Here is a 67,929-nt window from a genome sequence, read left to right on the forward strand (position 1 = left end):
AATTCACCATCTTTCATTATAATACTTTTCACAAATTTATTTAAACAAATATTTTTATTTGGAAAGCCAAACGGTAGAAATGCATGTGTAAATATATATCTTGCATGTTATTAAACAAGTAAAAGCCCGGTTACAAGTATGATGTAGCGGACCAGCCTCACACACTTTACGCTATCTGTAGGAAAAGTGTCGGTCTTTAATAAGTTTTAATAATATAAAACAAAAATCGAACAATCATAATCTTGCTTTTAGCTGTTTTAGCTAAACTATCACTCTCGCAGTCTCACAATCATTGCTTTTCCTATATTTTTCGATTTTTATGCTAACAAATCCCAATTTTTACGGTTCAGATTGAGTCTCTTAACATTCAAATCCGCTGCTAACCATTTTTCCGTTTTTCCTTTAACCGTCAGCTCAACATACAGCCCATCTTACGCCGACTCACGCGCTTTCGTCTAGATTCTCAACATTACGATCACCTATCAACAGCATCATCTTCCTCATTCCATCTTCGATCCGCCATTTTCAAAATCACAGCAATGCGCAAATCTAGTTTCAAATGCTTGTACGTTTTCCTTTAATTTTTAATGAATCTATAATTTTTGTTGAATTTGAGTTTCGATCTCTTAATTGGAAAATTTTCATTTATTTAATTTTATTTTTGTTTTGCATTTCAGATATTGAAGTTTGAGGGATCTGAGTAGAAAATGAAAGGAGCAAATAGTTTTAGATTGAGAGGGAGACATCTTTCTGTTACTTTGCTTGCTCTTACTTTTACAACAATATTTCTTTGGGTTTGGGAGAAGAATCCTTTTGTTACTACTCTGCAATCAGCACAAGAGCAGTTCAGCTTTCCTGCAGGTTTGCTTTTCTATTGTAATGCCTAATTACTCCTTTTTTTTTTCTTTTTTAAATTTAGTCGTGAATGCTCCATAATTAAGTAGTTTCTTATTGGAAGGAGCATTGTTTTGTATTGAAGGTGTTGATAGGGAAAAAGAAAGGTGTGTGTTTGTGTGCACTAGAAGTATGAATGCTTAACATATGAAAATACTAAGAGAATGTGATATAATAGCTGTATAACTGAACCCGGTGCTGGACACAGAACAATCAACTGGTTGAATTAAGCAATTGTTACTTTTGAACTTGTTTCTTTTTCCACTACTTTTATTTTATGTTTGATTAGCTACTTTGTACAGTACTTTTCTTGGGGGCATAGTTTGTGACAAAGTAAATGATGCAGCAGGGAAAATTTTAATCTTAATTTAGAATGTTCAAATCCGAAGAATTGAGATAATTATCTTTATATGTTAGAGTTTAGTTTTGATAGTCAGTTTTGGAATCTTTGTTTTTTCCAAGAAGCATATTTCTTGAGTAAAAAGATCAAGTTTAGTGGTAGTTCTTTTCCCTGGTGTGTAAGCCAAAAATTCAGCCTCTTTGGTTAATCTTTTGTCTCTTTGTTCTCCATTTCACAATCTCTCATTTTCATTACAATTTAATTAGCATTATGGTCAGCTAGCTACATCAATTGATTCACAAACTTTAATTTTACTTTTATAACTTTTTGGAAACGTAGAAACCATGCACGGTGAAATCCAGTAAGGTTTTCTAGTTGAGTTCAGATTTTTTTTTTGAATGCCTGTGAAGTATGTATTTAGTCAGAGACATGTTAACTCTTACCATAATCTTCTCAGTTTTTTTGTTCTCTAATATGCCAATATCTTCAAGTAAAAATATGTAAGCACTGAATTTACACATTTATTATATGATATAATTTCTCTTATGTTATGTAAAAATCTATATATGGAATATAATTGAACTAAGGACAAGCTAGATAGCAAGTTAGTTTTTTCAATTAGCTTGTGTCAACTTTTGTTGATTATGCTGGCCTGGCATAGAATATAAGCTGAGATACATTATTTAGGTTTTATTTAAATTATGTGGAGCTACAGATATGGACAATTTTGATTGACAGTGCAGTAGATTCTTAAAATTCTGTTTTTGCATTATGATTTAGATACAGGCAATAAATACCGCAGAACATATAAATTTCAAAGACAATATTTAGAGTTGCACTCTACATTTCATCCAGGGCTTAGAAAGAAAGTCCATGTGGAGTTTCACAAAACTTGGATTTAAGTATTGGATTATATTAGTGATTTCTTCATTTATCTTTTTCTGATATTGTATTTTCTATGAATAATTTTGTATTGATTTGATTTTTTTTTTATTTGAGATTATTGTATACATTTAAATTGATTTGATTATTTTTTTAATGAAAAAAAAAAGATACTTTGACACTTTTGTTTTTGGTTAAAAGTTTTACAATACATCTCTTCTCTTTCCTTGTATTTGAGAGTGTGTTTTTCTTTTGGAAGTTGGAGTGTGTTTGAGAATCTATGATTTTTTTTTTCTGTGGATGAAATCACAGAAATATTATTAAGAAAATGAAGCTGCAGAACATACCTCTGCAGTTTCAGGATGATCTAATTCATAAGGACTTCTTCGACCCAGATTTCTTCATCATGAATGGTTAGACTATATTAAGCAAGCTCATGTGCCAGTTTATAACATTTCCTAACTTTCCACATTCAAAAGAAAATTGACAAAACAACATGCCATCATTGATAACCCTAACATCATTTGCCAACACGTCTAACTGTCAGAAGAATCTTATGCTCTATGTGGATGTTGATTTTTGAGTCACTCCATCAATGTTTATGCCGCTTATTGTTAATTTATCTATCCTCCTATAGGATTTTATAGCAACATTGCATTAGCATGGAAGACTGGTCCATTTGTACATGCTTGAGTGACAAAAGTAATGGACATAACAATTTTCTTTGGCATATTGGAAGCGATAAATGAGCTATACAATGGTGTTAATTCTAACAGGATTCAAAGCCAAGGCTTGCTAGGGAAAATCCCTAAACTTTTTGATGTTGTGGAGTCCCATTGGAAATTTCTTGTAATTCAATGATGAATTTCTTCGGGGACTTATTGTAACTCATATTAATTTTTTAGATTGTAGATTCTGATTTCTAGTGTTATATAATGCTTTTTATCCTTCTATTAGTTTAGTACGGGCTAAATATTGGTTTCAACTATTATTTCTTTATATATTTAATTATAGTTATTATTCATACAAATATTTGGGAACACTTAAAGATTCTCAAACTTGACCAATTTGTTTTTTTCCTTTTTGTTATTTCAAGATCAAGTTTTAGGATCCTCTCTTCTTTTAAGTGTATGAGAATTTCTTCTACTCTGAGCTGCTTTGAGTTTATTATCTGGGAGAGTTGATTTGATTTTCTCAACTCTCTCCCTTTCTCAAATACTTTTTCTATGCGCACAAAAATTGATTGGATGTTTAACTCAATTGGTCTTTTCTGCGACTTTGATAGCTTAGATTTTCTTTTTTGATGGCACAGAAGGTTCATCTTCTTCAGTATCTCTGAACTCAATTGAGCAATTTGAAGAAAAATATTCTCACTCTATTAATTCAGAGGAGATAGAAAGGTCACAGAAAAACTCTGCTGCTTCACCAATGAATTTTACCGCTGCATTGGCTTCTGAGAGAGAAGATAGTGATGGAGATAAAGGTAGTATCTTATTTTATATAATGGTAACAATTTCCATTATGTGATAAATTTACACAATAAATCCTTCCTTTTGTGCCATTAAAATATATTTTCATTGATTAACATTAAACACGTAGGATGCTTGTTTAACTCAATAACTGTGTTTGTCCTCAACCTCTACCATCATTTTCCTGAGCATTGTGTAATCTGTCTCCACAATTATCCTTGTAAACCCCAAGTTTTGAGCAAAAACATAGAATTTTCATGAGATGCTAAGATTGTTAACTTTTGTCAATTTGGTTAAATAGTTTTGATATCTGAAATATTTTATGAACATAAATTCTTAATTTTTAATTTTCCATCTTTTCCTGTCATTATTGCACCTACACTCTTCTCGTGTGCGTGCTCTTGCTTAGTTGTGCCTTCAATTACTGAGTACTTGTTCTTTTTTTAAAAAAAAAATATTTATTTTACTCCTCATACTTCACTACTAAAATGTGTAGGGGTTAAGGGTTGTCGAATTTGAAGTGTTAGAAAACAAGTGGGAATGAAATAGCTTTTAGTAAGTGTAGAGCTGTTAATGAACTCTGGGAACCAATAAACTAATTTTGAAACGAGGATAAAAGTGTATATATGCCAACCATTGAGGAGATTTAGTAATTTACTGTATTTGGAAATCTGTTCTGAAGCTGTAAGCGATTTGATTTTCATATATACACATCACAATGTTTTGTCTGAGCATGTTTATATTTTTAAGAATCTACATGTCATCTTTGCAGCCTGCAATTATGCGAAGGGCAGATGGGTGGAAGATAGGAGGAGGCCCTTGTATTCTGGGTTTGGATGTAAACAATGGTTATCAGAAATGTGGGCATGTAGACTGACCCAAAGAACCGATTTTTCCTATGAGAGATATAGGTGGAATCCTGAAAATTGCGAAATGCCAGAGTTCGAGGCATCTCAGTTCTTGAAAAGGTTGGCTTTGCCTGTACTCTCTCTTTTTTTTTTCCTCTTTTTTTTTTTTTTTTTTTTTTTTTTTTTTTTTTTTTTTTAAACATTTATTTTTATCTCCTCTTCTAACCACAACCAGTAACAGCATTTACTAGACAAAGGGGGAAGTCACAATACCCCTGTTGAGTTTGCTATTTTCATCAACTGGACATCAGAGCTTTGCGTGTTCAATTTCATAACTATTTTAACATTTCCAGAATGCAGGACAAAACAATTGCATTTATAGGAGACTCATTAGGCAGGCAACAATTTCAATCAATGATGTGCATGGCTTCTGGCGGGGAATGGAGGCTAGATGTTGAAGACGTTGGAGCTGAATATGGTCTTGTCAAACCTCGTGGAGCCATCCGTCCTGATGGATGGGCTTTTCGATTCTCAAACACCAATACCACCATTTTATACTACTGGTCAGCAAGCCTTGCAGACCTAGAACCTTTGAACATCACAAACCCTACCACTGATGTTGCCATGCATTTGGACCGGGCACCAGCATTCATGAGACGATTTCTCCATCAGTTTGATGTGTTAGTTCTGAATACTGGACATCACTGGAACAGAGGGAAGCTTAGAGCAAACCGTTGGGTGATGTATGCAAATGGAAAGCCTATCGAAGATAGACAACTTTTAGATATTGGGAATGCTAAGAATTTTACAATACATAGTATTGCCAGGTGGCTTGATTCACAACTTCCATCTCATCCCCGACTTAAAGCTTTCTTTCGGACAATCTCACCAAGACATTTCCGTAATGGAGACTGGAACACTGGGGGTAACTGTGACAATACCATTCCATTGACACATGGGAGTGTAGTCTCGCAGGAAGAATCAAGTGATCCAATTGTTGCAGATGCTGTTAAGGGAACAAAGATAAAGCTTTTGGATATTACTTCTTTGTCTGAGCTCAGAGATGAGGGTCACATTTCGCGATACAGTGTTAAGGCAACGCCGGGTGTAAATGATTGCTTGCATTGGTGTCTACCTGGCATTCCAGATACATGGAATGAACTTATTGTTGCTCAGGTATAGGTATGCCACATCAGCTGAGAAGGCATTTGTGAAATGTAGAGATCAAAATTGAATTCTTTGTCAAGGCTGTTTTTAGATGCACAATCTTCTTTTTATAGACTCAATGTTATTATTGAGTGGGGAAATCCCATTTTCTCATATATTTATTTGGAAAAGTCACTCCAATAGTTTTGAATCAAGGGATTGCTAGAAGAGCAGGGGAAGTTAAAGGGAATCTTTTCTACCCCATGGTTTCTAGTGCAGTAGATTCTAAGGATGTCTGTAACTCAAATCTCAAGATATATAGCTATTCATATAAGAATGTATTTAATATAGATTCTCATTTTTTGTGTTTCCAGCATTTCAATGTTGTGGACTTCTCAACTAACCTAAGTGCTTGTTTGTCTGCTTATGATGTAAGAGATACCAATTTTTGCGTTGCATCGGTTATATGGTAGCTTTTTGTAAACTTTCTTTATGCTGAATTGTTGAAGTTACTGATGTTGCTATACAAAATAGTGATACATGAGATAATGCAAATTGCTTAAGGTTTTGTTAAGTTTATTTTGTAATCCTTCATATCTTTCTATTTTTAGAATTAGTTGTAAAGGAGTGGAGAAGGTTTCTTTAATACTTAAGTGTGGAAGATAAACATACTTGATTTATGGAGGTTTGTTAACAAACTTTTATTTAAAATGATGATTGAATATCAGCTCAATAAGAATGAAGTTAACCTTCTCTCCTTCACGCATTGCTCAGTTTTCTTTAAGAAATCAGTCCTTTCTTTTCAAACTTCCAACAAATGATATTATCAGAGCATTCTTCATTTTGTGGGACTGTGAGAGTATTTGAGAGAAATCCACTAAACAATCCAGTTTCAATCAATCTTTGAGTCTTAGCTTCACTTTCAATGGCTTTCAGCAGCACTTCCCTTTCACCTCCTCAATCCAATGGTGAGAATTATCATGTTTGGGCTCCGAGAATGAGAGCTAATGTTGCTTCTCTCCTACATCCATGCTGCTGTTGCAGATTCAATCTTCACCAGCATCATGGCATGTCAAACTGCTCATGAAGCTTAGGAAAAGTTGAAAACAGAGTATCAAGGGTCTGACAAGACAAGGCCGATGCAGGTTTTAATTTAAAGAAAGAATTTAAGCTATTGATGATGAAGGATGCAGAGAAAACAAAGGATGATTTTGAGAGAAGTATGAAGATAGTAAATCAAATCAGGTTGTTAGGAGAAGAATTGGAAGAGAAGAGGATTGTGGAGAAAGCAGTGGTAACTCTCCTTGAGAAATTTGAAGTAAAAATTCTCTCTTGAAGACACTTTGGACGTGTCTCAACTCAAAGAAAAGCCTTTAGAAAAGAAGGAAGTGCTGGTTAAAGTACTCTAGCAGCATTATATAAAACTAGAGTTCAAGAAGAAAGATCAAAAGGTCAATCAAATAACCGTAGGAACAAATATAGAAGAAATGACAGAAGGAGAGGCAAAAGAGATAAGAATCCACCTTGCCGTTATCGTAAAAGAACAAATTACAGTGAAAATTATTGTTGTTACAGACATGAAGCTCACTGTAAGAACTGTAACCAATTTGGTCACGCTAAGAAGTTTTAGTTTTGGGTTTATAAGAGAGGCCCACTGGCTCGGGTTTAGCATCTTGGGTTTGATAAATTTTTCTTGGTTTTTATAATTTAATAAAATAAAATATGAGTTGCTGATAGAAAAAATAAAAGAAGGATTGCAAAGCAACCTGAAGCTCAGCCTGGTCAAGCCATTGAAAACTCAGATCATCAAGAAGAAAATTTATTTCCTGCCACAGAAATTGAAAAATGCAGTGTATCTGTTAGAAGACAAAAATGTGTAGCTAGTTGACAGTGGCTGCAAACACCACATGATAACAAGTTTGATGATCTTAAAAGGCTTGGACAGAAATTTTTCATCAAAGGTTAGACTTGGAAATTGAAGACTTGATGTTTAAGGCAAGGGAGGTGTTTGTGCAAGCTTCTTCAGGTATAAGAATTATTTCAGATTTCCTTTATGTTCCTAAAACTGATCAAAGTTTGCAGTCTGTTGGTCAATTTTAAAAAAGATTACATATTGGTATTAAAAGATAAAATGTATGACATTATTAATAAAATCAAATATTTAAAAAAAATTTAAAACTTACATATATTTATTTTAATAAAATAAATTTAAAAAGTTAAAATTTTAAAAATTTAAAAGACTTAATTATTTACATGTATTTATTTAAAGAATAATTTTAATAAAATATATAAAATTTCAATTAACCACGAGTAAGGTTGTTTTAGATATCTTATATTATTGGAAATATCATTATTCTTTCATTATAAATAGTATAGATACAAAAATTTTCTATTTATTTTTAGTCAATTAAAATTATTTTTTAATTAGTCAATCAAAATAGAGAATAATTTATAATTATTAAATTTAATAATATCTTTTCTTGGTGCATTATAGACAGATAGGTAGACAAATGGAGAATAATGTATAATTATTAAAATAGACAGATATGTATATATATATATATATATATATATATTTATTTATTTATTTATAAGTAAAATTTTCTTTTATTATTAAAATTCGAAAAAAATTTAACATAATCAAGTATCTAAATTTGGCTATCGATATCCTTAATATACCCATCTATATATTTATTTGTAGAGATGCAAAATTGTTCTCTTAAAAAAAAAAAAAGTTATAAGTAGAATGGGAAATTCTCGATTTTTAAACAAGAACCAAATCAAATAGATTCTATTCGATCGATTTCGGATGGTTATTTTAAAATTCCGTGATAAATTTAGATATGTAAAGAATTTAATTTTTGAGTTTTAAGAGTTATTATATATAACTAACTAAATTTATTTTAAATTCAAAATAACTAATTTAATTTGAATAATCGAACTTATTTAATTTGATTTGAACCTATTATTATATTATTTAATTTTGAATTTGAATAATATGAAAACATATTTGAATCCGCCAAAACTAATTCAATTTAATTCGTTTTAATTAATTAACCCAATGCTGACCCTACTTATAAGCCAATGGGTGACACTGTCAACTGTCCAACTAACAAGTAAGAACCACAACAACTGAAAATATCATTTTTAAATATTAATATTATATAGCATTTAAACAATTAAAAAAAAAAGACAATTTCCTTTTTCTATTTTCAAAGTTCAAAATATTATTCCTTCCCTAAGTTTTGAAATTCTTTTAATTTTTTGTTGAGCTATCCAAATTTGAATATTTGGTGAACTCAAAATCTTTTATAAAAAATTATCAATTTAAACTCAACACCGTCCAAAATCCTCCCTCTCTCTCTCTCACACACACACATACTATACAAACAAACAAAATTAGAAAAAAAAATCTTTCCATCGGCTAATCCAACAAACAATGTCAGAATCACCACAACCACCACCACCACCACCACCGCTACTCTCATTTCAGCCTCCGCTTCCACTTCAACCTTTTCACATGGCCCCAACAATCCTACCTTCCGATCCACCAGCACCAGCTCCACCGCCACCACCTCCGCCACCGCCGCCGAAAATATTTTTCAATAGACCATCAGTTAGGGTGACCTCGGAGTTTGACAGTGACAGCTCAATATTCCTCCACAAGGTTTCATGTAAGTTGTTTGATAGTTTAGCAAAACTCAAGCTCTCTTTCCAAAACAACAACAAAGGAGAGGTCTCGGAGCCCCAAATTGCATTCACTTCAAAGCTACTTTCAATTCACTATGATCTTGAAGATCAAAATGCCCTTATCAAGGGCTCCTTTGATGTGGGTCCCACTTTGCATTTCAAGGCTGCTCATGATGTGAAGGTCCTTCCTTTTCCAATTTTTCGCTCTTTTTTCTAATGTTTGATAAAATTCTGTGTTTTGGATTTTTTTGGTTGAAGTATAGCTTTGCTTGAAAGTTGATTAAGTTCAAGTATTTCATTATTTGTATCTTCATTGTACAATTTGTATCGTTTCTGCTAAATTGGGACCAACAATGACCGATTGTTATTTCGATTCCAATTTGATAACTATTTGGGATAGATTTTCTTAGTTGATATACTTGGATTATCCAAAGAACCAGAGTTAAAACTACCTACATCATTAGTGAATTAAATTGTCAAGAATTATTTGTTTAACCCAATTTTAAGGTCCTTAGTGTTGATTTTAATTGAGATTTATATTATCTTTCCTTGTGGTTAAGGTTCGATGAATATAAATGTGTTCGTAGTTATCACAAGCTTGCTATAATTATAAGAAACGATTCTCGAAGCAGTAGTTTTTACTTATTACTCGTACACGTGACAGCCGGTGTATATAAGTTTGGATGGATGAGATATATAATTTGTGGAAATTTTCATTTTTTTTTTGTTTTCTTTTTGTGGGTCACTTATATTTGTAGTTCATTTTATTTCAGGGGAACTTATTAGTGCTTAAATAATGAGATTTTCATTGAATTACTGTTCTTAAGTATTTCTTCTATGATTGAGATGTTTGGTTCCAGAAAATACCGATATTCTGTTGGTTTGATATGCGTTTCTCACATGCAATGCATGTAATTTAAACCTTACGTTAAAGTTGTACATCCTCATCCATATCTTTGACAATTGCCTTAAATTTTTCTTCAGGCACAACAAGGAGAGTTGGCAATGGTTGCAAAGCTTGCTGATCCAGGCTACGCACTTGAGCTTTCCACTCCTGTTCCAACAATAGGTTTGGTAAGTTTGATCCTTGGCATGCTAGTATTGCACAATATTAGGTTTGCAGTTGAGGCTTTTGGAGTCTTGTGGGTGCTCTGCAGGTTGGTGTGGTATCAGATTTAGACAGCCACCTAATGTTTCATTTTTTGTTGACCAAGCTGTACTATGCAGGTTTCAAACATGAATAAAAGTTCCCTTTAATTCTTAGTGGCGCAACATGCTAGTTTCTTGAGAAATTGATTGCAGGATAGTGAATGAAAAAAAGATAAAATGTTTTAGTTCCAAACTCTTCCTCCTGTCCTATTTTTATCTTTATGACTATCCTAATTTTGCAGCCAAGAGCAACCTTGAAATTTCCCCTTGGTGAAGTTTCGCTTGAGGAGAGAGAAGATGAGGAGGTGAAGAGAACATTGTCAGTTAGTGGAATTGTCAAAGGCCAGTTACTGAATGGGCTCTGCACTGCTCAATTCAATGATGAAGATTTGAAACTAAGATACTCCTATAAGGTGGTTTTTTCTACATGATATATCATCTCAGTCTACTGTTTCTTTATTTTCTTTTTTCTTTGATTTTCTTTTCTTTGTACTGTGAGGGATTTGAACGCAAGAGTCAAGACCTCCTCTTAGAGGTGGTTCAGTACCATTTTAATCAATCTTATTTGCATTTTCCCATTATTGCTGGTTTTCCTTTATGACTGATGGCTACCCTATATATATATAGCTACCATATAATTTATAATATTATACAAATGACTAAAATTTGAGAAGATGTAAGCAATGATGAAAATAACTTTTGCCAAGGTGATTTCCTTCCTGGGATTGCCAGGATGGCAGCCTATTCGATTTAAACAACATGCCGTTTTACTGTTGATTTTATATTTGATAGTGTTCAACTATTTGCAGGATGAAGCACTTTCATTTATCCCTAGCATCTCTCTGCCTTCAAATGCTTTATCATTTGCATTCAAGCGTCGGTTCAGTCCTAATAATAAGTTGAGGTTAGAGGACTTTTTCTCCCCATCTCATTATGCTGAGATCTCTCTTTTTGAGGCATACGATTCACTGGTATGATCATGCGTGGAAATAGGTTTAGAATTTTAACTTGTATCCAAGTAAATTGGCTTGTAGCAAATGGGTTATATGTTGCAATAATATATACCTGAGTAGAAACTTTAGGATTATAATCATATAATTATCAATAAATTTGAACCTTTCTTTAGAAGAAATCTACAATATTCTCACCAACCTAAGTGGTCCAAGTATTGTGGGCATGCCAACAATAATAGTAGGCTTCAAATATCTGAAGTTTGAAAGGGGCTTTGACTATGCTGAAATGCGTGCTTCTAGATGCAAGGGGGTGCAGCTGAGGCTTGGTTGTTTAATCAGCAACTCACAAGATGTATACAATGCCATGTTGGTTGAACTTGAGTATGGAATTTAAGTTTGGGCTCAAGTTTGTTGATGGAAGTGATCGTTCCTTGCATTTTCAAAGTTACCATTCAAGCACTCATGTTATTTCTAGCATTTGATTTGTGTTTGAGAAGGGTACATTAGGATAATGCAAAAAAGTAGAAGTAGCATAAATGCTATAGTATCAGATGGCGTAGGTCTCAACAAAGATCTCAAGATTTTGGACAGTCATCTTGTAAGAATCCCGTGAGACCTATGGTTGCAATGCAATGGAATGTTGACTGCAGTCATCCTCATTCCTTTTTCTGAATGATATTTGCTTGAAGTCAAAAAATCTGTGAAATAGGGAAAAGGAAACAACCTTCAGAAACATGCTACAGCAGCGCAGATTTGCTGTGGGAATTGATGATTTGAATACTTGTTTCTTAGGATAACAAATAGGCTGTAAAAATTCTTTTTTGGGTTCTAGTATTATTTTTTTTATAGGCACCTAATTTTTATTTGGTTTCACAATTTTTTTGGTGCATTAATATGATCCAGTTACTGGTACAATCTTGATTCCAACAACTGGAGTGCCGTGTACAAGCACACTTATGGCAAAGATTACAAATTCAAGGCTGGTTATGATTCAGATGTGCGTCTTGGTTGGGCATCACTTTGGGTAAGTCTTATCTATTCATTACTTCTTTCTTTTGGCTCTATAAAAATTAATTGCTAATTATCAATTGTGTTAAATGTTAACCATCTGTTTAATCCATAGCATCCAACCACTTTTAGCTACAGTTTCAATTTTGTTAAAAAGCAGCTAAGGTGCAACACTCATTGAAGAATAAATTCCCCCGTATTCCCTGAAGTGGGAGGAAATTACCATAGAGTAGACTGCTTTTAGATTGATTTTGCTCTGTGGGGGCTACAATAATATAGTGTTAGAGCTCTTCGTTTCTGTAGATCAAATTTAGTGCGGTCTTTAGGTTTTTTTAACGTTGAACATCTTAAAATTATGTAACCTTTCATCCTTTGCATTTAAATGGTATTAGATGAAAACTGGGTGTAGTATCATGGTTACATCTCAGCTTACTTAAATTGAAGCAATTGAAAAAAATTACAGCCTTTTGAGCCTTTAATTAATACGTCACTACATTTTTCGTGTATGGGTTCAAAAACTTGGTTGCATGACTTCAATAATGCACAATTTCATTTTTTAGGTTGGAGATGAAAGCGGAAAGGCAAAGACTGCCCCGATGAAGATGAAAGTCCAATTTATGCTGCAAGTGCCACAAGATGATATCAGATCCTCCGCATTAATGTTCCGTGTTAAAAAGAGATGGGATATATGGTAGGTCTGTCACTAGAATCTACTCTTTCCTCGTGTATGTTCAAATGTAATGATATTGCATTATTTTAAAAATACAATCAAAGATCTATTGATTTTCATCTTTTCGTTTAAAAATACTATTTGATCTATTGATTTTCATCTTTTCGTTTAAAAATACTATTTTTACACATGAAATAAAGATAAGATGAATTTATTCTTGCTAGTTCCCCAATGTTAATGCAGAAATTTTCATTTTCGAAGTTGAAATCCTTTGTTGTAAATTTAGAAACTTCAATTCTTGATTTTCTTCGTAAATTTCCAAGGATATAAACCATTAAACATTATAGTCACTAACTAAATCCACTGAATATCCAAATGTTCTTCATTTGATCTAATTAGTTGGCACAGAATTTTTCTATGTAAAATCTCTATTTCTTAGTCCATCCTCAGTTTATTGATCGATAATGAGTGGTGAAAATGAAAAAGTTAGATTGATTTGCAGAGACGTTAAATTTCAGGTAAACCGAATGCTTTAGCAGTGTCTTGATTCCTACTCTTGTGGCTCTATGTTTTGCATTTTATGAGGTTAGTGGAAAGCCATTGGACCAAAAAGAGTTTAACGAAGAATTTAAATGCTCATTTGGATTGATGGAATCTGAAATGTACAGGATTTTACATGTTGGAAAATGAAATCCATGAAATTTAAAAATATTTTTAGAATAAAATTAAATGGTTTAAATTCTTTCAGATGAGATTGAGAAAATTCTACTTATAAAGAGATCTTTCTTTTAAAATTGTGGAATTGACGTTAGTGATAAAATTTATAACTCATTGATTTTTTTCGAGGAATAATTTATAATTCATTGATAATAGCTTAATTATAATAAAATTTATTAATTTGTAGTTTTTAGCTTAATTTTTCTTAATCAGGTAAAGGAATTTGAAAAATCATGAAATATTTAAAGTCATCACTCAAAATTGTGTCAATCTAAATGATCTATAAATTTCAAAATTAGAGAGTAATAGATTATGAGAAAGTTAAGACAATATAAGATGGATCCTCAAACATTTATAAGATGTAGTGAGATTGTTATTCTCAATCATAGGCTACTTCTAAAATTTCATAATGTTGACTTATTTTCTATATATATATTTTTAAAAAACTACATTTTATTAGTATTTTCTTCATAAGACTTTTTTTTTGAATGATTACGGAAAAAAAAAAAAAAAAACTTGTATCCTTGGGCCATTAAGTGATACGGTTCAAGTCGCTAAATGATTTTTTTTTTTCTCACATCAGGGTTATCCTTAGCCTATTGAGTAATACCGTTTAAGTCTGCGTCAGTCCTATAAAAAAGAAGCGCAACTAGAAAAAATTTTCGCCGGATCGAGCACTCAACCTATTGCTTAAATTATGGCATGTAACTTTTATTTTTTTTAATAAAAAAAATGAAACCTAACCAATTAATTTCAAAAAAATCAGTAAATTCCGATTTAGTTTACAAAAAATTGAGTTGGAGGCCAATATTGAAATCAATTTATTAGATTGAATATTTTTTTATTGAAAGTTAAAGATTGCGACTGAAAGTGAAAGACATGATAATATATCCAAAAAGAAATATGGCAAATTGGTAAGCAATATATCCATCACCTTGACCAGTTGAAGCAACATCTCCACGCTTTCACAACACAATTCACAGCTGACATTTTCTGAACAGTGCTTTTGGTGTATACAGAATATGATTTTATATTCAGGTAGTAATGAAGTAAAACTACCAACACCATTCTTTCATTTTCACCATCAGGCCAAGTAAATGATGCAAATTTCTATCCACTCTAAAAATAGGCAAACTAGATGATAAAAGACTGATATAGAATTGCACAAAATTTCATGTAAACTTAGTTGCTATTAGTTAATTTGTTTGCACAAAAAATAAAGAAAGAGAGTTCGTAATTTAGCATTTACTTGATAAAAACAAATCTCAGACAGAAACAATAAAGAAAGAGAGTTCGTAATTTAGCATTTACTTGATAAAAACAAATCTCAGACAGAAACAGCCGGATTAATTTTGCTTGACAAAGTCACTGTTCTATAAATATACATGTAGGCATTGCCGCACTAACCTCTAGTCTGAAAAGTGCCTATTTTCACATCTGTTTGGTGAGATGGCAAACATAAACTCTCTTTTGATCTTTATGCTTATAGGCTTGATAAATACATAAATAAATAAAGAATGCTCGGACCATACCTCAGGTGGTGCTATCTCATGTCTTGGACACCATCATTTCTATCAACTAGTCGCTTCCAATGTCAGGTATCAAAAAAGCCCATGATTCATTATTGTATCAAAAAAGCCATGATTCATTATTTTAAGTCCAGGAGAATTTGCCTTGTGGCCAAGTGTTTTAGAATGCAGTGGTCTCGTGTTGGCTGGCTGTCTGGGGATAAGTCGAGTACAAGAGTACTCAGACAGCAGTTGAAACATTGCTGTAATGCAGTCGAATTTGGCAGACCTGGAACATGTACGTTCAAACTTGAAGCTTCAGATTTTTGTACAGGACATCAAATAAAAATTGAAAATTTTAGAGTGAATAAAAGAAAAAGAAAGGAGAAAGACCTGTATACAGATGAAAGACAAACTGAGCATGTCAGTCATCATAATCATCAGCATAATCAGAATCATCATCTTGCTCATATATTTGATACTCTTCATCACTACTGTCAGCATCTTGTATTTTGTCAGCACCAGCATCTGCTGGTGGAAAGCTATCAAAGAGCTCTTGCAAATAGCTCTTTGAGTTGTTCTCCGTATCTAGACCGAAGAGATAAAGGATATTCAACGTAAAATCCAGATAGTGACATAATTAAATATTTCTTTTGGGGGGTTCTTTTTGTTGTGGAGTGGGGTTGGTTTGTTGCAATCATTGATCACCTGAGACTTCTATTCTCATGCTGTCTAAATCAGTGTGACAGAATTGTGTGCTTCATGAGCTCTTGAAATAATAAATGAAGATAAAAAACAAATTGAATAGAAAAATATATGATCAAGTTGCTTTTTTTGATATAATTTCTCTGACTTGCCTATAGGAAACATCATTTTTTATTTGTACAGTGCAGTACTGAAAAGAAAAGGATTGTTATGATAAGGATACATGAATTTGCTTGCAGAAAGGTTTCATCATCCTCCTCAGCCTACAATCAGAAAGAATTTAACTCAAAACATAAGTTAACAGGGAAAAGGAAAATGATATATCAAACAATTTTATTACCATATCCATTGCTTCATATGCATCCAATTCCTCTTCGGGATCATCAGCCTCCATGTCATCTGCATCAGCTTCATCAATATTGTTTTGCTTCTCATTTGCTTCATCATCAACTTCTGCATTGTAATTTATTTTATCAAGATTTCACTTTAACTGAGAAAGCAAGCAGAAAAGGAATGTAATAGTGGACCCCACTAGCAGTACTTTATCAACGGCATTGATAGTATGGGAATTTGAACCATCTTTTACAGAAAGCGCAGGAAGATTCTTCAACTAAGGAAATGATTTTCTGAAGAAAACAAGAGGCAGGGAAGAAGAGAGCACATAGGAAACCAGTGCATGCATGCTTGACGCAATAAGTGCAAACAAAAGTATGAGAGGATGCATAATATTTTGTCCCCACATTTTGAGTTTTCATAATACTTGATGTATTTGTGACTATTCACAAAGTATGAAATGGCACATGAATTGGTACAACTATACTTAATAAAAGAAGAATATTCTATAACGACATCTGTGCAACTGTAATAACCTTTATTAATTTGGCGTTGTTCCTGTTGATCAGGTTTTAAGATATTTTTATGAATGCATGCCCTCTTCGACTTTTCAAAATCTTCAGAAGCAGCTTTTAGCAATTTTGCTGCACCAGATTTTGGGTATACTGATAGGAATCTCATCATTACACGAAGTCTCAAGCTATCATGCACGTGCTGCAAGAACCATCCTGTACCATACTGCCAACTAAACAACATTAGCTCAAGCTCTAAACATGGTCAAATATTTGGATATAGGTACACTACTATTCAACTAAGCCTTAAACTCAAAATCTAGTTGAGAGCAGCAGTCACATATATACATTACAAATAAATTAGATATTCAAAATTCAGTTTCAACATATGGAGGTCATGCAGTTCTCACACCACAGAGGACAGAAACTTAAAACATGCAGACGCAAAGAATCTATTGGAACTACACTGCTGAAAAATATTTAGTTGATTTCAAGTTTCTTATACATCAAGCTGTTCTGTGTGGAGAAAAGAAATAATAATAAGGTCTATTACTTTCCAATCTGGCCAAATCTCTTTATTTCATTTAATGAATTTTTAATCAATTGCAGGGGCCAGGAATAATACATTATAAAGAGCAACTAGCCAATGTGCCAGATCATCACCCAACTGACCTACGACTAATTGCTAAAATTGAAATGTCAAAGGTTGAGGTGCGAATTGTAAAATTAAAGGAATTTGCTAAAATTAACAAGTAGAAAGAGGTTTGAATATTTTTGGTCATTGGACCTTTATAAAAAATTATACTGAAGAATGTGATTTTTTTAGAATAAATGAAAACGCATATGGGCATGCATGTGTGTGCATGAAGAGGTTTAGATAATGGAATCAATCACCGTGTTTACAGAATCAAACAAAATCAAATTGCAACTGCTGGTACCAGTATTTTTTTTCCTTCACAATTTACAAAATGACTCAAATCAACATTAAAATCAAGAGTTTAACTCAAATATTTAATATATCAACATGATCCCAACTGACATCTTATTAAATAACAAAAACGTGATTGAAAGATTTGGTGGGTTGTTGAGAAAAAAGAAAAGAGTAAAAAGGTTATAACAAGAATTGTTGGACTAATGGATATTGTAGACACTACACAATTCCAGAACGGGTGTAACATCAGTTAGTCTTACAGACATTTCAACCAATACAGAACTGCTTCATTGTGATTTTAAAATCACATACAGTTATTGAAGGAGAACATAGAGGCCATCTAAAATCCCATTCAACAATGCCTGGTGCAGTGATGCACTATGTAACAAACAATATTTGGAACCCAACATAAATAGGAGTCTTCAATACATACATATCAACAAAGCCCAACATGCTACTTACAGTGCAAGTTGTCTGCTTTGGAGGCTTTTTTATCTCTTGTTGAATGTAATCATCATCAAGCTCGCAGAACTGCAAAGATGTCTGGAATTTGTGAGGAAAAACTTGAAATTTGCACAAATCTTCCCATTTATGCTTCAAGCTGCAGAATTCAAATGCGCAAAATCAGGATTTTGCCTGAGATGAAACTTGGCACAGGAAAAATTTTGCAAGTCATGTTCAGGCCATCATGAGGATTTGTTTACATATGTAGTACGGCTTTTGGTCAGACAAAATCAATGAGCATATTCTTCATAATTATGGTGCAGGCCGCAAGCCATACACAAGTCTTTATTTTGCACCAAAGTTCTCTATTTCTAAGTTATTCAATGTTATTGTTGTTCTTCCTTCACTGCAGTTTCTCATAAAGGCAACCCAAGTGAAAGAAGGCTCTCTGCTTATGGAGGTGTCAGGATAGGTATGTATATCATTAGAAAAAAGTGGAACATTTGCACAAGGCAATATTCTGTAGAAAAAATCCATTTCAAAATGAAAGCATCTTATGCTGAAACTATAAACATTTAAGAATTTACATATGGCACACAGTGAGCAAGTGTGAGTAGACTGATCAATTAAATAACTAATATTATGTATGCGGAATGCTTTGAACTATCTTCAAAACAGGCCACAAATTCCTCTCAATTTTGATACCTCTAATGAAATTACATTCAAACAGTCAAAAGTGGCAATTATAAAATTTAAATATGTTCATAATAAAAGATAACATTTGAAAAATACTGACCCATTATTAGCTTCAGAATAACTTCTTAATGGAGGTGGCACTCGAAAGTCGATTCTCTGATATCTGCCATTAAATAGTGGAGGGAGAAGAATTAAGAAATTATAGAACTTAAATCACTTCGATTTAGACAAGCCATTAGAAATAAGAAAATCATGTTTCCATATGTACATATGCAATAAGTATGAATGACATTATAACTCAATGCAACATATTTTCAATAATAAGCTATTCTGATTTTTAATAAGCTGTTAATATATCCATGCAAAGATGCTTACTGCGCCAAGTTCATCCAAGTTACTATCAACTTAAGTAAGCCCTAGCACAATCTTTCCTCCACCATAATGTTGGAAATCTCTAGTTTTAGAAATGTTTAAGCTGATGGAAGGAAAGTACATCCTTCTTATTGCCCATATGCTGATTAATCACAATGCTCATGCTTAGCTGATATGCCATCACTTTCATAACCTATAACACCCAGGGCAAGGAACCCCTAAAGGATATCAGCAGGCAACTCTTCTTAACGAACCCATAACTCAACTCTCCTTCTCAAGGAACCCACTTCATGCAATATTGACGAAGGATATGAAAGTAACCATAAAAACCATCCTTCAGTGACAAAAAGAAAGATCAACATCAAATCAATTCAGAACTTACAATCACGATCAAATTTAACGTCCCACGACATATCTAAAGAAGAAAATCATTGAAGAAGCAGCAAGAGTAATGGCCTTTATAACAATAAAATCTCAAACAGTATTATTTTTAAGGGAAAGAGCTTACTTTATTACAAATAAAACTCGAAGGTTGAGTTTTAGTTGCAATAGATAGCACAGTAGCAGACCAAGATAAATTAAAATATAACATGGCATGCAAAAAATTCACTCATTTTCTTAGTTATTTCTCACTCAAAATGCATTCATATCAATGGTTTGAAGAAATTAGCTCTTAGATTCTGCACAGAAATGAAATGCCATGCATATTATTATTAAAAAATCTGTGATAGAATCTCTATTTTTTTTTTTTCAGTGGATTCATTAACTGAATTGGCAAAAATCTTTCCTATTTTCAGGCAATCAAAAAGCAAAGAATAATCGTTAAACTACCTAGTTGGTTACACTAACACATGGTTTATCAGTTAATCCAATTATTTGGCTACTTTAAACAGGTAATTATGTATTACTTTTTCCTCTTTTTTTTTTTTTTTTTGGTTTTTTTTTTTTTAAACAGATGAATGGACTGTAAGGTTTGCAACAATTAGAGTTTATTAAATTTCAAGAAAGCTTAAAGCAAAGTCTCTTTCTCAAAAAATTAATTTCCAACTTCACTCACCTTGAAGTGGAATCAAGTCATGAAAGTATGAATTTCTCATGAAACAGACAACCTTAACATCAACTAAAGCACCTCAAAATTAGGGGTGCTCATCGTTCAGTTCAGAAGATTTGTACAAACCAAACTAGTATTGGTGGTTTATAAAAAATTTAAATAGAATCAAATCATAAAGGGTACTCAAACCACCAAATCTATGAATGTGGTTTGGTTCCCATGGTTTGAACAATGTTACAAAAAGAAAACAATAAAATATAGCCTCACACTAATAATGCTTTATGAATAAGAAAACACTTGTTGACTTAAAATTATTTGTCAGATATACATAAAATTTTGAATGAGAAATAAGTTATTTATGACTTATAAAAAAAAGCAAAGTAATTTGGCTAATCTAAATGCATATAAAAAAATTTGATATATATGTATGGCATGGTTCAGTTGAGAGATTTTGACTTCAAAATTATAAACCAAACCGACCTTTCAGTTTTTTATATTTTCCAGACCAACAAGCCACCAACTTTTTCAAAAATACGATTTTAGATTGATTTGGACAGTTTATGGCAGTTCATGAATACCTCTACTCAAAACCATGCACAATGCCACCTGATTATGCACTATCGTATCTCCTAGCAATCAGCTGCCATCTTAATGCACAAGTAATATATACAAGGAATCTATTTAAACAATGGAATCCTAGGAAACTATGCAAACCCTCACCTTATTTAATAGGGGATACACATTTCCGAAAGAAATGAGTGAACTACTGTATTATCCTTTCATGTGTGCTTGTAATTTAAGACCAATGAATTATGAGAAATACAAATAGAAGGGGAGTTAGATATTTCAGATATTTTTGGATAGAGCTCTCACATGCGAGACTCAGGATCCTTGCGGGGATCATATCCTTTTCTGATCCAGAATCTGAGAAATGGTCCACCTGAAAAGTAGTAGGCAACTGCAAGCAGAAGTCTACAAGATCAGACAAAAAAAATTTAATTACAAAGATGGAAGGTCATTAAAAATTCAAGCTATCAAATTTGAAGGAAAAACACCTTCTGAGCGTCTGATGGGTAAATTTCAGGTTTTTATCAAGTAAGCGATCAGTCAGTGCACCTTTGGGCCATATAGGCCGCTCCTCAAACAGCTCAGATACAGCCATCTGCCATACCCACAGCTCTGAGCCTTGTCCAATGAAAGCCTTCCAGTTTATTTCTTTAGGAATCTGTATGACAGCTAAGTGCAACAAACTGAAAAGAACAAAATCTCATAGCATAGGTGTTTCAAGTAATTTTAACTTGTGGTGGTGCTAACAATATCCTTTTTGGCATTCCCTTTTTTTGACGGCCAATGGTATTAATCTAGTCCAAAGCTCTCCTAAAATGGCAACCTCCCAATACATTAAAAGCAGGAGCACAGATGCAGGGGTTCTATATGAGAGAAAGAATTATTAGCACCAAAAATCCTTTTGATTGTGGATGTATTCGCAGAAGTATCCCTGCCATCTGCTTGAGAATAATAATAATAATAATAATAACTAATTTTCTACAGGGCACCATCTTTACATAAAAAGTTTCTCTAGCTCTCAAGCTGCATATTCCTAGTACCACTATCTCTCAAAAGCTGCTCACAATTCACCAGCCAACAGTCACTTCTAAAATTGCTACATTTGTTTGCTCCCTATGCAAAAGTGAGGAAGAAAAACTACACTAGTCTGACTTGTTTGAAACCAAATTCTCTGATACCATACTAAAGATTGATGGTTGTTCAGGATTTTGATCATGTAAAATATCAATATGCTACATTAAATGCTGAGGAAACAATTATGGCTTGTTAAATATGAAAGGAAACTAAATCTGAAGGAATCTTGTTAATCTTGTTAAACAACTTTGTTAATCTTTTTAATCAGATTAATAGGAGGCAGTCCTTTTTGCATCTAAGCAGATGCATCAAGTTCCATTAGAGTGTAGAGCTTCTATTGGAAGTAATGATGAAATAGGTCAATGAGGACAACAACAGTAACAATACGGCACCTGACATTCAGATTAATATCTGGCCTATTAAATAACAGTATAATTCGTGTTTGAGGAAGTAAGAACATAAAATCCATGCAGAAATATGATGTTGCAATTGCCTAAACTAGGATCAAGTTATCAACGTTGAAAATATCTAAAATCAGATAAATTTTACTTTTGAAACAAAAACCATTCAAAAAGGTAAGAAAGAATATATAACACAAACAAAATTATCAGGATATCTTTAATGTTAAAATCAATAGCAAGAGCAGGCTCTAGATTCATCTGCAAAAGATAAAGCAAGAAAGTTGTTAGTTAGACAGAATGTGTTACCAGAAGATCTGAAAAAATCTACTAGAAAGAGAATGATACATGTTATTAATATCCATAGAAATCCTCAAGACTATGAGTATACATATATCTTAATTGAATTCTTATGGAAACACCATAAATTAACCATTAAAGTCAATGTTATAACCTTAATATTAGCTTCCAGGATACAATAAAAGTTGGTGCAACATTAATGTTAAATTTATTTAAATAATACCTCAATATGGTTTTCTACTGCTTCGTCTTGTTTTTTTGAACTTGAAATTGGTGGTGGTTTCAACCTGAGAAGCATAACATTTATCACAACCAGTTCAAAGAATGAAACAATCAAACTCATAGTTTTCAGGGAAAGAAAAATATGAAGCATCATAAGAAAGCTCCTGACAAACAATTAAATTGTTTCTTTTTAATCCTTTCTATTCTGCCCCCTACTTGGCCACCTGAGTTTGTGAGAATTGTCCCATAGGTTTAATTGATAAACTCAGTTCAATAATATTATCATTTCCTACAGCTTTTATCTTGATATGGCATATTTCAGCAAATTTCTATTCAATTGAGATCCCAATGGAACCTTAAAATATTGATTGCAAAATAAAAACAAAGAAAGCACCATTACAAAAATCGACCAGAAAATACCAAATACAAAATTAAAATAGAAAACTACAGGTTAAACATATAAAATGCTATTATGAACTTACGCTAAATTCACTGGCATATCCTTAGTTGTAAAACGTGGAGGAACTAGAATCAGCACATCCTCCTGATCCAAATCCATAAGGCCAGCCTTTTCTGTAAAACACAGTAGCCAAAATAATTTTAGGACAAAAAAAAAAAAAAAGCTCACTCCTAAGAAAATAATTTCTTTCACTTGGATATGAAAAGCATCAAAAAGTAAAAGCTTTTACCAAAGCTTGGCTCCTCCATTTCTGTCCAATTACTCTTTTTTCTTCGGGCAGCATCTGCATGAACTGCAACAACATGCTGGAAGTCCACCATTCCTTCAAACATTTCAAAACCAAAAAAAAAAAAAAAAAAATGCAAAGATGCAAGCTTTAGTTGCTTTACTCCTTGCTTAGCAGAAAGAACAAACAAACATGAACTAAAATTAAAGAGAGAGAGAGAGAGAGAGAGAGAATGATTTCATTATTCTAACCCTCAAAATGATAAGCCTCTGGAATTCTAGCAACAATGTCAGCACAAAGCTCTGTTTGAACATGTGTTTCAGTTTCCGGTTTATCATTAACAACATTAGTCGAATTAAGCGAAGAACTTATCTTCTTTTTAGATATCTTAAGCAACAAACTATTACAGGCACGAAGCTCTCCTAATGCAGGATGTGAGTAAGGATCCTCTGGCCGGAAACAAAGCTCCAATTTATTGGATTGCGAGCTACGCGCCTGCTAATTCCACACCAAAATTAATTTACAACAAGAATAAATGCTAACTCCACTCCACAATAAATAAAATATACCTTGAGAATCGATTCCTGGCCACCAAGAGTTTGGATGGCGCGAGACATGGAAGATGGATAACCAGGATAGTGAACTGCGAATGCTTCATTGTTAGGTATAGTCCCCGATACTTTACCATCTTTTATTACTCCCATAGTGTTATTGATACTGTCGTTTATATGCACCGTCTGGTGGCGGTGAGGAATGGCGGGAACAAGCTGGGATGGAGTTGAGAATGAAAAGCAGAATAAAAGGAAGAAATATTAAGTTAGGTATAGTTATGAATTGACGGAGAAAAAGTGTTGATGTCTTGAGAAACGAAGCTCCCGGCGGTGACGGTTTGTCCCTGCCGCAAAGAGGCAAAACACAGCGAGACGGAGGGGCAGGGAGAAAGAAAGAGATAGATATGCGGATTGGGCTTTGACCACTAGAAATTAAACTTAAGCCCACAAAATAAGCCCAAGTTTGGATGAAAAGAAAAAACAATTAAAACATCATCAAGTTTATTTCGGGGCAAAACTACAACAGTGAATATAGAATTTTTTCTACCATAAGATTAGAATACATTAATAATCAGCCATTGAAATAAATTATTAGTTGTTAACTTGTGACTAGCCAAACAAGTCAGCGATATAATAAGACTTCACTGTGTTTTTATTTTTAAATTTTCAAGTAATTGCTATTTATTTTTAATTTTTTAAGTAATTGCTATTTGACTCTGCCTCTTAATTAGAATAAATGAATTTTATATAATTTTTATAAAATTCACTTATTCCAAACAAGTGATTTATATGCTATATTATGAATTTATATACAAATTTATAATTGAAAATTTATGTACTATTGTTTCCTAAAATATCTTTAAATAGTTATTTCATAAAAATAAATAATAAATATCAATTATATTTATGTTATACTATATATATATATATTTATTTATTTATTTATATTTTTATTAAAATAAATATGTAAAAAATAACATTAATAAAATTATTACATTTAATTTAACTATAAATGTATATTTATTTGAATCTCTCTTCTCAATAATAAATAAATGCTAAAAAATATTAAAAAATATATTTTTCTAAAAAAATAAAATTTTAAATGGTTTTAGTCAATTTTGATAAAATAAATAGGTTAAAAATTTTTAAAAATTGACTTTTTAGAAGGAAAAAGGTAGTTTTATCGTAAAAATTGGATTGATTAGTTTTATGGAATCAATTTGGAAATTTCACTTATTTTTGTAAAATTTAGTTTATTTTTGTTCAATTTTATCTAATTAAATTCTTATAATTGAAATCTATCCAAACAAAAGGTTTATATACAAAATATTGATTTGACGTGTAATTAATATAATTTTTGAAATAATAATTTTTAAAATTTATAATTATTTTATAGGTATTTTATGAATCTAATTTTATAAATTGAAGTCTTGCAAGTTGAAATATTGAATAAGTTTAATTTTATAAATAAAAAAATTCAAAATAAAAATTAAAAATCCCAATTAAGTTAAATGATAAAAATTTAGGGGTGAAGTTATTTATTCAACCGTTTTTTAAAACATCCAAAAATATTACTCCGGTCCGGTGTCAAAACCAGAACGATATTAACGATATGCGATCATACTCTGTTGGTCGGCTCTCAAGCGTTCTCCTCTTCCTCCGGAATCCTGCGTCCACAAACAGAACGGTGCCTTCCAGAAGATTCGATTTTCGCGCCACAAGTCAGAATATGGATAATAAGAGAAAAGAACAACTGTATCGAAATGAGAGCAACGTTAAATTCAATCCTCAAGTTCATCAAATCCAACGACTCCTAGAAACCGACTCGTCTGGTAAACTACTATGCGTTTTTTTCGATAAAAAATTTGGCTTGTGATGTGTTTAACAATGTAATTGCATTAGGATTGAATAGCTTCGGATTTTGTTTTGTTTTATGTTCTAAAGATGTTTTCCGATAACTTTATGTTGCTATTTTTGATCGGCGAAGGTGTTTGATTTGTATTTTTGCTGTTTAGGAATTGGTTTCTGCGTTTAGTAGGTTTGATTTTTGGAAAATACACTTGAAAATGGGCATACGGCCATCACCTTGATATCTAAAGGCTGAACCCCAGTCACTTGGCACTGAATTCTAGAGTAATGTCTCTACTGCCCCATTTCGGAAGCCTACATTTATAATCATCATTCAATTTGAAGAATTAGCTTGGCTCAGATTCCTTAAGCTACTTTCTTTTTGACCTCATTTTTGAAGAATGGTAATTTGTCGGCTAACGTTTCCTTTTACATGTGGTATTAGAGAATAAACAAAATATTGGATAACTATTCATTTATCAGTTCTTGAAAAAGAAATCCACTGGTTTCATTTCCATAAGGGCAAAAGTAATTGCATTTTTGATTGTTTTTTCTTTTTTTGATAACCGATAATATCTTACCCAATTCTTCAACCACTAGAGCAGTTTATTAGCTTACATTCACATTTAAGCCATGGGAGAAATCAACCAGAACCGTATGTGGTACCAACTTCTACTCACAGCCAGCCTTAGGGGATCATCTCTAATTTTTTTGGTCATTCTCACATGTAGCCTTAGTTTATGGTTTAATCTCCTAATTCTACTCAATATATTAGCTTAATATAAATGGAGTTTCGTATTTCGACAACAAAGCGTCTATTTGGAAGGCTTCTTCTTCTAGTATAACACTGGTAGCTTTCTCATAGTACTTTCAAAACATAAACTTCCTGATTTAAAGATTTGCAACCCAGCGCGCTTGTTAGTTTTTTGTCTTCAAGAAGTGGTGGACATTCCCAAGCAAATAGACTGCGACAGCATTTCCCATCTTTCTACATTTTCTCTGATTTCACCTCAAATCCAACTCCTTCTCTGGTCGTTGGCAGAATTCAGGCAAGAAACACTCATGTGCAGAATGGTAAGTGGAAACTTAAATAGAAAGAGGAAAAGAATAAGACTTAAGAGTAGTTTATGTGGTTAAAGGATGAATTTACATGTAGCTACTATGATTTAACTATGAAGGAAAAAAATTACTACTGTGCTATGACATGCAGGATTATTTCTTAATCTTAACATTGAAGCGTGTGTGAGATCTAACAGTGGAAAGAATACTAGTCCCATAATTAAAGAACTCACAGGACATTATAACTGTACATTTAGTCAACTCTATGCATGAAACCCCTGCTCCTTTCCATTCTGCTGTAAGTGTACAGTAGTTTCTCTGGAAGTAATCCACAAACTCAAAACTATGGTGATTATCTTCAAAGAAAATTAACATTTGAAGGTTTGTATCGAATTTTCCGTGGCCCTTCCTTTAATAGGATGAGCAATCCCCAATATCTTATCCAAACTGGAAACATGAAACTGAAATTGAGAAGAACACAAGAAACAAAGGGAATCAGAGAAGAAATACTGCAAATAACTTAGATTCCTGGATCAAATAAATAAAATCAGGGAAACATACCAGTGAGAGAAGAGAACACTGAAAGAGTTCCCTGGAATAACGGAAATTTGGATTTGTATGATGAAGATTGACAATATATCATGTATTTGGGTGTTAACCTCTTTTGCTGGGACTGTCAAAGAGACTATTGTAACTGCATGCTTCTGCATTGATGAACTTATTATAAACTTATGCTGTTAAATTCTTTTTCTTGTGACAATCTCACAATTTAATTTGTAAGTGATATCCATGCATATGCTTTAGAGCCTGGTATTAATTTTGTTGACACTGAAGAGGCTATTGTAGGCCATACAATGTCTAAAATGTCAATCCTTGCAGTTCGCGGGCCATCTTGTGTTCCAAAAAAAAAAAAAAAAAAAACACTTCTTACAAACTACACTACAGTTAGCAATTGTCGTCAAAGTATGGTCTCTAAGTAGCTCTTGTTTTTCTGTGTTTGTTGCTTTAGTTAGACTTGTGTCTGTATAAATATGTCTATTCTTTCATTCCTGCACATGTCTGCAGGGATTTACTAAATTACTCAATATACAATAAAGCTATGATAATTCAGAAGAAATGAGGATATTTTTATTTTTGCTTTTTATGGTTTAAAATAAATGCTGTTTCACAATGTTTCTGATGTTTTGTAATGGAATTTTAGCCCATGGTTATGTTATTTTCTATTTCTTTACGGGTGATTCCCTATTTGCGTAGAAACAGTAAACGAATTATGAGAAATGACCACTAGTTGTGTTTAGTCCAATTAACTTAATTTATGCATACTTTATTAATTTTGTTTAACTCATATTTTATTGAATTCTAGTTCATTGTTGATTTTGAGTAAATGAATTTGGAAATTCACGACATTGGCGGTGGATTCAAAACATCTGAATCCAATTCAGACCCAATCCATGATGCTGTTGCTATTTCTGATTCTGTTATTTAAAACCCTGGCATGGAATGAATTTGATGTTCTTTGTTTCTACTGAGGTTCCTTAGTATACATCTAGTATCTGAAATATTTATCATAATTAACTCCTTAGGTGGTTGGGAGAAGTGCTGGGAGCAGGGATTGACCCCATGGGATTTAGGACAGCCAACACCTGTTCTATTGCACCTTCATCGGACAGGAGCCCTTCCTATGGGCAGGGCTTTAGTCCCTGGATGTGGCAGTGTAAATTTTATCGTCTGTTACATGTTTGTGTATTTTTTTTCCATTTATTCTGTGTAAGAGTCGATCAAAATCATGATACACTCTAGAGCAATTACTGATTGTACAGTTAGTACAGGTGCAAATTCTATATCTCTTCTGTCTGTATATGTGTTCTGTGAAAAGTATTGATTGATTTAAGGTAACAATGATAAATTAAGGTATTCATTTATGGGATTAGTAAAAGAGGAGATAATTTGGATGAGTGATATTCAGTTAATTAAGGTTGAATTTTTACATTAAAAATCATTAGAGCCAAGTCATTTCTGATATTATCAGTTTACTGAATAGAACTTCAATTGCAATGTCTGCATGCGAGTTTTTGGCATTGTAACATTGACTTTGTAACATCTACTTGTTTAAGGCTTACCGTAAAGAAAGCAATTTACAGGGTAAATCACTCTTTGCCCATGAGTTCATTTATTTATGGAACATCAGCTAATGGCTATTAGGTCTTTAGATTTAGAATTTTCATGTATGTATTATTTATTTGGTATGAATTATTCAAATATGGCAGGGTCATGATGTGTTTGCAATTGCCTCCCCTGAGCGCTATGTTGTTGGGTTAGATGTATCTGGCCAAGCCATTAAGAAAGCAGAAGAGGTAAGAGCACTGTGCAGGCACATTTCACTTCAGATAAGTAACACTTTTGAAATGACAGGACAAAATGGTAATATGGATCTTTAGCTTTTCATCTTTTGTTTTTTTTGGCACAAGTGTGTTCACAAACTGCTATGGTACATGATTTCTTAGGCAAAGTAGCTTCAAAAGAAATGAACCATGCCGTATGTTCTGGTCTCCAATGTTGGTATATGAAATGCCTGTCAATGTGTGCTGTGTGAAATAGGTGGTTGATTAAGAAGTTTTCAAAGGTTTTTAGGATGAAATGGGCATGTGTAGATCCATTTAGTTCCTGCAGTTAAATTTAAATAACATATTTGCAAAGTTCAAGCTAACATCTTAATTTTAGCAAGATAAGTTTTCTTTAGTTGTAATTTGCTACCTTTTTATATTTTGTTTTTCTTTTGGCATTCCTCCTATTCCAGATATGCTTATTTCACTAGTGAGTGTGGTGGACAGGGATCTTAAAGCACAGTTTAGTTACTCTGATTATCTAATTAGACTTTTGTTTCATTAGATTTTATTTTTACCCTAGTTTCATGATTGAGCACATGAAAAAATTGGTTGGTAAGACATTGAACAAATCACTTGACACCAAATGATAATTAAGTGTATGTGCTTGCGGAATTTAATTCTAATTTCTTAGATTTATAATGAGACTGGTGGCTTGAATTAGTATTTACTATATTCTACTTCTTCCTCAAAGTTACTTCTTTTAAGTTTCTCTTTAGTCCTAATGCAGTTATCTTCCTCATCACCAAATGCAAATTGTTTTACATTCTTAAAGGCTGACTTCTTCACTTGGCATCCACATTCTACTTCTTCCTCAAAGTTACTTATTTTAAGTTTCTCTTTAATCCTAATGCAGTTATCTTCCTCATCACCAAATGCAAATTGTTTTACATTCTTAAAGGCTGACTTCTTCACTTGGCATCCACCTGAGTTGTTTGATCTCATCATTGATTATACGTAAGACAACTTGATAACATGCTTGTTTACTCTGTTAGAAGGATTACATTGATAGCATGGTAATGAAAAATTTTCAGGTTCTTTTGTGCCATTGAACCAGAGATGAGAGCACGATGGGCATTAAAGATCCAGGATCTCTTAAAACCTGATGGGGAGCTCATAACACTAATTTTTCCAGTAACTATTTTATCACTTGGCATATTTACTGCCTTATTTTCCCTTTATCAAGTGAACAAGAATAAAGTTACGGTGAAGGATGGACAGCCGTGATTTTCAAATTAGTGTCTTGTGAGACAAGTTCTATTTAAATGGCTAATGTCCTAATCATCTATTATATCTGTATAGTTAGTGCGTAATATATATTCTGAAATCAGAAAAATTTTCGCAGATTGATGATCATGTTGGTGGACCCCCATATAAAGTATCAGTCTCTGAGTAATTCCACATCTTCAGTTTTTGTTTCCGTGATTCTGTTCTTTTTTGTTTTTGACATGTGTGTTTCCTGAGTTCTAATCTTAATAACATGACAATACATTTTTAGTTCTAAAGATTTTTCTCTTCCTAAAAAATTGAATTTGTCATAATTCCTCCTGTAGCTATGAAGAGGTATTGCACCCCTTGGGCTTCAAGGCAGTGTCCATTGTCGATAATGATTTGGCGATTAAAGCTCGAAAGGTATGTGGAAAAGCTTTTCTAATTAACATGAGTGTGAATTTTGTTTCATGCAAAATAAATCATATAATTCATAGAAATTGTAATTATCAAATTTAGTATATGCTTGTTGAATGGATATGATGTTTAGATGATGAATTTGACTAGAGGTGGCACTTGGTGTCTTTTCTTTGCTTCTCCTTCTTCTTCTTTTCTTTTTTCTTTTTTCTTTTTTCTTTTTAAGCTGGTTTCATCTATAAAAATGACTTAAAATAAGTATATACTTCATATATTACCTGTTATTGTTTGTAAACAATATATTGATGTGAAAGGCCTAAATACAATTTGCATATAAAATAAAATAAAATAAGCCATGGTCACAAAGATTATGTATAACAATATACATATAACTGATCGATGCTTATAAATTTTATATTATATATGCATATATAATATTTTCTAATGCATAGTTTATAATTACCACAAAATTAGAGCTTGATAAATATGAATGAGATTTCCCTAATACCCAGAAAAAAAAATGATTGGAGATGGAAGTTAATATTTAGATTTGTAGGCTTTTTTTTTGAAAAAAAATATATATTGGGTGATGACTTGTATTGTTCTTACTCTGCTTTGTTTCATATTTTTGTGGATGCCCTAAGGAAGATTGTATATTGAAAATTTTATAAATTTAATTTGCATTCCTGTGATTATTAGTTGGTGATCTCTAAGATTTAGTATTTCTTAACATCAACAGGGAAGAGAGAAGCTTGGAAGATGGAAGAGGTCTTCGACTCGCTCCTTGCTATGACAATTTGATGGCCGTCTCACGGTTGAAGGAATTGCAGTTGCTATGTTCTTGTTTCTGCTATCGTTCACATCACAATGATGAACTCTGTAAAAACTGGCATGATTTAACAGAGAGAAATGTTGAAATTTTGGAAGGAAGCATGGAAATGCATCTTGATTAACAATGTTTAGCACTTCGTTGAATTAATAAAAGGATATGCCTATTTATATGCTTACAAGTGAATTAAATAAGACCTAAAAATAATTCTAAAAATCATTAATCCTAATAACAAAAACATCAAATTCTATGTAGAAGATCTGCACTAAATAAAATTGAAATGTCAAAATATTTTTAATAATATTATTTTGAATGAATCCTAACATTCTCTCTTAATTCAAACATAATATTTTTTATTACAATAATTAACAATTAAAAATTTTTAATCTAGCATTTGAAGCACCTCTCTTCAATTAATTTTGTTGAAGCAACTCTCTCCAACTCATTATTTTGATGCACTTCTCATCAAATATTGATGCACTTCTCATCGCTTTTTTTTTATTATTTTGGAGCATATCTCTCCAATGTTCTCTTTGAACACTTCTCCAATGTTCTCTTCGAGCACATCTCTCCAATATTCAAAAAGAGTTTCTTCCTCTGATACCAGGGTACGACCCAGCACGGGAACTTCTCTTATGCAGGTTCGGATCCAAGGAAGGCTCTGATACCATGTTGAAATTTTGGAAGGAAGAATGGAAATGCACAAGATAATTTACAATGTTTAGCACTTCATTGAATTAATAAAAGGGTATGCCTATTTGTAGGCTTACAAGTGAATCAAATAAGACCTAAAAATAATCCTAAAAATCATTAATCCTAATAACAAAAACATCAAATTCTATGCAGAAAATCTGCACTAAATAAAATTGAAATGTCAAAATATTTTTAATAATATTATTTTGAATTAATCCTAACAAGAAATATGAGAAATTGCAACTTTTCCACTGCAATTATAGCAGATTTTTTAAGTTTTGTTTTTCTTTTATAAATACAATAAGATAGTCTTTTTAAAAAAGTGTTCCTTATAACCCTCTTAGTGTGTTCGTTATAACCCTTTAGCTTGGAGGAGAGGTAAATGATTGCTGGTCCAAATGAGAAAGATAAAGTTCTATGCATGCCAGTTTTGCTAATTCAATTTTATTATTTTTACAGGCATTATTAAAAAAGTGATGCTATATGGATCATGATGATCCGGATCAATCCCACTTAATAAATTTGAATTGTACAAGTGGTCATTTATTATTATTTTGTTCTAAAATATAAGTTATTTTCAGTATTTTAAGGAGTAATAAATGACACTTTGTCAATGTTACCCTTATTTATATTAAATATAATAACTATCACCTTTGATTTTGTTTTAATTACTTTCTTAATATCATGCAAAAACCTTAAACGACTTATATTTTGAGGTAAATTTTAGTTTTTCTCCTCTCCAACATCCAACTATCAATAAATTAATACTCCCTCCTTTTTTTCATACAGGGACAACTAATTTTTCACCAAGATTAAGTTAATCAAATTTTTTATCGTTTTTTCCCTAATTTACCCATAATATTTCATTTATTCTTCTTCTAATATTAATATATATCTTAAATTATGTTTTAATCTTCAACAAGACTTTTTGTTGAAATGAAAAGAATGCAAATAATTGAAAAAATGAAAAGAATGCAAATATACATCATTTATTATCATTTCTTATAAATTTGGTAATTATGGTATTTTAGAAAATAGATAATTAATAAATTTGGTGTTTGAACTTTTCAAAATTTTCTGTTCCAATGTCTGAATGTGAAAAATTTGCAGATATTAATCTTTTGTGTTTTAACTTTTCAAGAATTTATATTTTAATATCTCAACAAAAAACAATATCGTATATAAACTTTTAACAAAAAGTAATTAGGTTATTCATGTTAACGTGGAAGGCGGAAATTCTGACTGTGACAAAATAGACCCCAATTTTTGTACCGTTGGCAGCCAACGTGGACTAAAGAATACCACATCAGCAAAACACTTGGGTTCCATATGGATGCTATAAAAAATTCCTAAATGCCCATTAATTTATTGTTGGCTTCAACTTTCATCTCCATTATCTCCAAAGTCCAGCTTAACTCCCAACATCGCCACCAATCTCCATCATCTCCACCATCTCCGACCACAACCATTAGAAACCACTAATTTAGCCACTCTTTTTAATTAACTCATTCGCTTATTGATTTAACTCGTCTTGACTCATTGATTTCTCTCTCTTTAATGATACTCTATCGCTAAATATATCTGATATCTGTTGGTTTAGAAGAGCAGAAAATTAAGGAAGAGAAGGAAATTCTGCAGAAAAAGAAAAAGCTGCAGATTTTGTGAGTGTGAAGAAACAATTAATTTCTTATTAATTCCATTACAACATAATGTAAACATTTATAGTAGAGCTAGTCTAAAGTTTGTTCACCAACCTTCCATAAGTCAAGGAAGGTTGTTCACCAAACCTACCTAAAAGCAAGGTAGTTCACCTACCTCTTGATTTCAACAAAATACAACAAAATCTAAATGACTTTAACAAAATACCTCCAAAAATTGTCAACAACACTTGCATCAATAGCTGTAGCTGTAACTTTAACACTCCTCCTTGATGCAAGAGTTGAGACAAACACCAAGTCTATTCCTAAGAAATTCAAATCTTGGTTTTTGCAATGCCTTGGTGAAAATATCTGCTGTTTGGTCTTCAGAATTGCAATGAATAATCTGAATTTCATTTTCCTTTTCAGCTTCACGAATTGCATGATACTTGATTTTGATATGCTTGGTTTTTCCATGGAAGATTGGATTTTTAACCATAGCAACAGCTGATTTGTTGTCACAAAGTATTTTAGTTGGATTTTCTTGCTGAAAATTCAGATCAACTAATACTTTTCTCAACCATATAGCTTGGTTTACAGCAGCAGATGCTGCAACATACTCTGCTTCTACAGTTGATTGAGCAACTGAAGCTTGCTTTCTTGTTCCCCAGCAAATGACAGCAGAACCAAGTGAAAAACAAAAACCAGTAGTGCTCTTCATATCGTCCAATGAACCAGCCCAATCACTGTCTGAGAACCCCAACAACTTCACACCATTTAATCTTCTATAAAACAAACCAAATTCAGCAGTTCCTCGCACATATCTCAGAACTCGTTTGGCTGCTGTAAGATGGTTTTCAGTTGGAGAATTCATGAATCTCGACAGTAAATTTGTTGTAAACATGATATCTGGTCTTGTTACAGATAAATACAGCAAAGAACCAACCATGCTCCTATAAGTTGAAGCATCTATAGAGTGAGAACCATCATCCTTTTGCAATTTTATTCCATGGGCTGTAGGTGTACTCACTGGTTTGCATTTGCTAAGTTCAAACCTTTTAAGCAGCTCCCAAGCAAATTTCTTTTGTGAAATAAAAATCCCTTGCTCATCTTGAGCAATTTCAATCCCAAGGAAATAGCACATTAAGGCAAGATCATTCATCTCAAAAACCTGCTGCATCTTCAATCTGAATTCTTGAATTAATTGTAAATTGTTACCTGTGACAAGTAGATCGTCAACATACACAGAAACGATAAGCACATCACTTCCTTATTGAGTTACGTAAAGTGTTGCCTCATTCAAGCTTCGTTTAAAACCCAAATTCAGCAAGTAATGATCAATCTTGGCATACCAGGCCCTTGGGGCCTGTTTTAAACCATAGAGTGCTTTCTTCAACAAACACACTCTATTGCTTCCATCATTAAAACCTTCAGGCTGCTCAATATACACTTCTTCCTTCAAAGAACCATTTAAGAAAGCTGATTTCACATCCAATTGAAAGACTTGCCAACCTTCACTTGCTGCTAGTGCCAAAATCAATTTGATAGTGTCAAATCTTGCAACTGATGCAAAGGTTTCTGTAAAATCAACCCCTTGCTGTTGAGCGTAGCCTTTAACAACATATCTTGCTTTGTGCTTATTGATGGAGCCATCAGAATTTAATTTCAATTTGAATACCCATTTAGTTCCAATTATGTAACACCCCTTCCCGGTCCACCCGTTAACCCGAATGAACCGAGCCGAGACGCTACAATCTGGTTGAACTTTTGTCTTGTCATGCTGATATCATCCTGTATACTAAATATGATTACAAAACACTCCCAATGAAACTTCAAACTTCCAACATCTCCAAGAAGCATCATAACACAATAACCCTTTCTATATATCTTTACATAATTATATAAATCCTCAAAAGCATTTAATCTCTAGTAATTAATTTCATTCAGAATCTATATCAAGTTTTCATGACCTAATCATACCAACTATAGTAAACTATTTCATCTTCAATCATGTCATAAATATTATTCTTATCTCCAACTACTTACACCAAAATAATTACATGTTTCACTTATATTTACAATCACATAAGCTCTAACAATAAAAGAATTATACATGCCATAAATCTTAATACATGCCATAATTCTTAATTCTACATCTCTCAATCTACTATGACCAAATTAAGCACTTCTGCTTTGATAGTACTCCTCAAGTCTTCAAGTAGCAACCACGATCTTCAACCTGCGCGTGATGAAAATCGACGCGCTGAGTATAAAACTCAGTGTGCTCATAATTCACATGCTTAACAAAGTGTGATGACAACTAACTGAAAACCCAAATTTGCATAAAAGCATTGAAAATCATAGCTTTAGTAAATTTCAACACAAATGTATTTTTATAGCAAAGAATAAACTTCTAATTCACACCATAATCACATAACTCCTTTAGTTCTAATTATCTCATAATTCCTTTACATGAACCTTTAATCACGTATTATGATACTATCATGATCTTACCTGATGTTCTTTATGCTGTATGAGCTCTGCAACTTTGATTAAACTCAGTGACTTGAATGAAGAAACATATAAGCACATACATATGTGGAAATAAATACACATTTACTCACATATGGAATGTAAGCACACATATCATGATACTTTCATGTTTAACTTGATGATCTTTCTTGCTGTTTAGTATACTGTATGATTATGCAATTTGTAATCAATATAACTGTATAGCTCCATAAGGTTATAGTGAAACCGAAGTGATAAGATAAACTGTATGTAACTGGATGAAACTGTATGCTATAGGCCCCAAACCGGATTCGCCTATGCCAATATTGTCCGTTTTGGTGCCCCTAACCGGATTTGCACCGCACGGTTTAATCATATCCACTCAACGGCCTGTAGCCGGAGTTCCAAACTGTATGGGTGCAGATCTGCTATTCTATGTCGCGACATAGCCTTATCTACATGGTTTCTACCCAACCTCAATGGAGCTTCATATTAGCATATCAACAATGTAACACAATAGCACATAAATGGTTGCATAACTTCATAGTTCATCATGTTGATTTGATCTCACACCATATAAATGCTTACATGTTGATTTAATCCATGTTCTTATCTTATATTTTTGTTGTAAAATGATTGGATGCATGCATGTTGAGCAAATGAATGTAATTACATAGCAAATGAAAGGCAAAAGAGTGTCACAGCATAAGTCGCGACCGCGTATGTGCAAGTCGCGAGCGCGACTTGTGCATCCTGAGAGTCAGAGAGGTTTCTGGCTCAAGTCGCGACCGCGCAGCACAAGTCGCGAGCGCGAGATGAAGTCGCGAGCACGCTTGTGGAGTTCGCGAGCGCGTAATGTGCCATTTGAGAGTCAGAGAGTTTCTGGCCAAAGTCGCGACCGCGCATATGATCCTCGCGAGCGCGAGTTTTGCAATTGAGAGTCAGAGAGCTACCTGACTCAAGTCGCGAGCGCGCAATGGGAAGTCGCGAGCGCGACGTGCTTTCCAGCATGCGCGAGCGCGCGACGTGATTCTGTGCAGTCTGTATTCTTTTGGCCATAACTCTCAATATACAACTCCAAATTGAATGATTCCGAAACGTGTGTAAAGCTAACACAAAAAGGAACAAATAACTCTTCTGTGACAATTCCTAATTCCATCGTTTACTGGGGTCAAAATCAAGATGAAGTTGCTGGTCACATTTCCAGCAAACTCTGGTTCATAAACTCATTCCATCCCCTGTTTTCACATCATTTTCAATCCTCTCACTCCACAATAAGCAACATATGATCTCATGAGCAACACTCCACACAATTTCTCATGCAAAGAAAATGGTAAATATAAAGAAATATCACACCTTGTTTTTCAAAAAGCTGGGACTCTGTTTTAGCTTCTCTTTTCTGCTACTTTTGAACTTTATTCTCCTATACACAAGAATTCTCATAAATCATCTAAAAATATCACCAAATGATTCAAGTATGAAATTCAAGAAGGTTTACTTACTTGGATAGCATAGAAGTTGAATTAATGTTTAACTCCCATGAAAATCTTCACCAACATTAAACGTGATGGAGAAAGGAAAGTTTAAGAGGAAAATAGAGGAAGAAGATGAAGATAAGGATGAAGAAATGAAAATGAAATGGAATCCACGGGTAGTCTCTAGAAGAAATGATTTGGCTGTGTAACATATCTAATTGGTACCTCAAGTATACAAAGGCTACAACTTCATACCCAAGCTGTATGTTTTGATGCAAACAAGTCCAAACTTTACATTCACATAAGTCCACTTATACTCTCATTCTACCCCAACAAGGTTTGATTCAACCCAACTCAACTTACTTCTATGAAATGACTCAACTCAACTCACTAGGATGTTACAAATTACATGCTTATTCAATGGTCTAGGAACTAAAATCCATGTTTCGTTCTTCATAATCATCTTCAACTCCTCCTCCATGGCAGCTCTCCACTCAGGCAATTTTAAGGCTTCATCCACCTGAGTTGGTTCAAGTGAGACAACATTACATCTGCTGTAAATTTCCTCTAGGGATCTAGTTCCTCTAATTGCATAATCATCTTCATTTGATTCTTCTTCATTGTCAACTGGAAGTTCTTGCTCTTGCTGAAAATCAAGAATTGATTTAGAATTTTCTGGTTCCATTTTACTCCAATCCCATTCACCTTTCTCATCGAATTTGACACTCCTGCTGACATACACCTGTTTAGTAACAGGATTCAAAATTCTATAGGCTTTGGATTCACTGCTGTAGCCTACTAAAATTCCTTTTTCAGCTCGTTGATCCAATTTCCCTCTTTTTGCATTTGGAATAAATGAATAACATATGCTTCCAAAGATTTTGAGATGACCAACCGATGGTGTAACTCCAAACCAGCTTTCGAAAGGAGTTTTTCCATCAATAGCTTTGGTTGGAAGCCGATTTTGAAGATATACAGCAGTGTTTACAGCTTCAGCCCAAAGAACTTTGGGTAGATTTTTCTCAAACAAGAGACATCTCGCCATATTCATCACAGATCAATTCTTTCTTTCACTTACACCATTTTGTTGAGGTGTGTAAGCTACTGTTAATTGATGGTGAATGCCAGCTTCTTGCAAATATTGATTGAATTGATTGGATGTAAATTCAGCCCCATTATCAGATCTTAAAATCTTGATTGGGGAGCCAGCTTGATTCTCTACCATTGATTTAAACTTCAAGAACATTTTGAAAACTTCAGATTTGAATTGGAGGAAATATACCCAGCAGAATCTGGTGTAGTCATCAATAAACAATAGAAAATACTTGCTGCCATTGTAAGATGAGATACTCATAGGGCCACACACATCAGTGTGTATTAATTCAAGTTTCATAGAAGCTCTCCATGCTTGATCAGATGGAAATGGTGTTTGGCTGAGTTTGCCTAACTGACATATTTCACATATACTGCTGTCTTCTTCAACTATAGATGGCAAATCAGCAACTAACTTCTTGGATTGTAGCAATTTTAATGAATTGAGATTGGTGTGACCAAGTCTCTTATGCCACAAATCAGATTCTTCTTTATGACTCAAGCAAGATTCTTCTTTGAAGTCTCTTAAATTTAGAGGAAAGCTTCTCCGTTTCATTTTGACAGCAAATAACTTTGAGCCAGAAGGATCACTTATTTCACAAGTTTTATCTTTAAATAGCAAAATGTAATTCTTATCCAGTAATTGACCAACCGAAAACAAGCTTTGATTTAGTTCCGGTACATAAAGAACATCGGAAACAAGCTTTGTACCTGAAGGAGTTTGTACAATCACATCTCCTTTGCCTTTGACATCAACAAGCCTACCATCTCCAAGTCTGACTTTTGAAGAATAGGTTGTATCCAAGCTATCGAAATTCACCAAGTTTGGTGTCATGTGGTTAGTGCAGCCACTATCAACAAGCCATGCTTCTTTAGCTTCAATTGAGACACCACATTTTTCAATTTCATTTACTGCAAATAGTTGTTCTTCATACTTTTCAGAATTTTCGGTGACTTGTGCATGATGATGGGCTTGTGTTTGCTGATTCTGGTTTGTAGAAAAAACTTTCTCGGTGTGACCAAATTGCTTACACACCTTACATTGAGCTCCAGGTCTGAACCAGCAGTAGTTCTCAGTGTGGTTTGTTTTTTTGCAATGTGGACAAGGTGGAAATCTGTCCTTCCTCCAATTTTTTCTGAAATTCTTCTTCATTTTTGGTTTTCTGTCAGTTTGCTGGCCTCTTGAACCTCCTTCTTGCATTTTTGTTTTATGAGTCACAACAAGAGCCTTCTCTCCAATGGTTTCTTCTTCCCTATAGGCTTTTCTTTGTTCTACAGCTTGTAGAGCATTTGAAAGCACATTCAAGGATATTTGTGACATGTCCCAAGTTTCTTCAAGAGAAGAAATCTTGGCTTCAAATTTTTCAGGGAGAGTCACCATAACTTTCTCCACAATTCTCTTCTCTTCTAACTCTTCTCCCAACAATCGAATTTGGTTTACAATTTTCATAACTCTATCAACATAATCTTTCACCTTTTCATTTTCCTTCATTTTCAACATTTCAAATTCTTTTCTTAAATTGAATATCTGCATCTGTCTAGTTTTTTCAGATCCATGATACTCAATTTTTAACTTCTCCCAAGCTTCATGTGCTGTCTCACATGTCATAATCTTGGTGAAGATAGGATCTGCAACAGCTGCATGGATATAGGACAGAGCTTTTGGAGCCTTAGCAACCTCTTCTTCATGTTGTCTAATCTGCTGAAGGGTTGGATTTTGATTAAGAGGTGGAGGTACTCTGTTTTCCTCCACATACTGCCATAATGCAAGCCCCTTGAAATAAGCTCTCATCTTCACAGCCCAAACATGATAGTTTTCCCCATTAAAATGAGGTGGTGAAAGAGACATGCTGCTGGAAGCCATTTGAGGAAAAACAAATAAACAGAAAAACTTCACAAATTCTGGTTTATTTGGTGGCTTTCTCTATGACTTTCACTCAAACACACACACAGCCCTTTGAGATCAAGGTTGCTCTGATACCACTTGTTGGTTTAGAAGAGCAGAAAATTAAGAGAAGGAAATTCTGCAGAAAAAGAAAAAGCTGCAGATTTTGTGAGTGTGAAGAAATAATTAATTGCTTATTAATTCCATTACAGCATAATGTAAACATTTATAGTAGAGCTAGTCTAAAGTTTGTTCACCAACCTTCCATAAGTCAAGGAAGGTTGTTCACCAAACCTACCTAAAAGCAAGGTAGTTCACCTACCTCTTGATTTCAACAAAATACAACAAAATCTAAATGACTTTAACAAAATACCTCCAAAAATTGTCAACAACACTTGCATCAATAGTTGTAGCTGTAACTTTAACAATATCTTCGATTCTCACTTAGCGCAAGCCGTTGGATCATGATCACTTACTTCTTCACCCCCTCATTATCCTCCCATGCAATTGCCACCACACATGACATGTGTTGTGGATAATCACAAAAGCTCCCCGTGCTATGACATCTTTTCCTCATTCAAGGGTTAATTTCCATTTTCATTTTTTTTCTCAAATTTTACTTTTTTTTTATTAATTCTCTGTAAAAAATTATTCTCCGGATCTCTTTTTTTTTTTTTTTTGTCTTGAATGCATTTGGTAAAAGTTGTGGTTGTTTTCTTTTTCAATTTTACTAAAAAATATGTGAATCTAAGTATTTGAACTAGTTGAGGGATTTTCTTTTATTTTTAATTAATTTATTTTCATTTGATAAATTTTATAGACTTTGTTGGTTTTGTTTTAATAGAATAAATAAAAAATTTCACTTTCAAAACCCCTTTAAAATGGCATAATATAATTTTAACTAAAATTATTGTAGATTTTATCGTAGAAATAAAATTGATTGAAGGGCATTTATAATTTATTATAAAATAATTGTAAGTTGCATATTCTCTCTTATAGTAACCGTCATTTAGCATTTTTTTATTTCATTTATTTCTTCTTTTATTATTGATTTTATTTTATGTGGTGTATTACAAATGACATCTATTGGATATTATAAATGACATCTAGATATGAATCTCAGGTCTCTGACAATAGAGATAGGCATACCATGCAACCATACTATCTCATCAATATACGACTCTGCATATTTCTTAAGGGTATAATCTGTTCTCACAGGAAGGAGATGAGTCAAATTAGCCGATCTACCCACAATCATCCAAGTAACATCTTTCTTCTTAGGTGTGAGAGGCAACCTAACAACAAAGTACATAATGATCATATTCCAGTTCTACTCAGGAATAGTAATAGGGTGTAGAAAACATTTTGGAACCTAATGTTCTACTTACACTTGTTGACAAGTTCAGCATTTGCAACAAAGTTTGCTACACTTCTCTTAAAAGCCAGTCGCCAATAATGCATTTTCAAATCTTGGTACATATTGGTGTGCATGACATGAGAATAGCAATGTGCTTCTTTAAGAATACTCTTTCTCAACTGTGTAACTTTAGGTATATAGGTTCTATTCTCAAAGTATAAACAACCATCATCCTTAATCATAAATCTTTTCTTCTTTCCTTATCGAGTCAACTTTTTCCATAAGGCTATTTCCTCATCTTTTTCTTGTGCTTCGCGAACTTGCTAAAGCAAACTAGCTTAATTCTCAACTCAGCCTCAATAACTTCATCAACCATCAAAGTTAAATTAGAATTCAATGCTCTTAAAACAACTAAGAATTCCTGCTAGGGTATCTACTACCACGTTAGCCTTGCCTCGATGATAACTAATGATGCAATCATAGTCCTTCAATAACTCCATACATCTCTTTTCTTAAATTCAACTTTTTCTAACTAGGTAAGTACTTACAACTCTCATGATCGGTGAAGATATAACACTTCTCACCATACAAATAATGCCTCCAAATCTCCAATGGAAAAACTATGGCTGCCAACTCCAAATCATGAGTAGGATAGTTCTTCTCATGAGGTTTAAGTTGTCTAGAACATAAGTAACTCCCTTATCCTCTTGCATGAGCACACACCTAAGTCCATTATGTGAATCATCACTGAAGACCACATAATCCTTATCGATATAGGTTGTGTCAAGATAGGCACCTCTATAAGCATCGTCTTCAACTTCTTAAAATTTGCTTGACACTTGTCATTCCTTTCAAAATTGACATTCTGGTGCAACAACTTAGTCAATGGAGCGACAATAGATGAAAATTCTTTTACAAACCGTCTGTAAAACCCAGCCAGTGTTAAGAAGTTCCTGACCTTTATAGCTTTCTCAGGCGACTTCCGATCAAGGATTACTCCAATCTTTTTTGGGTCAATTCTAATACCATCAGCTGAAACCACATGTCCAAAAAATGCTACCTCATCAAGCCGAAACTCGCACTTGCTAAACTTAGCATAAAGCTGTTTCTCTCTCTAAGTCTGTAATATAATCCTCAAATATTGATCATGCTCTTCCTTGGTCTTAGAATATCACCACAAACTGATCCAAATAAGAATGAAATATCATATTCATCAAGTCCATAAAAGCTACACAGTTGCTCCCTTCAATTGATTATGAACATATATAGTTCTTTTTACTTTATAGAAAAAAGTACAATGACCATTTTTTTTTTCCGTCTATAACTACCGGTATCCGAAGGTCCATTGAACTTCGATTGTCTTCGGCTCAAATAATACAAGGCTCATATGGTGATAGTTTCTTTAATATATAAAAATCAAATTTTTTTAAGTGAAAAAATTAAACATTATATATATATATATATATATCAAATTATTTTTATTTATAATTTGTGTTGTATTAACTATAATTTGATTTTTATTTAAATTGTTAAATCATAAATAAAACGTTTTTTTCCTTTACAAATTTACTATTTTTTTTTTCAATGTGAATGAATTTACTATTTTCGACATAAAAAAAATGACTTATATTATTAAATGGATGACATTTGTCTTATAGTTAAATTGAGAAAATAAACTTAACATAATGTTTTTGGTATAGGACTTTGGATTTATTTAATAATAAGAATAAGAATAAGAATAATATATATATGAATAAATTTGAAAATTCCTCACCATACAGTCCTCAAGATCCCCCGCCTTACTCGTCCGCGCTTAACTCTTCTCTCTCTGGCTCTCTGTGCTTCCTTTTCCTTCTCTTATGGATCTCTTCATTCCGCACTTTCTTTCTCTATCTCTCTCTCATTTTTCTTTTTGCACATTTTCTCCTTTTCCTTTTTCTTTCTTTCTTTCCAAAAACAAATTCTTATCCCCAAACGACACCAGCGCCAACAGCCATGGAAGATCGAATTGTCGAAGACGAAGACAAAGACAAAGAAGCATTGGCGGGACTAGGCACTATCCCACCGCCAGGCCGCAAGATGCATTCCTACAGCCAACAACTCCGATCAAACTCCGGCCAAAAACGATACCATCCAGTCAGAAAACACAGCCTCGAATACATTGCAACACCTTCTGCCACCAGCTCTGACCACTTTACTATGGAGTCTTCCGAAGAGGAATTCTTCCATTACGCGTCACCATCTATAGCCTCTCCTGCCTATAACGCTATGGGCGGCAGTGGCCGTGAAGATAACCTCTCGCAAAGGCTTGATTTATGCCTAAGTGTTGAAGGTCCTCAAGAAGAACTCCGCCAAACTCCGTCTTTGCCGGAATTTACGGCAAATGGCGCTACCGGATTTTTCAAAGCTCCGGTCAGATCCGCCGTTCATCCAGGCCGCCCGCCGTGTTTGGAACTGAGACCACATCCTCTTAGGGAAACTCAAGTAGGGAAATTCTTGAGAAACATTGCTTGTACGGAGACGCAATTGTGGGCTGGGCAAGAATGTGGAGTTAGAGTTTGGAGCTTTGCTAAGGCATTTGAGCCAGGATGTGGATTAGGGGGAAGAGTTAGAAGAGGTGATGAGGATGCGGCGCCGTTTCATGAATCGGCTAATACATCGCCTGCATTATGTTTGTTGGTTGATGTTGGGAATAGATTGGTTTGGAGTGGACATAAAGATGGGAAAATTAGGTCTTGGAAAATGGATCAGAATTATGATGAAAATGTTCCTTTTAAAGAAGGATTATCTTGGCAAGCTCACAAAGGTGCTGTTAATTCTGTAGTAATGAGTTCTTGTGGTAAGATTTCTTTTCTTTTGTGTTGTTGATTTTGATTTGGTAATGGTTTTCTTTGCTTTGATGATTTTCTAAACTTTTTTATTTGAGAAGTAAAAGATTCATTTTATTAGGTGATCTTTGATTTGTTTTCTATTCATTGCATTTTGATCTAGGTGATATGTGGTCTGGTGGTGATGGAGGTGTTATTAGAATCTGGCCATGGGAAAGCATTGAAAAATCCCTCTCTCTTTCACCAGAGGAAAAACACATGGCTGCTTTATTGGTAGAGAGGTCACACATTGACCTTAGGAGTCAAGTCACTGTAAACGGTGCCTGTAGTTTATCTTCTTCAGATGTGAAGTGCTTGTTATCTGATAAAGGTAGAGCTAAGGTTTGGGGTGCTCAGTCTCTCTCTTTCTCTCTATGGTAAGTTTCCACTCATGCGTGCTGCATTATGGACATAATTTAGTTCATAGTAGTTTAAAATTATTAGCTTTGCTCATGTACTGGAACATAAAGAAGAAAAGAAACGGCAAACTTAATGCTTGGTGTAGCTAGTCAATATGGCAATAGTGCCATTATTCTGCTTATTGTAATTTCATGTTCATTAGAACTATGTAATATTGCAGAATTTGAATGAAGTTTATAATATTTCTATATTTGCACATTTACATTGTATATGTTCATAAACACTTTTCACATAAACAAGCATTACCAAATTTTAAAGAAGTTTTTTTATTACTGTATTTCTGATGCACGTCTGTACCTGTAATTTAATTCCACTTAATTCACAGCGTTAAAATAATAGTACACTGTTAATCTGCACAGTACTATAGCCATTGCAGTTTACTACACTGATTTATTGTCCCCATTTTAATTTTCTGCAGGGATGCGCGTACAAAGGAGCTTCTGAAAGTATTTAACATTGAAGGTCAAATTGAAAATCGAGTTGACCTGTCATCAGCATCACAACCGCCACCAGAACAGCCGGCTGAAGATGAGATGAAGGTAAAATTTGTTTCCACATCAAAAAAGGAAAAATCTCAGGGCTTTTTGCAACGTTCACGGAATGCCATAATGGGAGCTGCAGATGCTGTTCGCCGAGTTGCCACTAGGGGAGCAGGAGCATTTGTAGAAGAGAACAAGAGAACAGAAGCAATGGTGTTAACTATTGATGGAATGATATGGAGTGGATGTTCAAATGGACTCCTTGTGCAGTGGGATGGAAATGGAACTCGATTGCAAGATTTTACTCACCATTCTTCTACTGTTCAATGTTTCTGCACATTTGGGACACGGATATATGTGGGATATGTGAGTGGAATTGTCCAAATATTGGATCTTGAGGGAAATCTAATTGCAGTATGGGTTGCTCATAACAGTGCTGTGTTAAAGTTGGCTGTTGGGAATGGTCAACTTTATAGCTTGGCTTCTCATGGAGGTATTCGTGGATGGAGCCTCACATCTCCAGGACCTCTGGACAGCATAATACGAGCAGAATTAGCACAAAAGGAAATAGCATATACACGACGGCACAACTTAAAAATTTTAGTTGGAACATGGAATGTTGGTCAAGGAAGGGCATCTCATGATGCACTTATGTCATGGTTAGGTTCTGCCGTGTCAGATGTTGGCATTGTTGTTGTTGGGTTGCAAGAGGTAGAGATGGGTGCAGGTTTTCTTGCAATGTCTGCTGCTAAAGAAACTGTAAGACTAAATTGATTACCTGTGTTAATGTAGATGGTGGTTTATTGTTTGCTTAGATTCTAGTTTTTTAATTGAGTTACATACTTGGCTGCCAAGTTGACATATCAAATATTTGAAAGCGAAATGATCTTTTGTTTTGTTGTAAAATCACAACTATACTAGGAAAACATCATAACCATTTTAAAAATTCCATATAATAATTGAATGGCATGAATTATTCATGTCAAATTCTCATTGCCATCTTAAAATCATATTAGTTGAAGCATGCATCTCTGGATTGTGCTTCTTGCTCTTGGATGTATTAATTATTACTCTCTAAATTCTCTCTCTCTCTAAAGCATTCTATATAAAGCCTAACATTTCCCTTCTCTAGCTGGTTAATTTAAATGTTTTGTCTACCTTCAAAGTTCATTTGTTTCGTAGAACGAAATTCTTGCTATGATCCAGTGCTGAGGCTACCTTTCTCTCTCACCTTTTAATTTGACATAAATTTATTAGTGGATTGCAACATTTACGTTTTCAACCAGTTTTAAGTCAAGCAAAGATTATGATCATTTACAAGAACTCATTCACTTTGGTTTCTATTCTACTTTTTCTACTTCTGACTGCCCTGTGTATGTACTTACATTCGGTTTCTTGATTTATAAATAATCTTATTTCCTATTCATGTTCTGATTGTAGGTAGGACTTGAAGGGAGCTCTATTGGCCAGTGGTGGCAGGACACTATAGGGAAGGCATTGGATGAGGGAACTGCTTTTGAACGTATGGGTTCCAGGCAGCTAGCAGGCTTGCTTATATCTCTTTGGTAAGCAATTTTAATTATATTTTGGGTTTCTATTCATCTTTCTTTCTTTTGTAACCTGCCTTGTTTATCTCTTAATGGTCCTATGTTCTTATGTTGTTTTTAGACTTATATTTTGAGTTATTGATTAGGGTAAGAAAGAATATTAGAGCACATGTTGGTGATGTTGATGCTGGAGCAGTTCCATGTGGCTTTGGACGTGCAATTGGTAATAAGGTGAATTTTCTTGCCATTATAGATGTTTTTTCTATGTCTAGTACATAGTGATAGCTTTTATAATTCGTATGGTAACTCGTTGTGCAACTGGTGTTGCAATGCTGCTAATGGTCAATTTGCTTTTGTTAGCTTTCAATTTAGAATCCAGGTAAAAGTTTGACTAGTTTGGTACCGAAATTGACTATTTTCTAATGAATCAACAGTATTTTCAGAACTGGACCTAGCAAATCAGGACTAGACCAATGAACAGTTGGGAACATACAAACTTTTTCCTTGAAAACTGTTAATCTTTTTTAATGTTTTCGTGGCTTTGGTATAATAGCAAGTTACTCCATTTGTGACCTGGAGGTTCTGAGTTCAAAAAAATTACTGTATTTGTAACCTGGAGGTACTGGGTTCAAACTACGGAAACAACATTCTGGAAAAATGGGGGAAGTCTACATATGTCAACCCTCCTTAGAACCCAATATGGGATGCTTCTGGGTCATCCTTTCTAATTTTTTTTAACCACTTGTTTGCCGAGTTAGACTAATTGGACTGGTGAAGCAGTCAGCCACCACTTCATTGACAGCCATGATTTTGAACACACTGGAAATGACAAAAAGAAATATGTTCCTACTGGAAAACTCTCTCTTTTATGTATAAAGACACAGATTTCTTTATGGTGATAACTTGACAACAGTGGGAAACACACAGCAATTCCATAAGATGCAGCCTCAATTCAGGCTTCTGTATCAGATACAAGACAGTGAAGATCTATATGTGAAGATCTTTAATTATAAATAGACCTTCATAAGTTTTTGCATCCAAGAATACTTGAAATCAGATAATCTTGTTTTATTTTTGGAAAAGAAACTTTACAACTTGGTTCTGAAGATACACCTGATCTTTTTCAGATAGTTGGTACATTTAGATGGTTTTAGATTTTATTCATCTGAACCAGCTTAAGAATTTAGTGTCCTTTCTCAGTAGCAGACAGAGGAGAAACAGAACACAAATTCTCAATTTCACTTGACTTCTGTAAAAGCTCAAATCAAAGCAGTTATCCATCTCTCATTTTTTCCCCTCTGAAAGAGAAAAATTGATGGGTCCAATTCAGTCAATCACTTGGTGCTTCTCTAGTTTGAGCTGTCAGTTTTGAGAAGAAACTAATTTTACCATTCCTTTCCTCCTTGATTTCAATACACAGTATAATACACATGCCTTTACTTTTTCTCCCATCTCTTTTCACCAATCCCTTTCATCAAACTACAGAGAAATTGAGAATTCTAAGGCATTTGTTGTAGAAAACAAAACTGTTGCCACTGTTATGAGCAAATAAGAAATTTTGAAGATTTGGTTGTGACTATGTTTTGAAGTTTTATTCTCCTAAAATTGCTCTTTTCTTCAACATAATATATTGGCTAGGCTACTTTTACGATTGCAGGGAGGTGTAGGTTTGAGGATCAGGGTTCTTGACAGGATAATGTGCTTTGTCAACTGTCACTTGGCGGCACATTTGGAAGCAGTCAATCGTCGCAATGCTGATTTTGATCACATTTATAAAAATATGGTCTTCAGCCGATCATCACACCTTACAGCAGCTGGTATGGTGCGAGTCCTGTTTTTGTGTTGCTCTCTTGCCTTCTCCACATATTTATTTTGGCTGCTTTATATTTGTGGCTTCCCATTGGTCCTATCTGTTGCAGCTGGTGTCTCAACAGCCTCACAAACACTTAAGGGTGCAAACGTATGTATCTTATTCTCATCTTTACAACCTGCATTAATAATCTCTAGCTCTCTAATGATCAGTGACTGGAAAGGTCTTGGTGTTTTCACAGGCTGTAACTGCCAACACTGAAGACACGAAACCTGAGTTATCTGAGGCAGATATGGTTGTGTTTCTTGGTGATTTTAATTACCGGCTTTTTGGTATATCTTATGATGAAGCAAGGGATTTTGTTTCGCAAAGAAGCTTTGATTGGCTTAGAGAAAAGGATCAGCTCAGAGCAGAAATGAAAGCAGGAAAAGTTTTCCAAGGAATGCGTGAAGCTCTCATCAGATTTCCTCCCACTTACAAATTTGAAAGAAACCAACCTGGTTTGGGAGGTAAGGTTATTTTAGGGTTTTAGTTTCTTCATTTGGTGTACATCTGTATAAATGTTTCAGCTTGGAACTTCCATCACACACATTCTTTGCAGGGTATGACGCTGGTGAGAAAAAACGTATTCCTGCTTGGTGTGATAGAATAATATTTCGTGACAATAAGTCAGCTCCAACTTCTGAATGCGGTTTAGAATGTCCTGTAGTAGCATCGATTGTACAGTATGTTTCGTAGTATGATTTTCCGATATCTCTTTCCATCCTTTATCATTCTAACATTTGCTCTCCGTTTCTACCAGATACGAGGCTTGCATGGATGTCACAGAGAGTGATCATAAACCTGTGCGTTGTAAGTTCTCTGTCCAACTTGCTCATGTTGACAGATCAGTGAGGAGACAAGGATTCGCAGAAGTACTCAGGAATAATGAGAAAATCAGGTCTTTGCTTGAAGAGTCGCGATATGTTCCGGAAACCATCGTAAGCACCAACAGCATTGTCCTGCAGAACCAGGACACATCCATTCTGTGCATTACCAACAAGTGCCAGAAGGAGAAAGCTATTTTCGAAGTGATCTGTGAAGGTCTCGCCCATCCCAAGGATGATGGAGAAGAAACTGTATATCGTCCTAGAGGTGGCTATGGCTTTCCACGCTGGCTTGAGGTAATTCTCTGTGGTTATTTGGTAATAAATGAACTAGAATTCATTTATAAAACCATAATTGCCATGTATAAATGAAAATTCATTTAAAATTAGATATATTCTTTTTAATTCTATGGAATAGGAGTTTGGGTTATATCCTACCAAAATTGATAGAATTTGAAATAAGTTCTTAACTTAAACAAAAACTATAGAACTGTAAAATTTAAACTAATGAGGTACCACTTAGGAAGACTACAAATTCAATGAATTCTACTTTTAGTACTTAACTTCAGAATTCTTAGCAAATAAATTTTTATATGAAATTCATTTGCAAATGAAATGAATTCTACCACATTAAAATCATTGTCCAGGTCCTTGAATTCAGGGCAAATTCTCGGTTTACTGGACTAATCATTGATATATACTATGACGTAACTTATTTTCTTGCATTTTTGTTAATATAGGTCACACCCACTGCTGGCATCATCAATCCTGAGCAGTTTGCAGAAGTCTCAGTGCATCACGAAGAATTCCATACTCTGGAAGATTTTGTTGATGGCATCCCTCAAAACTGGTGGTCTGAAGATACACGCGATAAGGAAGTAATTTTAGTTGTGAATGTTCAAGGCAGTGGCTCAACAGAAACAAAAAGTCACAGAATCCATGTCCGCCACTGCTTCTCAGCAAAAGCAATGCGTATCGACTCAAAATTGAACAACTCTAAGAAAGGTCAAGGCGGCAGCGGAGGAGCAGGAGGTGGAGCAGACAGTTCTGAGAAAGGTCAAGGCAGCGGCAGCGGAGGAGCAGGAGGGGGAGACAGTTCTAAGAAAGGTCAAGGCAGTGGAGGAGCAGGAGGGGGAGACAGTTCTAAGAAAGGTCAAGGCAGCAGCAGTGGCAGCGAAGGAGGAGACAGTTCTAAGAAAGGTCAAGGCAGCAGCAGTGGCAGCGAAGGAGGAGCCAATTCTAAGAAAGGTCAAGGCAGCGAAGGAGGAGACAATTCTAAAAAGGGTCAAGGCAGCAGCAGTGGCAGCGGAGGAGGAGACAATTCTAAGAAAGGTCAAGGCAGCGGAGGAGAAAATTCTAAGAAAGGCCAAGGCAGCGGAGGAGGAGACAATTCTAAGAAAAGCAAAAGCAGCAGAGACAATTCCAAGAAAGGTCAAGGCAGTGGAGGAGGAGGAAGTAGTTCAGCTCACCGATCTGAACTCAGGCAATTAAGCAGCAATTCTTCTTCTGATATAGGTGGTGATGAAGTTCGAAATTCCCGTAAATCTTGAAGCTAAATTCAAGGCTGATAGATCTATAGATGCATCTTGATGTAAATACTCATGGAGCATGGTCTCCTTTTCACTCATTTCGGGTTCGATCTGTTTTTCATCTGGCTCAAATTATGACACTCTGATTTTAGTACGATTCTTGGAAGAACGGTTTCTGGAAATATTCCAGTAAATATGCTTCAAATCTTCTTGCTAACTTGTATCAGATTAAGGGCTTGAAACGGTTAGTAATCCTATTTTGGCTACCTTTAAATTTTTTCCTGAGCTATAGAAGTACCAGTGGCGGTAGCCATTCTTGAATAAGATGTAATGCATATGTACAAGGACATTGCCTGGTTTTGTTCGTTCAATGTAATATTTCTTCTGTTTTTCACCTCTTTTTTGTACTTTTACCATAAAAAATCAGTACTCAGTAGTGCCATCTGAGGAAACAAACAAACATTCTCAAATAATCAAAAGCATAAAGAAGCTGGAGAGAATCGAATACCATGTAAGCCAAAGCTTTCATAGATCGATTATAAGATCATTTCACTATATTTCCTTATACATATATAATTCAAGTAGACCTATATATCACTTAAGGCATCAACACCTTTTGCCTGCTTTCAAGAAAATTGTAAATCAGATTCAGACAGCTAAGCGAAGATTCACAGCAGATTACCTGTCAACAGAGCTTTTCTTGACAAGTCCGATAAAAGTGAGGATGAGAAGCTGCCTTTTGATTGCTGAACCAGACTGCTTCCTTCCATATCATCATATTATTCGAGTAAAGCAACACTTTGAGGTCAACTTCTTACTTGAAAATGTCATAGCCAGTAGAGCATTAGAATCATAGCACTATTTCATAGCATAGACGAAAAGAATAGAAAGCCAGTTATTCTTATGCAGTCCATTTCTCTCTTTCATAACGCATACATCCTCTTATATTCACTGTCCAAAATTTCCTGCTCCGACACCATTGACATAGAGTAAGAATGGGATCGACTCTCTTTCCTTATACTTCTCAATCTTGACTCTTCCATTCTATGCAAAATCACACAATAGCACATTGAGCCGATTGTTGTGAGCATGATTGTGCCACCAATGACTGTTGCGTAAATAGCAAGCCACCTAGACTTCTCACCCACCACCACATATGTGAGAGAAATGAAAGCAATTGAAATGAAGAGACAAGCCAGCCACATGAGTTTGTTAATAACAAATACAAGCTGCTTCTTAGCCTTTTGTTCAATCACGACGACAGATGTTTGGACTACGACAACAGCCAAAGAGATGAACAATGCGAGGCTGTCAAACACAAAGAACACTAAGAAAGCTGGATTTTTAGCTATGTAGGCTTGCCCAAGAGATGTTCCTTCTTCTTTATCCTCAACATATTGGCCAGGCACAGTGAAAATGGCTGCAAAAGCAACTGTAGCTATGAGCACAGCAACAACAGTTGAAGAGTTTATAGCATTGTTGAGGCCACTAATATGGAGCTTCTTCAATCTCTTGGCAATCTTCTGCACCTTGAAGCCAGTTTGACGGGTCTGTTGAAGCTGGGATTGAACATCATGCTTTATGTCACTGACAGTCTGCTTAAGTTGCTTTGCTTCGTTTCGCGGTTTTCCAAGATCTTTAGAACTGATAGCTCCACCTTCCTTTAAGACAGACACAAGTTCTGGGTTATCAAGTTTTTCTGCTATGTCAAGTGGGGTCTCTCCAGCCTTGTTAATTGCATTGATATTGATACCCTCAACCGATAATAAGCAACGTACATTCTGCAAACAAATAAAAAAGCCTAATTCTCAATAAAAGTTGTAAAGCTAAATGTATGTAGCTGTCTTATGATTAGTTAAGGATCTTCTCTCAAAATAAAAGTTGTCTTATTATTAAGATTTGCTTCCGTGATTCCTCCTAAAACAGAACTGCGCATTGCTTTCTGTTTAGTTAACTATGGTTCTTCTTTGAGGTTATTTTTTTTCCTCGATCAACAAAAGTGTGCCCAAATGCATGAGACTCTAGCAGTACAAACTCTGCATATATTCAAAAGAACGTAGCCCTAACCTTGTGTTACAAAGTGGCTGTTTCTATGATTTGACCTCATGACCTCTAGGTCACCATAAAGCAACTTGTCATTGCATCAGGTCTTACCCTCAATCAATTTATTCGTCATAATCCACCTAACAGGAAATGCTAGTTTAAGCATGGGTACAGATATTAGCTCCTAAATTAGAAAAATAGATCACGTCCATGTACATGTGCATGTTGAGGTTTACATTGAAATGCTTGTTTGAAAAACATAAATCTGCCTTTGCTAGCCAAACCAAAGATATTCCTAATATATTAATGAGTATCATTCACCAAAGATGCTGCAGAAAAGTTAAACCACAGAAGCACCTCTCCCTCACTCGCCACTGCACTCCTTCCATATTCCTATTTGGGACCTATTGCTAGCTATTTTCACTACTGTAGCAGGTCATTCCAAGTAGATCTTAGTAATTTTTAAAACCAAATTAGAGTGTACTTCTACCTCTACATTCCTCATCCATTGTGGTAGATTACCTCTTGCTTCCCCTTCAATCATACAAGTTAGACCCCTTCAACATATAGGAGACGAATCGGCAGGATCCCCTTGATTGTGTCTCCCTTGCAAAACTTAGTTGAAGAGTAAGATTTCCCCAGGGTATTATCATTAGAAAATACTACAACTGACCTTGTCATGTTTCATTTTCCATGATTGTTTTATAATTCTGTAATTTGATATTAATTATCATTTTTTTTTTCTAAATATGTAATATACCAACCATTCAATAACTCATTTTCTATAAAATTTTATCACAATAGAGAAAATGCTTTTTATTAGTGTTTGTGAGAGGGAGGCGAGAAACTTGGAGAAAACTATATAAATATATGAGTTCTACAATGGACATAAACAGAATTATAAAGAAAAGAACTGGTGAAATCTAATGCTTGATTTCTCTCTTCTAGTAGTAGCATCCCAACCCAACATCAAACTAAGACTCGCATTAATTGTAGCCAAGTTAAATATGGTAGATGAGCAACTTAAAAAATTGTGCAAGTTAAATATGGGGACGAGCTTGACATATTCAATAGGGGCAAGACTGAAAATGACCTACACACAAAATGGATATTCAAGCAAGCAAAAGGGCACTTGCTCATTCAGTGAATCTTCCCCTGAGAGAGATTTTTGGTCTAGCATTTTAGATAGATATCAATCATCAAAATATTGTAACCACGATGAAAGATATTCAGTAAAGAGAAAAATGAATTGTCCTTGAAGGAATTGATGGCAAACAAAAGGAGCTATCAGTATACTGCTATATGACAATTCTGTACTTCATCAACCAAATTAGAGTTGAGCTTCTTGATAAACTTCTGATGTAGTCGTTAAGATCGCTTATAGCCTTCTCTCAAAAAAATTTTAAAAAAATAAATAATAAAGGATCATTGACAGCTAAATCCTTCACATGAACCAAACCCTCATGAAAATAGATAGTAAGACGAGCACTTTCACGTGGAACATTAAATTATAACTCCACTTCCAGCATTTGAAGAGAGGAACCATAATTGGTAAATGGATTTTGAGTACAACAAACAAAATAAAGAGTAGATTCATTGCCTCTCAGAAATTATATTTAACAAGAAGGTAAAGCATAAACCATTGGCAAAGACATGAACATCAACTTTTCAACATAAGGTTGACGGCATAGTCAATAATAAAAACATGCATGGTTTTCATCTTAAATTGTTACATTCAGTAAAGTTTACTCTAAATAATGGACATTTCTTCATGGAATGGAATAAGAGAAACTTCACTTGAGGAATATTTAGCAGTGGTCAAGTCTCTACCATGAGAACAAAAGCTACAAAGAAATTAAAATGTACCTGCGTGCGGCCTTTCTTTGTGGCAATATGCAATGCCGTGTTTCCTTTATTATCTTCCAAACACATAACTGAGGGGTCAGGTTTTACTAATTCTAGCACAATTTCCTCATTTTGACCTTTTACAGCCATGTGCAGTGCAGTTTGTCCCTTTTTATCAGTCCTATGGCCAGTGCTCAGATCCTTGTTTAGTATCGATCTTACAACTTCCAAATGCCCCATCCTTGCAGCCGAATGGAGAGCAGTCTTACCATTATTCCTGGCAATTTTAACTAGATTTGAATCTGTTTCCAAAAGGAGATTCACCACGTCAATATGACCTTGAGTGGCAGCTGTATGTAAGGCAGTTGTACATGTCAAATCTGTGGTCATCGCCAAGTTGGGAAATGCATGCAAAAGTTCCTTCAACACCTCTGCAATATTTAAAAGGCCAAAAAAATAAAAACATTCACAAGCTATGACCAAAATAATAATAATAATAATAATAATAATAATAAAATGTTCAAAATTGGAACACTTTATTCTATGTTTCAGATAGAAAAGGGAGAAAACAGGCCCATCACTTGCCTAAAAATAATACACACATTAAAGCCAGTCTCAAGCTCAGTTAGAGAAAATGGTTGCAGACTTGCAGTAGTTTGACAATAGGCATAAGACTATGGTGAAACTGACCGACAACCTATGACAAAGAAATATGGTCTTAGAAAGGGAAAATAGAAGACAAACAGATTCATTTAGTTGACCATAATAGAGTTAGGACTATGAATTATGCTGAGTTGAGTTGAGTTTAACAAGGCAAAGGCAGGTTAACTATCTCCTGAAAAATGCTTCAGTTTTTATCCAAGAAACAAGATTACAAAATGCTAAAATAATGTAAGATAAGCAACTATTGCACTCCAATGATCAATATCAAATGAGTAACTGTAATCTAGTATGTGGTTAAGTTGAGAAAGAAACATGTAGAAAAGAAGTTTAGTTGAGAAAGGTAATGATAATCTGAGAAAAAGAAGTCTTGAACCTAGCCCTATCTCTAACTAGAGGATATTGTTACAGTCCCAAGTTTGGATCTAGTTATTGGTCTTTGAATTAGGGGATTAGGTTTGAGATGGGGTGTCGCAGAATGAGGTTTCCTCCTTCTACCAATATGGTGACAGACTTGGAGAGAATTGGCAATCTCTTAGAACTCGTTAGGAGAGAACTCCACAATCCCTGAGTTTTAGGAACTCAAAAAGCTTTGTTTAAAATTCTGATAACTTTTTGTTCTCATTCCACAACCTTTTAAACAACTAATACAAAACTAAAACTGCCCACTAATAAAGGAACTAATTCCCACATTATTAGCTATACATGAGAAAAACAGAAACATAACTGTAATAAAACTATCCTAAATATATAAACAAATAGAGCAGTTCCATAACAGACATGAGGCTTCATTACTCCAAAATGTAGAAATTCATGAACACTGGCTAAAGACAGACATCCATACTTTTCAACATTAAAAAAAGGCTAGGAATTATCAGCAGTTAGTGTAAGTTGCTGAGACATAGAGGTCATCTAGTCTTATCAAGGTTAGGTACCTTAGGAAAATGATATCGTACAGAGTACTAAAGGTCTGAATGGCATTATGGTTTAAGTTGTTGCTGAAAAAAGCATCATGTTAAAAATGTTGATTAAATCTCATTAAAGTTTAATTTTTAGGACGAATTTCACAATCTATGTTCATAAAAACTTCAAAACAGCTAAATAACACTCCCAAACTGGTTTTTCCACCAACATATAAAATGGTGTTTTTCTGGAAAATGTTTTCAACCTCAATGCAAATAGGCTCCAAGTCATTTCAAATTTCAAGCATTCTCTTAATTCATATCGAGAATCACAGTTACTTTTCGGTGCTTCACCAAGAAATATTATTGAACAGAAGTGGTTACAATAAACAAACCTATATCGAGTTCTTACCTAGATGACCCTGCTTCGTCGCAACATGGAATGGGTCAAATCCATTCCTAGCTGGAATAGATGCAGTCTCCAGGTCCATATATCCCAACATCTCAACAATCACTCCAACATTCCCATTCTCTGCTGCTGCATAAAGGGGAGTTTCTCCTTCTTGATTTTGAATTGACAACAAATCTTTTGCTTCATTACCTTCACAATTCTGAAGAATCTCCCTAATTTTAGTCAAATTCCCCGCTCGAGCTGCCAAATGAATCTGGGAGTCACCTCGCTTTCCAGGTGAGTCCTTGTTCTTCTTTTTCTCTCCACCACCAATAAAACTGAGCTGCCTCTCCATCACAGTGCGAAAACTCTTCTGTTTCTCCAAAAACCCACGAAAGCTTTTTTGTTTCTCAAGCGCTCCACGAAAGCTGGGGTGTCTTTCCATCACTCCTCCAGACGTCGACTGATTTTCATTTCCCCCACGAAAACTGGGGTGTTTTTCAATCACTTTCTGTTTAAAACTTACCTGTTTCTCCACTTTTCTTCCCTTAAAACTGCTCTGTTTCTCCATCATCGTTCACAATACCCCCCTGAATTATCAATAAATTTTTTCACAAAGAGTTTCCTTTTTATAAAATGAAATCCTAATTCTTTGAATTAGAGAACCAGAAACTAATTATCTCTGCTTCTCCTTGATCATGCCCAAAACATCACTAATAATTAGCACATCATAATTGGATATGTGTAACTTCTCGAAATCTTGATTCCTTGCAGTTTCAGCATGATCAAGAATGAAATGCTCAGGCAGATTTGTATACTTGAAATCTCAGTTATCAAACTTATAAGAAACAGTCACCAGCAATCTCAGAAGAAACTTGGGTTTCCAATTTTCTTTCTCAGCCAAAATGAAGAGTACAGGCAGCAGATTTCAAAGGCGCTTTCTTTATCACTGACAAGCTGATAATCAATCAAACACAAGGCCCAATTTATCGCTAAAGAAAACCAACGAACTCCTAAACCACAGAAATGAAAAATATAATACCTATTAATGAGCTCAAAAACATGGATTTTGAGATGGGAAATGAACTCCCAAACTCAAACTTTCCCCGAATTTGAAAACCCAGAAATTGATTTTCTGAGAAAACCAAATCCCAACCTCTGTTTGCAACCCAGAAGCTGACACATTGCAAATATCAGCAACAACCACCACTGTAGTTTTGTTTAAGAAGTAATTGTAAGTTTTGCTTTTACTATTTTCTTGCTTTAATCAATTATGAGGCTATATTGCATATTAGCTAGCTTAAAAATGGAATCTTTCAAAATCACAATTTGTAAATCTTTTTGAACTTAAAATCCAAAATAAATAAATTAATTAATTAATTAAAATAGAGGGCCACCCACCATATAGGCCACCCATAGAATAACAAAATAAATAAATCGTAACAATAATATTGGTATTTTGGTAACGACAACCAAATTTTTCTTCTTTTTTTTTTGGCTTTTTTTTTCTCCATTTAATATATACTTTATATATTTGATTACTGTTGTAAATGCTGCCATATAATCTAAAACTCTATTGTTAAAATCGAATCTTTTAGGAAAGTTTAATTTTATAAGAGGAAGCTGATGGTATGAATCATGATGTTATTAAATTGTGTCAATAATAGATTTCTTTTATATATATTCGCCTCGGGTCTTAGTCATAGTTAAAGTTATTCGTCTCTTTTTACAGATGTATTTAATAGAGATCGAATCTGAGAATTTTTCTCACATATTCAATCTGCGTTGCGAACTGAATCACAATAGTAGATTATAGATTTTTTATATATTACATTAAAGGTGAATAATTAAACTTCAATCTATTAGGTTATTGGGCATCAAGTTGTGTTGCTAGGCCTCTAGGCCGAGTCTCAAAATTTTATAATATTAACAATAATTTTAATATTATCACATTAAAGTTTTCAAATTTCACTTACATCATTTAGAGTTGAACGATGAAATTTAACATTTCATAAATTTGTTCAATTATTTCGTTTGACTAAAAAAGAGTTAAAAAAAAACATTCATGGACTTAATAAATTCCGTTAATTTCACAATTTTAAAAGAGAGTTTCTAAATTCTGTAATTTTCTATTAATTATAAAATTTAAACCATTCCAGTTATTTTAAAAATACCCTTTAAACCTATACCAATACGTAACCCAGTAGTAAGTGCAAATATAGTTTGTTAATAGATCCAGATTTAAATCCTACTCCTTCAATGCTAAAAATAAAATACCCTTTAGATTTTGGTTTTAACCAAAGGCTGGAATATAAAATTTTTTCTAATTCACAATTCATGATTTCTATATAATAATAATAATAATAATAATAATAATATTTTTATGAACTCATCAAAACAGAGTAACTTCAAACTTAACAAACTTATACATCACCAAACCGTACAAAGAACAAAAATTATAATCTTATGAAAGTTTAGATTATTTGACCAAAGAGTGTTGCTATTGAATCTAGTCTTATCAATTTCAATAACTATAAATTTTATTTGACCTCTTTTGAGTTAATTTATTACTATTAAAACTAAAGGCTTGTGTTTTGTATTGTTGGGAGGTGTCATCTGATTTATCCAAAAAGTTAATTTTAGGGTAATTTTCTAATTTCATTTCAACTTCAAGATATAATTATTACTTCAAATCTTGCAATATTTAACAACTTCATTCAATTAAATTCTAACAACATCATGTCAATTTGATGAGAAATTGAAAAAAAAATTTCAATCAATGAATTATTTTTTCAATTTATAGTTATTAATAATTAATAATTGTCAGAGTCTACTTCATATTTTTTATTAATTCACACAAAAAATTAGTTAATATATTAAATTTTATTAAATAGAATATAATATTTATGTCTTATTAGCATTAATTTTTTAATTAGAACCAATTCATTATACCATGAAAATAGAAAAATAAGAAGATGTACGCACTAAGAGATAATCTAGTGGTGTACTACAAAATTATATGAGATAAATAAAATTAAAGGGTTTTTTTTAATGATTAAATGAATTTTTTAGAAAAATATTTTTAACATTTCATAATTAAAAAAGAAATTATTTTACAAAATAAGCAAAAAAAAAAAAAATGATTGCCGTTTGGACAAAAATTGAGAGTGTCCAATTATTAGGCCGCCATAATTGTCAATATCAGAAACATACAAAGGGTGGGCGCCCACCACCACCATTATCAGGAAAAAGAACCTTTTTTGAAAGGGCAAATGATATTCTTTATCTTTTATTCGTTTTTCTTTTTTCTGAAAATGGCAAATTGGTAAAAAACACAACAAAATAGAAGCCACGTAGGTATCGTATTCCACCGACCCTCGTGGCTGATGATAGCCTTTGTCTTGTCTGTCCCACCAATTAGCTTTAGCAGCCTTGAATTTGTTCTTTTTTGGAAATAAAATTTTTCTTCAATCCATTCTAATTTAATTATAACCTCAGAATTAGAATATATATTTTTACTTTTCTTTATATCTATTTTCAAATTAAAATCTTTTAAATTTTTAAATTAAATATTTTAAAAATAATTATTAAAAACAACAATATAATTATTCAATCTGTTACTTCTTCTATTTTCACATTTATATAGTGTAGATCATTCTTGCTGTAATCCATGATATCTTCACGTTTACCATTTTGATTTTTTTTTTTTTAATAATTTATTTCATTTTATCCATTATTCGAATATGAGATTTTAAAAAAGTTCCGAATCTTAAACATTAAGTTATATAAAAATGAAATGCAAATTAAAATATTTTTTATATTAATCAAATCAATTTTTTATGTAAAGATAACAATTATGATGATGGTTTGACTCTTCTTTTTCGAAAATCAACTTTATATGTACAAAAATTAAATATAAATCTCTTTGTTTTACTCACAATAAGATTAAATGCATATGGTAAGAGTTTGGTTTAACTATTCAAAGATAGTTCACAGTAATTATCAATAGTTGATAGTGGTTACTAATCACTGATAGTTAGTAGTTGATAATAGTTAATTAATAAATATCTTATTTTAGGTAAAATTTTGATAATGGCTACTATTAAAATATGAAATGGCCATTAAAGTTATAATTGTTTTGATAAATTTTGATATATAATAGATAATTTTTTTTATTTTAAGGTAAATATTATTTTTTATTTTAGTACTAAATAAAAATATTAATTAAATTTTTGAAAATATATTTAATAGAAAATTAGTATTTTAATGGGACCTAGAGGTTTCATGTTCAAATTTTTTTCTATGTAATCATTTAATATAATTTGTATTCTTCTCTTTGTGGGTTGTAATGCCCTTTAATGATTTTTACAACGGATTTTACTATCATTGATAAGCTTGAAATTGTTGTAATTGAAGCCAATAATGCAGAATGTATAATAATTATTGTATAGCAACGAATGACAAAATAAAATTAAATAAAAGTATTAATTTGAAAAAATATAATTTTTCTAATAGTTATTTTTATAAGGCTAATGAAATCTAAATATAATAAATAAAAATCAGCTATCAATAGATACAAAAAAACTTTAAAATATAGCTAATGGAATCAGCTAATTGGAATTTCAATTAGCTATTATCCGCTGAAAAACTTACTAACAACTATAATGTAATCAAACGCGCTCTCAGTTTAATTTCGTCGCAAGTCATTTAATTTATTTATGATTTGTTAAGAATCACACATTAGTTAAATACTAAAAGACATACAAAGGTGAAAAGTTAGTTAATTAGTTAGTATTAACATTTTAGTATTGATTACACCAAGTCCAAAAAAGTGCAAATTACTCAACTTTCACTTCATGGGCAGTGGAAAATTCGTTTGAGAAAGAGTAATTAAAAGTTATTTCAACCACTAGGTATGACCACGGTTTGGTTCCAAATTGAACCGATCAATGCCAGAATCAAACTACCGTCACAGTTCGAGGTTTCAAACCATAACCAAAATTGGATATCTAAAGTTCAGTTGTGGTTTTTTATAGTTGAAGGGTATTTTTTGAAAAAAAAAATATATTTAAACTTTTTTTTAATTTTTAATTCTGTTTCAGACCGGAACCGGCGGTATTAAAACTCTATTTAATACCGTCTACAAGCGATTCGGTTTCAATTCCACCTTCTTTGAAACTGAAACCGACGGGTTTGGAACCATGATCATGCCTACTCTTCTCTATACCATTTCAATTCATAATTTGTAATATGACTTTTAAAAATCAAAAGTGATACATAAATTTTTAATTTAATTTTTCAGAAATAACATTTTTAAGGGTGTTTGGTTCAACTAATAGATGATTTCTCCCAATTAAATCCTATTGTATTTTTTATTTTTTTTCTCGTATTATTAGCTAACTGATTCACATTTATATTATATTTTTTTCTGTCAATCTTATAAAACTAACAACTACTAAATTATTCTTTTTCAAATTAATATTTTAGCATGATAATTTTAGTTATATAATTAATTTAAAATAATAATAACTAGGTTTAGGTTCGTGCATCGCTCAGGTTGCCTAGTTGATATATTTTATAGTTATAATTTGTAAATGTATTTTAAAATATGATACCAAGAATACAAATAGCAATAAATTTTTGTAATTACTATATTATTGTATATTAATATTTTTCCATACGTAATTTTCAATATTTAAAACAATTATTTGATGTATTATTTTGAGATATTTATTTAATTCTTTTTAAAATTTTTAATCTAATTGATGCATTGATATCATTTTTTAAAATAAGATTTATTTTTAAGTTAATATTTTGAGAATCCTAAAAAAATTCTTATGCATTCTCTTAGTAATTGTTTGAGACCAACATTATATATTTTGAAAACTATCAAATCTAATCAATATATATATATATATATATATATATATATATATATATATATATGTATGGCTTGATACGGATATATTAAAAAATATATAATTTTTTAAAATAATTATCTATGCATATCTACTAATTATTATTAAAATTTTAGTTAAATTATACATAATTATCTATTTTTTTTAAATGAAAGTGATCCTTTTATTTATATCTTAAATATGAAGACCCCATGGCCTCCAATAATACAATACCTTTAATCGAATGAGGCAAAGAATTAAAAAAGGTAAAAGAAAGAGAAAAATGATGAAGCCTTTGATGAGTGGCCAAAAGTTGTGCCGCTTGATTTCCTTCATGATAGATGTGATGAATGGAAGAGGAGTGGATATGCAATAAGTCAGCGACACGTAGCAAAATCGAGGGTCCTGCTCTAGTCCATTGTGCCCGATTAACGCGAGCAACTAGATCCTGATAATTCATTTCCACCTGAATGGGATAAAAACCTGTATCAATGCTCCAGGAGAGCCCCCAGATCAATGCTTCAAGCTCTGCATCATAAGCTGTCCCGGCAACAATCGTAAAACAAGTGGCAGCAACAAAGTTACCATGGCTGTTTCGGAGGATAGCACCCCCCACTACTGAAAATTTGTTGAAAGACGCTGCAATATTCAGTTTATAGCAATCTTGCCTAGGCTGAGTCCAAGTAATAATCATTGGCTTTAATTTTTGTTTGCCAAAAGAAGCCGAAATGAAGTGGCAATCAGTTTTTGCTAACCAAGTTGTTGCAAATTTTTTACCAGAATTAGCGATGCTCCAGTTTAATAACAGCCTACTGATATCTTGTATAAGGAGATCTGGAAAGCAAGTTTCATTACCCCAATTACACTTACAATACATTTTCCACACTGACCATACAATTACCTGTGGAACCAAGCGCCTAAGCTTACCCATAGCCGAATCTGGTCTGTTACAAAGCCACCAGAAAATCAACGCTTGCCGTAGAGAATTTTGTGGCTAAGAGTATCTAAGAAAAAAGAGCCAAAATAATTCCAAATTTTGGCAATGATGGGGCAGAAATAAAAAAGGTGATCCGCAGTTGTCTCCGACTTGAAGCAAAATGGGCAACGAGATGGACCATGTATCCCGAATAATTGAAGACATCTCGGTAAAGGTATAGCTTCCCTGAGGAGTTTCCATGTAAATATGGAAAGCTTAAACGGGAAAGATGAGTCCCAAATAGCATTGCTTGTTAGGCAAGAAGCTTTACTCTTTCTAACATAATCATAGACTGAAGCAAGAGTAAATTTGCCATTCCTATCTCCTCGCCACACCACATTATTATCTGCAAAATCAACAAGTGGACAAGCGAGGGAGTGAACTTGACAAATCCGTTTCCAAGTGCAAGAGTCGATGAGTTGATATCGCATTTCTCTCTGCCGATGATATTTCTGGAACATATAGTTAGCCCACAATGAGTTTCTCTGCGTATAAGTCCACCAGATTTTGAGTGAATAGGCTTGCTATAAATATATTTATCTATAAATATATATATAAAGATATAGATAGATATGGACAAAACATTTCCATACAAAAAAATCTTTTATGTACATTCGAATATAAATACATAACCATAATTCTATCAAATAATTCCTCAACAATGGGCTAATTGATAAAATTTCAAACCAAATTAAGTAGGAATACGGGAAGTTAGAAGATATATGAACGACTCAAAAGAAAAAGCAACCTATAGAACAATATTTTTCTACCATCATATATAAAAAAAAAAATACATATATATGGTAACCCAACGGAATTCAATGAAAACACACATACACTATACACTAGTAAGAAATCTGATGCTAATACCCCAATGCAATTTAATGAAAATAAATCTGAGATGATACTCAAAAATATTTACAAGTAAATTATAGGTATTAATCAATTTAGTTATGAATAGTCTCAACCAGAGAAACTAAAGAGATAAACAAATTAATACAATGGAAAGAATGTACTCATGTGTTATTGAGCAAAACAGGCACAGAACGAAATTCATTTACCATGAAAAAAAATGAATTTACGTGTAACTGTGCAAGAGAAAACAATATAAAAAGATATAATAAAATAATCAGGAGAATATAAATATGATATTATCAAATAAAAACTATAAATGATAACGATAATAATATATATCTTGCAAAAAAGAAATAAAATATAAACTGAAGTAAGGAAAAGTCTACCATAGATTCTATACATTGGCTGAAAATTAAACAAAAATAAAACTACAACAATAATTTAAAATGAAGATTACCAGATTTTGCAGCTAAAAGAGTACCACTTAAAAAGCCAACTGGCCGAGCTTCTATGTAAAGAACTAACTACACTTTAGTTGTTGGCAGATAAATATAAATGAACCCAGAGCTAATGAATGAAAGCTCAAATTTAAGCGATAAGATGATAAAAGATTTAACTCTCAAGCTTTTATATTTAAATTTTAAAATATTATTTTGTTGTAGATAATAAATAAAATTTTAAATTAATCCAATCAAATTAAGTAAAAATTAAAAACTTTATAGAAAAAGGAAAAAAAAAATATTAAGAGAGTGTATTAAAAATTAGAAAATTTGTAATGAAAGGAAAAAGAGAATGCTAAAACCAGACGGTGACAACTCAACATTTTAAAATTATTTTTTATTTCAGGATTATATAGATATATAGATATAGATATAGATTACCAAATATTATTTTTTTTTTTTGAAAAAAGATTACCAAATATTATTATAAATAATTTTATCAACCCATTTGTATTTATTAGTCGCTAACCACTAAATATCAATAATCGCCATCAGCTAGTAGCACCAATTAGACCAAACAGGCCATTTAAAAAAAAAAAAAAAAAAAAAAAACCCTATTTAGGCTTAAATAAAATCATATCGTATGCACATTGGCTTGAAGGGAATCAATCAAAAGAAAATTTTGGGTGTTTATAAATCAAGAAATCCGTCTAATACATGTGGGTTTACACATAATTAATTTTCCTTATTAAATGGAAATGGAAAACATATCCAAGATAGAAAAAAATATATAAGCATGCTTTTTGTTTAACAATTAGACAAGTTAAAGCCAGATAATTTGTTATATTCTTCTTTTTTTACACATTAAACGCTAAATAAAAACATTACTAACGAGAATTGGTACAAATGTAAATGAAAAGGGTTTGTTCAACAAAATTACATGTTTTGATAGCTGTTAATTGTTTCAATAGCGTTTAGCTATTAGCTGTTTGATTAATTTTTTATAAAATATTAAAAGTTAAACGTTACATGAGTTAATTTTTTATAAAATGCTACCTTAATTTCTAAAAATTAATTCAAACGCTATATTACCGAATACTATAAAAAATAGCATTTAGTCAAAATACTAAAAACTACTTATAAAGCTACTGTCAAATACGGCCAAAGTCCCTTAATCAAACTTCCCTTCAATCAAAATTTTCCTTTTTAAACTATTAATTTTTACCAATTTTAGTTGCCTTAAAAAGTCAGTGTAACTATACTAAAATTTACGGTGATTCCTATCATGACTTAAAGTAATAAATTAAACAAAAATTGACTTATTGTTACTTAAATTTATAAAAAATAACTAATTTTTACACAATATTGTAAAATTTTATAAAATCTTAGCTACCAGACTTATTATTTTATGAATTTTAACTTTAAAAAAAATTAAATTTAAAAAATATTTAAAAAATTATAAAATATTGATAATATGACTTATTATTTCATAGACAACGTTCTTAAAAAAAAAAAAAAAAAAAAGAAGGTATCTTTAATAAAATATTGGTAGCTAGAGCTATTATTTTGTAATCCATAACTTTTACAAAATTAAACAGTCATTTTTTTACAAGATACTTGAGAATATTACAAAATATTTATAAACCAAGTTAATATTTTGTAATTTGGCAACCTTTACAAAAATCAGCCACCTTTTTACAAAATATTTAAAATCGAAATTATTATTTTATAAACCATTAACTTTTAAAAAAAAAAAAGCCACTGTTTACAAAATGTTAGAGTATATTATAAAATATTGACAGTTGAAGCTATTATTTTGCAATATTTACGTAAAAGAAGCAATTACTTTTTACAAAATATTAGAAAGTTATTATAAAACACTCACAATCG

The 67,929-nt window shown here is 33.1% G+C and overlaps 6 protein-coding genes across 13 annotated transcripts; 4 read left to right on the forward strand and 2 right to left on the reverse strand.

Annotated features, from left to right (window-relative positions):
• Positions 1-236: 236 nt before the first annotated feature.
• TBL14 (TRICHOME BIREFRINGENCE-LIKE 14) lies at positions 237-5,955 on the forward strand. Its single transcript, XM_012226532.4, has 5 exons — positions 237-565; positions 678-861; positions 3,429-3,599; positions 4,358-4,553; positions 4,787-5,955. Exons 2-5 carry the CDS (start codon positions 708-710, stop codon positions 5,613-5,615), a joined length of 1,350 nt encoding a protein of 449 aa, XP_012081922.1. The 5' UTR covers positions 237-565; positions 678-707; the 3' UTR covers positions 5,616-5,955.
• A 2,897-nt stretch (positions 5,956-8,852) lies between these two features.
• Positions 8,853-13,168, forward strand: OEP37 (chloroplast outer envelope protein 37). Its single transcript, XM_012226533.4, has 6 exons — positions 8,853-9,450; positions 10,254-10,343; positions 10,661-10,831; positions 11,228-11,322; positions 12,275-12,395; positions 12,940-13,168. The coding sequence occupies exons 1-6, from the start codon at positions 9,019-9,021 to the stop codon at positions 13,072-13,074; spliced, it is 1,044 nt and encodes a 347-aa protein (XP_012081923.1). The 5' UTR covers positions 8,853-9,018; the 3' UTR covers positions 13,075-13,168.
• A 1,877-nt stretch (positions 13,169-15,045) lies between these two features.
• LOC105641886 (uncharacterized) lies at positions 15,046-24,497 on the reverse strand. Of its 4 annotated transcripts, none has more exons than XM_089721904.1 (15): positions 24,135-24,497; positions 23,817-24,063; positions 23,569-23,661; positions 23,362-23,452; positions 22,881-22,944; positions 22,575-22,618; positions 21,374-21,544; positions 21,192-21,290; positions 18,996-19,058; positions 18,218-18,356; positions 16,849-17,050; positions 16,320-16,429; positions 16,203-16,242; positions 15,668-15,862; positions 15,046-15,563 (listed from the first exon to the last, which is right to left on the reverse strand). In XM_089721904.1, exons 1-14 carry the CDS (start codon positions 24,267-24,269, stop codon positions 15,699-15,701), a joined length of 1,662 nt encoding a protein of 553 aa, XP_089578030.1. In that variant the 5' UTR covers positions 24,270-24,497; the 3' UTR covers positions 15,046-15,563; positions 15,668-15,698. The 4 variants fall into 4 exon arrangements, with proteins under 4 accessions (XP_089578030.1, XP_089578029.1, XP_089578031.1 ...); XM_089721903.1 differs by having other exon boundaries at positions 16,320-16,432; positions 23,817-24,060; positions 24,135-24,495; XM_089721905.1 differs by having other exon boundaries at positions 16,320-16,432; positions 21,374-21,568; positions 22,554-22,618; positions 23,817-24,060; positions 24,135-24,495.
• Positions 24,498-25,670: 1,173 nt separating this feature from the next.
• On the forward strand, positions 25,671-32,043 carry HOL3 (S-adenosyl-L-methionine-dependent methyltransferases superfamily protein). 4 transcript variants are annotated; one of them, XM_089722077.1, is made up of 8 exons: positions 25,671-25,948; positions 28,607-28,737; positions 29,291-29,377; positions 30,264-30,364; positions 30,442-30,541; positions 30,753-30,799; positions 30,961-31,039; positions 31,773-32,043. In XM_089722077.1, the coding sequence occupies exons 1-8, from the start codon at positions 25,729-25,731 to the stop codon at positions 31,824-31,826; spliced, it is 819 nt and encodes a 272-aa protein (XP_089578203.1). In that variant the 5' UTR covers positions 25,671-25,728; the 3' UTR covers positions 31,827-32,043. The 4 variants fall into 4 exon arrangements, 2 of the variants coding, with proteins under 2 accessions (XP_089578203.1, XP_089578204.1); XR_016321022.1 differs by lacking the exon at positions 31,773-32,043 and having other exon boundaries at positions 30,442-30,652; XR_016321023.1 differs by lacking the exon at positions 31,773-32,043 and having other exon boundaries at positions 30,753-30,857; positions 30,961-31,038.
• A 12,254-nt stretch (positions 32,044-44,297) lies between these two features.
• LOC105641889 (type I inositol polyphosphate 5-phosphatase 13) lies at positions 44,298-52,424 on the forward strand. 2 transcript variants are annotated; one of them, XM_089720957.1, is made up of 11 exons: positions 44,375-45,351; positions 45,504-45,756; positions 46,218-47,037; positions 47,719-47,843; positions 47,972-48,056; positions 49,483-49,642; positions 49,745-49,785; positions 49,877-50,144; positions 50,237-50,360; positions 50,438-50,798; positions 51,242-52,424. In XM_089720957.1, the coding sequence occupies exons 1-11, from the start codon at positions 44,508-44,510 to the stop codon at positions 52,049-52,051; spliced, it is 3,891 nt and encodes a 1,296-aa protein (XP_089577083.1). In that variant the 5' UTR covers positions 44,375-44,507; the 3' UTR covers positions 52,052-52,424. The 2 variants fall into 2 exon arrangements, with proteins under 2 accessions (XP_089577085.1, XP_089577083.1); XM_089720959.1 differs by having other exon boundaries at positions 44,298-45,351; positions 49,483-49,785.
• Positions 52,425-52,535: 111 nt separating this feature from the next.
• LOC105641888 (ankyrin repeat-containing protein At5g02620) lies at positions 52,536-59,139 on the reverse strand. Its single transcript, XM_012226536.4, has 3 exons — positions 57,893-59,139; positions 55,940-56,349; positions 52,536-53,811 (listed from the first exon to the last, which is right to left on the reverse strand). The coding sequence occupies exons 1-3, from the start codon at positions 58,443-58,445 to the stop codon at positions 52,954-52,956; spliced, it is 1,821 nt and encodes a 606-aa protein (XP_012081926.1). The 5' UTR covers positions 58,446-59,139; the 3' UTR covers positions 52,536-52,953.
• Between the last annotated feature and the right edge of the window lie 8,790 nt (positions 59,140-67,929).

The sequence above is a fragment of the Jatropha curcas genome, chromosome 5 (assembly GCF_041381405.1).
Source record: "Jatropha curcas cultivar XTBG-Jc1 chromosome 5, XTBG_Jcur_1.0, whole genome shotgun sequence".
In the NCBI taxonomy this organism is placed as follows: Eukaryota; Viridiplantae; Streptophyta; class Magnoliopsida; order Malpighiales; family Euphorbiaceae; genus Jatropha; species Jatropha curcas.

Coding starts and splice junctions, on each gene's coding strand:
- TBL14 (XM_012226532.4), top strand. CDS start 708: ATGAAAGGAGCAAATAGTTTTAGATTGAGAGGGAGACATCTTTCTGTT. Junction 862..3,428: donor GCAGTTCAGCTTTCCTGCAG/GTTTGCTTTTCT, acceptor TTGATGGCACAG/AAGGTTCATCTTCTTCAGTA. Junction 4,554..4,786: donor GCATCTCAGTTCTTGAAAAG/GTTGGCTTTGCC, acceptor TAACATTTCCAG/AATGCAGGACAAAACAATTG.
- OEP37 (XM_012226533.4), top strand. CDS start 9,019: ATGTCAGAATCACCACAACCACCACCACCACCACCACCGCTACTCTCA. Junction 9,451..10,253: donor AGGCTGCTCATGATGTGAAG/GTCCTTCCTTTT, acceptor ATTTTTCTTCAG/GCACAACAAGGAGAGTTGGC. Junction 12,396..12,939: donor TTGGTTGGGCATCACTTTGG/GTAAGTCTTATC, acceptor TTCATTTTTTAG/GTTGGAGATGAAAGCGGAAA.
- LOC105641886 (XM_089721905.1), bottom strand. CDS start 24,269: ATGGGAGTAATAAAAGATGGTAAAGTATCGGGGACTATACCTAACAAT. Junction 22,945..23,361: donor GATATGCCAGTGAATTTAGC/GTAAGTTCATAA, acceptor TATGCTTCTCAG/GTTGAAACCACCACCAATTT. Junction 15,863..16,202: donor CTTTCTGCAAGCAAATTCAT/GTATCCTTATCA, acceptor TCTTCGGTCTAG/ATACGGAGAACAACTCAAAG.
- HOL3 (XM_089722077.1), top strand. CDS start 25,729: ATGCGATCATACTCTGTTGGTCGGCTCTCAAGCGTTCTCCTCTTCCTC. Junction 28,738..29,290: donor TAGTCCCTGGATGTGGCAGT/GTAAATTTTATC, acceptor CAAATATGGCAG/GGTCATGATGTGTTTGCAAT. Junction 29,378..30,263: donor CCATTAAGAAAGCAGAAGAG/GTAAGAGCACTG, acceptor ATCCTAATGCAG/TTATCTTCCTCATCACCAAA.
- LOC105641889 (XM_089720959.1), top strand. CDS start 44,508: ATGGAAGATCGAATTGTCGAAGACGAAGACAAAGACAAAGAAGCATTG. Junction 50,361..50,437: donor GTAGTAGCATCGATTGTACA/GTATGTTTCGTA, acceptor CGTTTCTACCAG/ATACGAGGCTTGCATGGATG. Junction 50,799..51,241: donor GCTTTCCACGCTGGCTTGAG/GTAATTCTCTGT, acceptor TTGTTAATATAG/GTCACACCCACTGCTGGCAT.
- LOC105641888 (XM_012226536.4), bottom strand. CDS start 58,445: ATGATGGAGAAACAGAGCAGTTTTAAGGGAAGAAAAGTGGAGAAACAG. Junction 56,350..57,892: donor GACGAAGCAGGGTCATCTAG/GTAAGAACTCGA, acceptor TAAATATTGCAG/AGGTGTTGAAGGAACTTTTG. Junction 53,812..55,939: donor CAAAGAAAGGCCGCACGCAG/GTACATTTTAAT, acceptor ATTTGTTTGCAG/AATGTACGTTGCTTATTATC.